The sequence below is a fragment of the Leptodactylus fuscus genome, unplaced genomic scaffold (genome assembly GCF_031893055.1).
Source record: "Leptodactylus fuscus isolate aLepFus1 unplaced genomic scaffold, aLepFus1.hap2 HAP2_SCAFFOLD_237, whole genome shotgun sequence".
NCBI lineage: Eukaryota > Metazoa > Chordata > Amphibia > Anura > Leptodactylidae > Leptodactylus > Leptodactylus fuscus.
The window spans coordinates 74725-146813 of NW_027440260.1; the positions used below are offsets into that span (position 1 = coordinate 74725).

General features: G+C 45.0%; 2 protein-coding genes across 2 annotated transcripts in view; one reads left to right on the forward strand and one right to left on the reverse strand.

The window, feature by feature from the left end:
* Positions 1 to 18861: 18861 nt before the first annotated feature.
* LOC142187433 (uncharacterized) lies at positions 18862 to 36221 on the forward strand. The gene is made up of 9 exons (XM_075261609.1): positions 18862 to 19055; positions 24537 to 24679; positions 24762 to 24959; positions 25050 to 25173; positions 27765 to 27871; positions 27949 to 28054; positions 29888 to 29985; positions 34645 to 34729; positions 35097 to 36221. Exons 2-9 carry the CDS (start codon positions 24602 to 24604, stop codon positions 35930 to 35932), a joined length of 1632 nt encoding a protein of 543 aa, XP_075117710.1. The 5' UTR covers positions 18862 to 19055; positions 24537 to 24601; the 3' UTR covers positions 35933 to 36221.
* A 23802-nt stretch (positions 36222 to 60023) lies between these two features.
* Positions 60024 to 72089, reverse strand: part of LOC142187432 (ubiquitin carboxyl-terminal hydrolase isozyme L1-like) — a 17090-nt gene continuing 5024 nt past the window's right edge. The window contains exons 3-8 of the mRNA XM_075261608.1: positions 66492 to 66620; positions 64754 to 64895; positions 63968 to 64053; positions 61465 to 61512; positions 61044 to 61110; positions 60024 to 60046 (exon numbers count right to left, since the gene is read on the reverse strand). Of these exons, the coding sequence (XP_075117709.1) occupies positions 60024 to 60046; positions 61044 to 61110; positions 61465 to 61512; positions 63968 to 64053; positions 64754 to 64895; positions 66492 to 66620 (495 nt within the window). The remainder of the gene's footprint in view (positions 60047 to 61043; positions 61111 to 61464; positions 61513 to 63967; positions 64054 to 64753; positions 64896 to 66491; positions 66621 to 72089) is intronic.

Below are 72089 nucleotides of genomic sequence, written 5' to 3' on the forward strand. Positions count from 1 at the left end.
CGATTAGCTGGGGTTTGAGAGAGAACCCCTGGGTGACTAGAAGTAAATGAAGCTGTTAATGTTGCTGATATTGGACAGATAGAATGTAGTAGGCCGGAGAGCAGCGTACCACTCGTCCTCGTGCAGTGTCAGCTAACCACGTCCCACCCCCAACATTACACTTCTGTTTATCTTTTAATTGTCTACAAATCTAAGTATAGGGTCAAAAAGCTAGAGTGTAGCTCCCATATTTTTTTCTGATTTTTTCACTAATGTGCCAAGGGGTGTTAGGTTAAGTTTATCCCAAAAATGTTTAACAATCTAACTTCCTTTTAATAGAAAACAGGCTGTAAAGTCGTCACTCGCAATGCTCTAAGCCTGTCCCTTACAACTGTACTCAATGCATTATGTAGAGCTGTGGCATTGCCGAAGGAGAACGATCCTTCAAATGGCTGTATCTCTGGTACGTTCCTGGTAGCTCATGAAAACTGCGAGTCTTAACTTTCTCATACTGCCAAGATTTCTAGCTATAAGAAAAAAGGAGAATGTGCTTTATATATTCAGCATATATCACCGACTGATTAGAACTAGTGATATCTCAACTTATTCTATAAGTAACACCGCAGCTTATGAACGGCGGCATACTCCGCTTTGTGCGAGACACTTGAAGTGACCATTTCCTCTTTGGCTGATCCTACAGCTTAGGCAGAGGTTTGCTAGGGAGAGTTTTACCTGTTTTTTTATTAAAAGGAAATGATATAGGTTAACTAGTCTCTGCCCACGACTTCGTCTGCGAGTCGTTGGCATATATGATCCGCCTCAATTTAGCAAATAGCTACCGTCGATGTATTGCGTGCTCCGGCGTTTTGGCAGCTCTCAAGCTGTCCTGCTGCTGAACTTGTTTCTTGAACTGTGCCTGTGATTGTTCCGGCATGTCAGCAGCTCACTGGGATGCCATATAATGAGCGTGTTGTTGGCGTTGATGATCCGCCTGCTCTGGCGTTTTGTCAGCTCTCAAGTTGGACTGGCACTGATGTTGTTCGTCGCACAGTGCACGTGAATGTTTCGGCATCTCAGTAGCTCACTGGGAAGCCATATAATGAGCGTGTTGTTGGTGTTGATGATCCACCAGTCCGGCATTTCAAAAGCTGTCCTGCCGCTGAACTCATTCCTCGCACTGTGCCCAGGATTGTTGCGGCATCTCAGCAGCTCGCTGCAATGGCATATAATGAGTGTATTGTTGGTGTCGATGATCCCCCTCAGCTCCGCTTGAAGAGAGCTCTGTGTCGTCTGGCTCCTTCATAGCTCTCGTTGGTTGTGGCAAATTAGATTTTCTTTTTCCTGACATGTTTAAAATTGAAAAACTGCCAATTTGGATTTAAGGTGATTGCCCATGTCAGTTTGTCATCAATGACGGTAGCAGATCAGATAACATGCTAATGCATGAACACCAAGGGTTAGTGAATGTTTACACAGAGAGATAACAGCCCTGGCTTTCTCAGAAACTCAGATAAGAGCAGTGTAATATAGTATGTGACCATAAATCCATAACAGTGGTGAAGCCATGTCATTTACCGGGATACAAAGTAGCCGATGTGTTAATCGAGGTTACAACCTATCTGAGTGCCGAATTTCTTTCAAATCCGTTCAGCCATTTTTGCGTGATTGAGGAACAAACATCCAAACTTTCCCATTTAGAATATTAGTAGAATAGGATTATGTGTAATACAAGAATGTTCAACAAATACCCGACACAATGACAAAAGGATCACAGAGAAATCGCACTATTGCAACTATTATTAATTAAACATTTTGTAGAGTTTTCAAACCATTAATCATCTTCGTGGTGACACCAGTTCCCTTGATCGGTTGCCAATGGATACGACCATGACGGCAGAAACCTCATCATAACCTGTCTACAAAGAGGAAATTATCAGGAGGACACTACATGTATGAGAAGATAACCCGACCACAATAAGGACATCATGGCTGGTTATCAGGAGGACACTACATGTATGAGAAGATAACCCGACCACAATAAGGACATCATGGCTGGTTATCAGGAGGACACTACATGTATGAGAAGATAACCCGACCACAATAAGGACATCATGGCTGGTTATCAGGAGGGGACACTACATGTATGAGAAGATAACCTGACCACAATAATAAGGACATCATGGCTGGTTATCAGGAGGACACTACATGTATGAGAAGATAACCTGACCACAATAAGGACATCATGGCTGGTTATCAGGAGGACACTACATGTATGAGAAGATAACCTGACCACAATAAGGACATCATGGCGGGTCATCAGGAGGACACTACATGTATGAGAAGATAACCTGACCACAATAAGGACATCATGGCTGGTTATCAGGAGGACACTACATGTATGAGAAGATAACCCGACCACAATAAGGACATCATGGCTGGTTATCAGGAGGACACTACATGTATGAGAAGATAACCTGACCACAATAAGGACATCATGGCTGGTCATCAGGAGGACACTACATGTATGAGAAGATAAGCTGACCACAATAATAAGGACATCATGGCTGGTTATCAGGAGGACACTACATGTAGGAGAAGATAACCTGACCACAATAAGGACATCATGGCTGGATATCAGGAGGACACTACATGTATGAGAAGATAACCCGACCACAATAAGGACATCATGGCTGGTTATCAGGAGGGGACACTGCATGTATGAGAAGATAACCCGACCACAATAATAAGGACATCATGGCTGGTTATCAGGAGGACACTACATGTATGAGAAGATAACCCGACCACAATAAGGACATCATGGCTGGTTATCAGGAGGGGACACTACATGTATGAGAAGATAACCCGACCACAATAAGGACATCATGACTGGTTATCAGAAGGACACTACATGTATGAGAAGATAACCCGACCACAATAAGGACATCATGGCTGGTTATCAGGAGGACACTACGTGTATGAGAAGATAACCTGACCACAATAAGGACATCATGGCTGGTTATCAGGAGGACACTACATGTATGAGAAGATAACCCGACCACAATAATAAGGACATCATGGCTGGTTATCAGGAGGACACTACATGTATGAGAAGATAACCCGACCACAATAAGGACATCATGGCTGGTTATCAGGAGGACACTACGTGTATGAGAAGATAACCTGACCACAATAAGGACATCATGGCTGGTTATCAGGAGGACACTACATGTATGAGAAGATAACCTGACCACAATAAGGACATCATGGCTGGTTATCAGGAGGACACTACATGTATGAGAAGATAACCTGACCACAATAAGGACATCATGGCTGGTTATCAGGAGAGGACACTACATGTATGAGAAGATAACCCGACCACAATAAGGACATCATGGCTGGTTATCAGGAGGACACTACATGTATGAGAAGATAACCCGACCACAATAAGGACATCATGGCTGGTTATCAGGAGGACACTACATGTATGAGAAGATAACCCGACCACAATAAGGACATCATGGCTGGTTATCAGGAGGACACTACATGTATGAGAAGATAACCCGACCACAATAAGGACATCATGGAGGTTATCAGAAGGACACTACATGTATGAGAAGATAACCCGACCACAATAAGGACATCATGGCTGGTTATCAGGAGAGGACACTACATGTATGAGAAGATAACCCGACCACAATAAGGACATCATGGCTGGTTATCAGGAGGACACTACATGTATGAGAAGATAACCTGACCACAATAAGGACATCATGGCTGGTTATCAGGAGGACACTACATGTATGAGAAGATAACCCGACCACAATAAGGACATCATGGCTGGTTATCAGGAGGACACTACATGTATGAGAAGATAACCCGACCACAATAAGGACATCATGGCTGGTTATCAGGAGGACACTACATGTATGAGAAGATAACCTGACCACAATAAGGACATCATGGCTGGTTATCAGGAGGACACTACATGTATGAGAAGATAACCCGACCACAATAAGGACATCATGGCTGGTTATCAGGAGGACACTACATGTATGAGAAGATAACCTGACCACAATAAGGACATCATGGCTGGTTATCAGGAGGGGACACTACATGTATGAGAAGATAACCTGACCACAATAAGGACATCATGGCTGGTTATCAGGAGGACACTACATGTATGAGAAGATAACCCGACCACAATAAGGACATCATGGCTGGTTATCAGGAGGACACTACATGTATGAGAAGATAACCCGACCACAATAAGGACATCATGGCTGGTTATCAGGAGGACACTACATGTATGAGAAGATAACCCGACCACAATAATAAGGACATCATGGCTGGTTATCAGGAGGACACTACATGTATGAGAAGATAACCCGACCACAATAAGGACATCATGGCTGGTTATCAGGAGGACACTACATGTATGAGAAGATAACCCGACCACAATAAGGACATCATGGCTGGTTATCAGGAGGACACTACATGTATGAGAAGATAACCCGACCACAATAAGGACATCATGGCTGGTTATCAGGAGGACACTACATGTATGAGAAGATAACCTGACCACAATAAGGACATCATGGCTGGTTATCAGGAGGGGACACTACATGTATGAGAAGATAACCTGACCACAATAAGGACATCATGGCTGGTTATCAGGAGGACACTACATGTATGAGAAGATAACCCGACCACAATAAGGACATCATGGCTGGTTATCAGGAGGACACTACATGTATGAGAAGATAACCCGACCACAATAAGGACATCATGGCTGGTTATCAGGAGGACACTACATGTATGAGAAGATAACCTGACCACAATAAGGACATCATGGCTGGTTATCAGGAGGGGACACTACATGTATGAGAAGATAACCTGACCACAATAAGGACATCATGGCTGGTTATCAGGAGGACACTACATGTATGAGAAGATAACCCGACCACAATAAGGACATCATGGCTGGTTATCAGGAGGACACTACATGTATGAGAAGATAACCCGACCACAATAATAAGGACATCATGGCTGGTTATCAGGAGGACACTACATGTATGAGAAGATAACCTGACCACAATAAGGACATCATGGCTGGTTATCAGGAGGGGACACTACATGTATGAGAAGATAACCCGACCACAATAAGGACATCATGGCTGGTTATCAGGAGGACACTACATGTATGAGAAGATAACCCGACCACAATAAGGACATCATGGCTGGTTATCAGGAGGACACTACATGTATGAGAAGATAACCCGACCACAATAATAAGGACATCATGGCTGGTTATCAGGAGGACACTACATGTATGAGAAGATAACCCGACCACAATAAGGACATCATGGCTGGTTATCAGGAGGACACTACATGTATGAGAAGATAACCCGACCACAATAAGGACATCATGGCTGGTTATCAGGAGGACACTACATGTATGAGAAGATAACCCGACCACAATAAGGACATCATGGCTGGTTATCAGGAGGACACTACATGTATGAGAAGATAACCCGACCACAATAAGGACATCATGGCTGGTTATCAGGAGGACAATACATGTATGAGAAGATAACCAGACCACAATAAGGACATCATGGCTGGTTATCAGGAGGACACTACATGTATGAGAAGATAACCCGACCACAATAAGGACATCATGGCTGGTTATCAGGAGGACACTACATGTATGAGAAGATAACCCAACCACAATAAGGACACCATGGCTGGTTATCAGGAGAGGACACTACATGTATAAGAAGATAACCCGACCACAATAATAAGGACATCATGGCTGGTTATCAGGAGGACATTACATGTAGGAGAAGATAACCCGACCACAATAAGGACATCATGGCTGGTTATCAGGAGGACACTACATGTATGAGAAGATAACCCGACCACAATAAGGACATCATGGCTGGTTATCAGGAGGACACTACATGTATGAGAAGATAACCTGACCACAATAAGGACATCATGGCGGGTCATCAGGAGGACACTACATGTATGAGAAGATAACCTGACCACAATGTGGACATCATGGCTGGTTATCAGGAGGACACTACATGTATGAGAAGATAACCCGACCACAATAATAAGGACATCATGGCTGGTTATCAGGAGGACACTACATGTAGGAGAAGATAACCTGACCACAATAAGGACATCATGGCTGGATATCAGGAGGACACTACATGTATGAGAAGATAACCCGACCACAATAAGGACATCATGGCTGTTTATCAGGAGGGGACACTGCATGTATGAGAAGATAACCCGACCACAATAATAAGGACATCATGGCTGGTTATCACGAGGACACTACATGTATGAGAAGATAACCTGACCACAATAAGGACATCATGGCTGGTTATCAGGAGGGGACACTACATGTATGAGAAGATAACCCGACCACAATAATAAGGACATCATGGCTGGTTATCAGGAGGACACTACATGTATGAGAAGATAACCTGACCACAATAAGGACATCATGGCTGGTTATCAGGAGGGGACATTACATGTATGAGAAGATAACCCGACCACAATAATAAGGACATCATGGCTGGTTATCAGGAGGACACTACATGTATGAGAAGATAACCTGACCACAATAAGGACATCATGGCTGGTTATCAGGAGGGGACACTACATGTATGAGAAGATAACCTGACCACAATAAGGACATCATGGCTGGTTATCAGGAGGACACTACATGTATGAGAAGATAACCTAACCACAATAAGTACATCATGGCTGGTTATCAGGAGGACACTACATGTATGAGAAGATAACCTGACCACAATAAGGACATCATGGCTGGTTATCAGGAGGACACTACATGTATGAGAAGATAACCCGACCACAATAAGGACATCATGGCTGGTTATCAGGAGGATGCTACATGTATGAGAAGATAACCTGACCACAATAAGGACATCATGGCTGGTTATCAGGAGAGGACACTACATGTATGAGAAGATAACCTGACCACAATAAGGACATCATGGCTGGTTATCAGGAGGGGACACTACATGTATGAGAAGATAACCTGACCACAATAAGGACATCATGGCTGGTTATCAGGAGGACACTACATGTATGAGAAGATAACCTGACCACAATAAGTACATCATGGCTGGTTATCAGGAGGACACTACATGTATGAGAAGATAACCTGACCACAATAAGGACATCATGGCTGGTTATCAGAAGGACACTACATGTATGAGAAGATAACCAGACCACAATAAGGACATCATGGGGGTTATCAGAAGGACACTACATGTATGAGAAGATAACCCGGCCACAATAAGGACATCATGGGGGTTATCAGGAGGACACTACATGTATGAGAAGATAACCTGACCACAATAAGGACATCATGGCTGGTTATCAGGAGGACACTACATGTATGAGAAGATAACCTGACCACAATAAGGACATCATGGCTGGTTATCAGGAGGACACTACATGTATGAGAAGATAACCTGACCACAATAAGGACATCATGGCTGGTTATCAGGAGGACACTACATGTATGAGAAGATAACCCGACCACAATAAGGACATCATGGCTGGTTATCAGGAGGATGCTACATGTATGAGAAGATAACCTGACCACAATAAGGACATCATGGCTGGTTATCAGGAGGGGACACTACATGTATGAGAAGATAACCCGACCACAATAAGGACATCATGGCTGGTTATCAGGAGGACACTACATGTATGAGAAGATAACCCGACCACAATAAGGACATCATGGCTGGTTATCAGGAGGACACTACATGTATGAGAAGATAACCCGACCACAATAATAAGGACATCATGGCTGGTTATCAGGAGGACACTACATGTATGAGAAGATAACCCGACCACAATAAGGACATCATGGCTGGTTATCAGGAGGACACTACATGTATGAGAAGATAACCCGACCACAATAAGGACATCATGGCTGGTTATCAGGAGGACACTACATGTATGAGAAGATAACCCGACCACAATAAGGACATCATGGCTGGTTATCAGGAGGACACTACATGTATGAGAAGATAACCCGACCACAATAAGGACATCATGGCTGGTTATCAGGAGGACAATACATGTATGAGAAGATAACCAGACCACAATAAGGACATCATGGCTGGTTATCAGGAGGACACTACATGTATGAGAAGATAACCCGACCACAATAAGGACATCATGGCTGGTTATCAGGAGGACACTACATGTATGAGAAGATAACCCAACCACAATAAGGACACCATGGCTGGTTATCAGGAGAGGACACTACATGTATAAGAAGATAACCCGACCACAATAATAAGGACATCATGGCTGGTTATCAGGAGGACATTACATGTAGGAGAAGATAACCCGACCACAATAAGGACATCATGGCTGGTTATCAGGAGGACACTACATGTATGAGAAGATAACCCGACCACAATAAGGACATCATGGCTGGTTATCAGGAGGACACTACATGTATGAGAAGATAACCTGACCACAATAAGGACATCATGGCGGGTCATCAGGAGGACACTACATGTATGAGAAGATAACCTGACCACAATGAGGACATCATGGCTGGTTATCAGGAGGACACTACATGTATGAGAAGATAACCCGACCACAATAATAAGGACATCATGGCTGGTTATCAGGAGGACACTACATGTAGGAGAAGATAACCTGACCACAATAAGGACATCATGGCTGGATATCAGGAGGACACTACATGTATGAGAAGATAACCCGACCACAATAAGGACATCATGGCTGTTTATCAGGAGGGGACACTGCATGTATGAGAAGATAACCCGACCACAATAATAAGGACATCATGGCTGGTTATCACGAGGACACTACATGTATGAGAAGATAACCTGACCACAATAAGGACATCATGGCTGGTTATCAGGAGGGGACACTACATGTATGAGAAGATAACCCGACCACAATAATAAGGACATCATGGCTGGTTATCAGGAGGACACTACATGTATGAGAAGATAACCTGACCACAATAAGGACATCATGGCTGGTTATCAGGAGGGGACATTACATGTATGAGAAGATAACCCGACCACAATAATAAGGACATCATGGCTGGTTATCAGGAGGACACTACATGTATGAGAAGATAACCTGACCACAATAAGGACATCATGGCTGGTTATCAGGAGGGGACACTACATGTATGAGAAGATAACCTGACCACAATAAGGACATCATGGCTGGTTATCAGGAGGACACTACATGTATGAGAAGATAACCTGACCACAATAAGTACATCATGGCTGGTTATCAGGAGGACACTACATGTATGAGAAGATAACCTGACCACAATAAGGACATCATGGCTGGTTATCAGGAGGACACTACATGTATGAGAAGATAACCCGACCACAATAAGGACATCATGGCTGGTTATCAGGAGGATGCTACATGTATGAGAAGATAACCTGACCACAATAAGGACATCATGGCTGGTTATCAGGAGAGGACACTACATGTATGAGAAGATAACCTGACCACAATAAGGACATCATGGCTGGTTATCAGGAGGGGACACTACATGTATGAGAAGATAACCTGACCACAATAAGGACATCATGGCTGGTTATCAGGAGGACACTACATGTATGAGAAGATAACCTGACCACAATAAGTACATCATGGCTGGTTATCAGGAGGACACTACATGTATGAGAAGATAACCTGACCACAATAAGGACATCATGGCTGGTTATCAGAAGGACACTACATGTATGAGAAGATAACCAGACCACAATAAGGACATCATGGGGGTTATCAGAAGGACACTACATGTATGAGAAGATAACCCGGCCACAATAAGGACATCATGGGGGTTATCAGGAGGACACTACATGTATGAGAAGATAACCTGACCACAATAAGGACATCATGGCTGGTTATCAGGAGGACACTACATGTATGAGAAGATAACCTGACCACAATAAGGACATCATGGCTGGTTATCAGGAGGACACTACATGTATGAGAAGATAACCTGACCACAATAAGGACATCATGGCTGGTTATCAGGAGGACACTACATGTATGAGAAGATAACCCGACCACAATAAGGACATCATGGCTGGTTATCAGGAGGATGCTACATGTATGAGAAGATAACCTGACCACAATAAGGACATCATGGCTGGTTATCAGGAGAGGACACTACATGTATGAGAAGATAACCTGACCACAATAAGGACATCATGGCTGGTTATCAGGAGGGGAAACTACATGTATGAGAAGATAACCTGACCACAATAAGGACATCATGGGGTTATCAGGAGGACACTACATGTATGAGAAGATAACCTGACCACAATAAGGACATCATGGCTGGTTATCAGGAGGGGACACTACATGTATGAGAAGATAACCCGACCACAATAATAAGGACATCATGGCTGGTTATCAGGAGGACACTACATGTATGAGAAGATAACCCGACCACAATAAGGACATCATGGCTGGTTATCAGGAGGGGACACTACATGTATGAGAAGATAACCTGACCACAATAAGGACATCATGGCTGGTTATCAGGAGGACACTACATGTATGAGAAGATAACCAGACCACAATAAGGACATCATGGAGGTTATCAGAAGGACACTACATGTATGAGAAGATAACCTGACCACAATAAGGACATCATGGGGGTTATCAGAAGGACACTACATGTATGAGAAGATAACCCGGCCACAATAAGGACATCATGGGGGTTATCAGGAGGACACTACATGTATGAGAAGATAACCTGACCACAATAAGGACATCATGGCTGGTTATCAGGAGGACACTACATGTATGAGAAGATAATCTGACCACAATAAGGACATCATGGCTGGTTTTCAGGAGGACACTACATGTATGAGAAGATAACCTGACCACAATAAGGACATCATGGCTGGTTATCAGGAGGACACCACATGTATGAGAAGATAACCTGACCACAATAAGGACATCATGGCTGGATATCAGGAGGACACTACATGTATGAGAAGATAACCCGACCACAATAAGGACATCATGACTGGTTATCAGGAGGGGACACTGCATGTATGAGAAGATAACCCGACCACAATAATAAGGACATCATGGCTGGTTATCAGGAGGACACTACATGTATGAGAAGATAACCTGACCACAATAAGGACATCATGGCTGGTTATCAGGAGGGGACACTACATGTATGAGAAGATAACCCGACCACAATAATAAGGACATCATGGCTGGTTATCAGGAGGACACTACATGTATGAGAAGATAACCTGACCACAATAAGGACATCATGGCTGGTTATCAGGAGGGGACACTACATGTATGAGAAGATAACCTGACCACAATAAGGACATCATGGCTGGTTATCAGGAGGGGACACTACATGTATGAGAAGATAACCAGACCACAATAAGGACATCATGGGGGTTATCAGAAGGACACTACATGTATGAGAAGATAACCTGACCACAATAAGGACATCATGGCTGGTTATCAGGAGGACACTACATGTATGAGAAGATAACCTGACCACAATAAGGACATCATGGCTGGTTATCAGGAGGGGAAACTACATGTATGAGAAGATAACCCGACCACAATAAGGACATCATGGTTGGTTATCAGGAGGACACTACATGTATGAGAAGATAACCTGACCACAATAAGGACATCATGGCTGGTTATCAGGAGGACACTACATGTATGAGAAGATAACCAGACCACAATAAGGACATCATGGCTGGTTATCAGGAGGACACTACATGTATGAGAAGATAACCTGACCACAATAAGGACATCATGGCTGGTTATCAGGAGGACACTACATGTATGAGAAGATAACCTGACCACAATAAGGACATCATGGCTGGTTATCAGGAGGACACTACATGTATGAGAAGATAACCTGACCACAATAAGGACATCATGGCTGGTTATCAGGAGGACACTACATGTATGAGAAGATAACCCGGCCACAATAAGGACATCATGGGGGTTATCAGGAGGACACTACATGTATGAGAAGATAACCAGACCACAATAAGGACATCATGGCTGGTTATCAGGAGGACACTACATGTATGAGAAGATAACCAGACCACAATAAGGACATCATGGGGGTTATCAGAAGGACACTACATGTATGAGAAGATAACCCGACCACAATAAGGACATCATGGCTGGTTATTAGGAGGACACTACATGTATGAGAAGATAACCTGACCACAATAAGGACATCATGGCTGGTTATCAGGAGGACACTACATGTATGAGAAGATAACCTGACCACAATAAGGACATCATGGCTGGTTATCAGGAGGACACTACATGTATGAGAAGATAACCTGACCACAATAAGGACATCATGGCTGGTTATCAGGAGGACACTACATGTATGAGAAGATAACCCGGCCACAATAAGGACATCATGGGGGTTATCAGGAGGACACTACATGTATGAGAAGATAACCAGACCACAATAAGGACATCATGGCTGGTTATCAGGAGGACACTACATGTATGAGAAGATAACCAGACCACAATAAGGACATCATGGGGGTTATCAGAAGGACACTACATGTATGAGAAGATAACCCGACCACAATAAGGACATCATGGCTGGTTATTAGGAGGACACTACATGTATGAGAAGATAACCTGACCACAATAAGGACATCATGGCTGGTTATCAGGAGGACACTACATGTATGAGAAGATTACCCGACCACAATAAGGACATCATGGCTGGTTATCAGGAGGACACTACATGTATGAGAAGATAACCCGACCACAATAAGGACATCATTAGAGATGAGCGAACGCCATTCGATTGAATAGGTATTTGATCGAATATCATGGCGTTCTATGTATTCGTTCACAATCGAATACCAGGCCGCATACACAGTAAAAATTTGTGTCCCCTCCCACCTTTCCTGGTGCGTTTTTTGCACCAATAACTGCGCAGGGGAGGTGGGACAGGAACTACAATAACGGAGGCAGTGAAAATAATTGATAAAACCCATTGGCTGCTGAAAACATGTGACCTCCTATTCATAAGAACGGCCGCCGCCCTATTCGCCATTTTAGCAGTCAGAGGTAGGGAGTGAAACATCTGCTGAGGGCGAGATAGCGATTAGCTTCAGATAGGCAGGCAAGAACTAAAGAAGAAAACCAGCAGCTCAGAGCTATACACTGTAGGGACATCAGTCCAGTTTTCCTCGGACGCTGGAAAACAGGGATACACAACAGATACAAGTTCATATATAGCGGAGAAACAGCGTTCATTGTTGGCTGTCCGCACACAGAATAGCCGGAATACACAACAGTGACTAGATCATATAGAGCTGGAAAAAGCCTGGAATTTTAGGGGGGCCTGAAAAATTAAAGCAGTTCACTGCATTTCCAAATTCATATACCTGATAAAAACCTTGAATTGTTGGGGGGCCTGAAAAATTGTTGAGGTAAATCTTCCTCAGAAAAGACCTCCTTAGTCTCACTCAACCATTTGCTATGATCAATAGTCCCAGACAAAAATCCTGCCATGTCTGACAATCTATTAGAAGCCCGAAAAAAAAAAAAAATTTAAACAAACATATAATAAATTAAAGGTATGTGTACTGAATGTCATTCACCAAAAATTAGGAAATACTCGAGGATTTAAGTACAATTAAAATTTAACTTTTATTAATACTCTTTAAAAGTCACAATGTTATCAAAAATGTATAAATTAAAAGTTCATTGTGTAGGTGGTGTGTGTGTGTAATGTTTCTTTGTATGCGGATAAAAATATCTCTCACACCCAGGGCTAAATAAGCCAATTATTCAGACAATCTCTGGCATTCACATAGATTGCTACATAAACACAGATGGGAAATATATAGGTAACACTCGAGACTGGGAAAAGAGTGTAGATTTTATATTCTCTATCCCTTTATTTGTCAATTGAAACCTATTCCCTCCAATACATATACCCTGTATCCCATACGTATAATTAGCCCACTTAGATGTTAGTTTAACACTAGCCTATGAATAAATAGCTGGCTAAGATAACCTGCTAGCTCAATTGAGGGACTTAGAGTGTTAACACCTCTCACACATCCCCTAGAAGATTCACAGACTGAGCTAGGGCAGGCTAAACTCCACTGATTTTGCTAACTGTGGTGGGATACTGTTTCTAAGTCCACATACACACAATCCACGGCACATTGGTTGCCATTCATATCATTCTGCCTGACGCGTTTCTACTGAATTAACAGTTCCTCAGAGGCTTTTGAGAACTTTTTGTTTTGGTTTAGGGCAATCACGGGCTTGGTGGCTGCCCGGTTGGCTGGAATGGTAAGCCGCGAGTGGCGCTGTAAAAGGAAGGGTTATAAACCCATAACGCCTCCCCTCATCAACACGTCACTTAATGGGTGCGCCCAATCAGCGACGGGCTCATCCCATGTGACGTCTGCAGCATCCCGCCTCTAGGGGTGTAGGAATAATGTTGCCTAGTGACGCCGAGCGTCTCTTGTAAACAGTCAGACCGCACATCGCGGATATAACTGTAATGTCCCGGTACTGCTAGTCTCATTCCCTTTAATAATCCGTGCAGACCGAGATGGTATGGACATTTGCATATAAGGTAAAAATTTACTCCCCCTTCATTCCTTCATTTCTATTTTTCCAGAGCATGTGCCATCTTGTGGATGTTTTTGTGAACTACACCTGCCTATACTTTGCCATTGTAATTTGAGTTGTCAGTGTGAAGGTGTGTCCATTATAATCAGGTGACCTTCAGGACCAATCAAGCTCCCTTGATTTGGCCTGGAGGAGGAGTTAGAACCCCCTCGAGGGGGGTAGTGGGCTTTGCTTGGGGCTTTTTGTGTAGAGAAAGGGCCAGCAGACAGAGCACATGGATATTGGTTTCCCACTATCAGGATACAGCAAACAGAGATGTCTTTCCCTCTGTTTTCAAGAGCCTTCTCAGAGAGTGTTTCCTCTGAAGCTCTAATCTTACAAGCGCTGAAGTTGATGGACTTGTTTTATCCATACATCTGGGACCTCACACGTATATCTCTGTCCAAGTAAGTCTTTGGGACAAATCTATATTTAAGAAGCCCATAGCTAGTCTGGCAGAAATCGAGAATCTCCCGCTGCTAAGAAAAATTGTATTTGCTCTTCTACATACGTGCACCCAGTTGTTGAGGGCGAACCCCCTGGATACAGGCCATCTTTATAAATATATACAAGTTTACTACTCAAGCAACTATTAATTAAATTATCCAAAACATTCCTGCTCCATCACCTGCTTAATTGGACACTGCCTACAAAGATCACTGTATTGTATGTGAAGAATTCCTCCATATGTACATTTGTATTACTTTGTCCTGCTAGTAAAAAGAAAAGCAACGATTACCCCCGAAGTCTGGTTGTCTGTTGTCATTGTCAGATATCACGTGGGGGCGGGTAATCGGGGACATCAAAAAGGAGATTTTGTGCACTTTCGGGACCCAGGGACCCCCCTTGAAAGCCGGCCACATCGGATATTACCCATGATACCAGCCCTGGCCCTCCTGAGTGTTGCATAACCAAGTACTGGAATCATCAATAAACAAAGATCAGTATGAGTAGGGCTTAACAGGAGGCAGATAAAGGAAAAAGTAAGCCACCATATAGATTAAGCATACATACATCACTATGAGGAAAATCTTCCAGTCTGTATACACTCTGTATATATCTATATACTGTGACTATGAGGAAAATCTTCCAGGCTGTATACATGCTGTATATATCTATATACTGTGACTATGAGGAGAATCTTCCGGTCTGTATACATGCTGTATATATCTATATACTGTGACTATGAGGAGAATCTTCCAGTCTGTATACACGCTGTGTATATATCTATATACTGTGACTATGAGGAGAATCTTCCAGTCAGTATACACACTGTGTATATATCTATATACTGTGACTATGAGGAGAATCTTCCAGTCTGTATACACACTGTATATATCTATATACTGTGACTATGAGGAGAATCTTCCAGTCTGTATACACGCGGTATATATCTATATACTGTGACTATGAGGAGAATCTTCCGGTCTGTATACACACTGTGTATATATCTATATACTGTGACTATGATGAGAATCTTCCAGTCTGTATACACACTGTGTATATATCTATATACTGTGACTGTGAGGAGAATCTTCCGGTCTGTATACACACTGTGTATATATCTATATACTGTGACTATGAGGAGAATCTTCCAGTCTGTATACACACTGTGTATATATCTATATACTGTGACTATGAGGAGAATCTTCCGGTCTGTATACACACTGTATATATCTATATACTGTGACTATGAGGAGAATCTTCCAGTCTGTATACACGCGGTATATATCTATATACTGTGACTATGAGGAGAATCTTCTGGTCTGTATACACACTGTGTATATATCTATATACTGTGACTATGAGGAGAATCTTCCAGGCTGTATACACGTGGTATATATCTATATACTGTGACTATGAGGAGAATCTTCCGGTCTGTATACACACTGTGTATATATCTATATACTGTGACTATGAGGAGAATCTTCCAGGCTGTATACACGTGGTATATAGCTATATACTGTGACTATGAGGAGAATCTTCCGGTCTGTATACACACTGTATATATCTATATACTGTGACTATGAGGAGAATCTTCCAGGCTGTATACACGTGGTATATAGCTATATACTGTGACTATGAGGAGAATCTTCCGGTCTGTATACACACTGTATATATCTATATACTGTGACTATGAGGAGAATCTTCCGGTCTGTATACACACTGTATATATCTATATACTGTGACTATGAGGAGAATCTTCCGGTCTGTATACACACTCTGTATATATCTATATACTGTGACTATGAGGAGAATCTTCCGGTCTGTATACACACTCTGTATATATCTATATACTGTGACTATGAGGAGAATCTTCCGGTCTGTATACACACTGTGTATATATCTATATACTGTGACTATGAGGAGAATCTTCCAGGCTGTATACACGTGGTATATAGCTATATACTGTGACTATGAGGAGAATCTTCCGGTCTGTATACACACTGTATATATCTAAATACTGTGACTATGAGGAGAATCTCCCAGGCTGTATACACGCTGTATATATCTATATACTGTGACTATGAGGAGAATCTCCCAGGCTGTATACACGCTGTATATATCTATATACTGTGACTATGAGGAGACTCTCCCAGGCTGTATACACACGCTGTATATATCTATATACTGTGACTATGAGGAGAATCTCCCAGGCTGTATACACGCTGTATATATATCTATATACTGTGACTATGAGGAGAATCTTCCGGTCTGTATACACACTGTGTATATATCTATATACTGTGACTATGAGGAGACTCTCCCAGGCTGTATACACACTCTGTATATATCTATATACTGTGACTATGAGGAGACTCTCCCAGGCTGTATACACACTCTGTATATATCTATATACTGTGACTATGAGGAGAATCTTCCAGGCTGTATACACGCTGTATATATCTATATACTGTGACTATGAGGAGAATCTTCCAGTCTGTATACACGCGGTATATATCTATATACTGTGACTATGAGGAGACTCTCCCAGGCTGTATACACACGCTGTATATATCTATATACTGTGACTATGAGGAGAATCTCCCAGGCTGTATACACGCTGTATATATATCTATATACTGTGACTATGAGGAGAATCTTCCGGTCTGTATACACACTGTGTATATATCTATATACTGTGACTATGAGGAGACTCTCCCAGGCTGTATACACACTCTGTATATATCTATATACTGTGACTATGAGGAGAATCTTCCGGTCTGTATACACACTGTGTATATATCTATATACTGTGACTATGAGGAGAATCTTCCAGGCTGTATACACGCTGTATATATATCTATATACTGTGACTATGAGGAGACTCTCCCAGGCTGTATACACACTCTGTATATATCTATATACTGTGACTATGAGGAGAATCTTCCAGGCTGTATACACGCTGTATATATCTATATACTGTGACTATGAGGAGAATCTTCCAGTCTGTATACACGCGGTATATATCTATATACTGTGACTATGAGGAGACTCTCCCAGGCTGTATACACACGCTGTATATATCTATATACTGTGACTATGAGGAGAATCTCCCAGGCTGTATACACGCTGTATATATATCTATATACTGTGACTATGAGGAGAATCTTCCGGTCTGTATACACACTGTGTATATATCTATATACTGTGACTATGAGGAGACTCTCCCAGGCTGTATACACACTCTGTATATATCTATATACTGTGACTATGAGGAGAATCTCCCAGGCTGTATACACGCTGTATATATCTATATACTGTGACTATGAGGAGAATCTTCCAGGCTGTATACACGCTGTATATATCTATATACTGTGACTATGAGGAGACTATACAGTAGACCAGGGATTATATGGGTTCTCTAGAGATTTTTGTCCATTGGTTTATTGTGAGGGTTTGGAGATTTCTTGTTTTCCTCCAGAAATCTGAAAACCAATAACGTCATGTGACTTGTACGTCAGGTGACGTGAGGTCATGTGACATAAAGCTTATGGATTTCGTAGATCATGTGACGTTTATAGCGTGTGACGGCTATGTCATGTGACGGGAGGGTCATGTGATTATTTTAGATCATGTGACAGAAAAGGTCATGGGACGTTAGATCACGTGACGTTTAGGTCATGTGATTTTTAGACCGCGAGACGACTACGTTATGTGACGTGAGATGAAGGGCCGTGTGGGTCACGTGACTTTCTCTTCCTCCTTGTTGCGCTTATAGTCAGACCTTGTAATCCACTGAGAACTACAACTCCCATCATTCAACTTTCTGCAGACGGAACCATTGCTGGCAAGGGGGAGACCTGAAAATAAGGAGCCAAAAAGGAGAGAACGGGAAGACACTGCAGGTGAATGTATATATAATACAGGTGGAGCAGACTGTAGTGTAATATATATATACAGGAGGAGCAGACTGTAGTGTAATATATATATATACAGGAGGAGCAGACTGTAGTGTAATATATATATATACAGGAGGAGCAGACTGTAGTGTAATATATATATATACAGGAGGAGCAGACTGTAGTGTAATATATATATATACAGGAGGAGCAGACTGTAGTGTAATATATATATATACAGGAGGAGCAGACTGTAGTGTAATATATATATATACAGGAGGAGCAGACTGTAGTGTAATATATATATATACAGGAGGAGCAGACTGTAGTGCAATATATATATATATACAGGAGGAGCAGACTGTAGTGTAATATATATATATATACAGGAGGAGCAGACTGTAGTGTAATATATATATATATACAGGAGGAGCAGACTGTAGTGTAATATATATATACAGGAGGAGCAGACTGTAGTGTAATATATATATACAGGAGGAGCAGACTGTAGTGTAATATATATATACAGGAGGAGCAGACTGTAGTGTAATATATATATACAGGAGGAGCAGACTGTAGTGTAATATATATATACAGGAGGAGCAGACTGTAGTGTAATATATATATATACAGGAGGAGCAGACTGTAGTGTAATATATATATATACAGGAGGAGCAGACTGTAGTGTAATATATATATACAGGAGGAGCAGACTGTAGTGTAATATATATATACAGGAGGAGCAGACTGTAGTGTAATATATATATATACAGGAGGAGCAGACTGTAGTGTAATATATATATATATACAGGAGGAGCAGACTGTAGTGTAATATATATATATACAGGAGGAGCAGACTGTAGTGTAATATATATATACAGGAGGAGCAGACTGTAGTGTAATATATATATACAGGAGGAGCAGACTGTAGTGTAATATATATATACAGGAGGAGCAGACTGTAGTGTAATATATATATACAGGAGGAGCAGACTGTAGTGTAATATATATATACAGGAGGAGCAGACTGTAGTGTAATATATATATACAGGAGGAGCAGACTGTAGTGTAATATATATATACAGGAGGAGCAGACTGTAGTGTAATATATATATACAGGAGGAGCAGACTGTAGTGTAATATATATATATACAGGAGGAGCAGACTGTAGTGTAATATATATATACAGGAGGAGCAGACTGTAGTGTAATATATATATACAGGAGGAGCAGACTGTAGTGTAATATATATATATACAGGAGGAGCAGACTGTAGTGTAATATATATATATACAGGAGGAGCAGACTGTAGTGTAATATATATATATACAGGAGGAACAGACTGTAGTGTAATATATATATACAGGAGGAACAGACTGTAGTGTAATATATATATACAGGAGGAGCAGACTGTAGTGTAATATATATATACAGGAGGAGCAGACTGTAGTGTAATATATATATACAGGAGGAGCAGACTGTAGTGTAATATATATACAGGAGGAGCAGACTGTAGTGTAATATATATACAGGAGGAGCAGACTGTAGTGTAATATATATATACAGGAGGAGCAGACTGTAGTGTAATATATATATACAGGAGGAGCAGACTGTAGTGTAATATATATATATATATACACACAGGAGGAGCAGACTGTAGTGTAATATATATATACAGGAGGAGCAGACTGTAGTGTAATATATACACACAGGAGGAGCAGACTGTAGTGTAATATATATATATATATATATATATATACACACAGGAGGAGCAGACTGTAGTGTAATATATATATACAGGAGGAGCAGACTGTAGTGTAATATATATATACAGGAGGTGCAGACTGTAGTGTAATATATACACACAGGAGGAGCAGACTGTAGTGTAATATATATATACAGGAGGTGCAGACTGTAGTGTAATATATACACACAGGAGGAGCAGACTGTAGTGTAATATATATATACAGGAGGAGCAGACTGTAGTGTAATATATATATATACAGGAGGAGCAGACTGTAGTGTAATATATATATATATACAGGAGGAGCAGACTGTAGTGTAATATATATATATATATACAGGAGGAGCAGACTGTAGTGTAATATATATATATATATATACAGGAGGAGCAGACTGTAGTGTAATATATATATACAGGAGGAGCAGACTGTAGTGTAATATATATATATATACATACAGGAGGAGCAGACTGTGAGGGCCGTCTACTACCAAAGACTCTCTGCCCACATCCCAGACGAGAAGAGGAAACTCTACATCCTACTGGGAGAAGAAGAGGCCACTGTGGAGATCGCTGCCCAATACGTGTCCAGCTGTCACCAAACCAGAGGAAGATGAGACTCCACGGACTGATATACCCCAAACCACCCCCCCCCCCATATAGCGGTCACCAACTAAGAGGAAGTTGAGACTCCGTGGACTGTTATATCCCAAATCAGCCACCCCCCCACCCCCTTACCCCATACTCTCACCCTCGACTCCAACTCCACCCCCCCCCCCCCACCCCACTTTACTAGCTTTGGCAATGCCAAATATCCATTCGGACGTGCCAATAAAGCCTATTTGATTTGATTTGACAGGTGGATACGTATTGGGCAGCGATCTCCACAGTGGCCTCTTCTTCTCCCAGTAGGATGTAGAGTTTCCTCTTCTCATCTGCAAATATGAAGTCTGGGATGTGGGCAGAGAGTCTTTGGTAGTAGACGGCCCTCACAGCTGAGTATTTGGTGCAGTGTAGCAGGAAGTGGGTCTGGTCTTCTAGGGCCCCCTGGTCACAGTGCTGGCACAGTCTCTTCTCCCGTGGCTTGTACGTCTGCCTGTATCGCCCCGTCTCTATCTCTAGGTTGTGGGCGCTCAGTCTGTACCGGCTCAGGGTCTGTCTGTGCTTGGGGTGGCGTATTCTCTCCAGGTAGGTGGCCATGGTGTAGTCCCTTTGTAGGGATTGGTACACATTGGTGAGTTTCTTGGAGTTAGTTATTGCGCTTCTCCATTCCTCGATGTACCGCTCTCTGTCTCTCTCAATGACTCCTTTTATTTGAGCCTTGTTCAGGGCATGTTGGGGGTTTTGGCTTGGCAGATGGCTGATGCTTGGTTGGGGGGATATCAGCTTTTCTCTGGGCTCTGTGGCTCAGCTAGGCTTGGTGGTGGTAAGAGCCAGGACTGCTGCCCTGTATGTGAGTCCAGAATGATAGCGCCCTCTTCTGTATGGTGAGCTATAGGGGGAGTCTGCCTAGCTCTGCCCTGCAGGCCATGTTGGAGGTGCTGCGATGGACATGGAGAAGGTATTTGCAGAACTCCAGGTGGAAGTTCTCTGTTGGGCTGGAATCCCACTTTGACTGGTCTGGGTAGGTGGCTGGGCCCCAAACCTCACTGCCATAGAGAAGGATCGGGGTGATGACAGCGTCAAATATCTTCATCCAGACCCTCACCGGTGGTTTGAGGTGGTACAGTTGTCTTCTGATGGCGTAGAAGGTTCTGCAGGCTTTTGCTTTGAGGGTTTCTATTGCTGCTTTGAAGCTTCCTGATTGGCTGAGCTCCAGCCCCAGGTAGGTGTAGCTGTTGGTTTTCTCCAGTGTGGAGCCGTTCAGTGTGAATTGTGAGGTGGTGGAGGCTTTATTGTGGCCCTTCTTCTGGAATACCATGACTTTGGTCTTCTTCTGGTTGATGGGTAGGGCCCATGTGGTGCTGAATTTTTCCAGCACTGACAGGCTTTCTTGGAGGTCTTTCTCGGTGGGGGCCAGGAGTAGGAGGTCATCGGCGTATAGCAGGAACTTCACCTCTCGATTGTTCAGGGTGAGGCCTGGGGTTGGTGAGGCCTCCAGGGCTGTAGCCAGTTCATTGATATAGATGTTGAAGAGCGTTGGGCTCAGGCTACAGCCTTGTCTGACCCCTCGGGCCTGTTGGAAGTATGCGGTCCTTTTCCCATTCACCTTCACACTGCACTGGTTTCCGGTGTAGGAGCTCTTGATGACGTCGTACGTTTTCCTCCTATTCCACTCTCTAGGAGTTTTAGAAGTAGGCCTGGGTGCCATACTGAATCAAACGCCTTCTTAAAGTCCACGAAGCAGGCGAATATCTTGCCTCTTCTGGTGTTGTGGACGTGCGTCTTGATGAGGCTGTGCAGGGTGTAGATATGGTCTGTGGTGCGGTGGTTTGGCATGAACCCTGCTTGGCTCTTGCTGAGGACCCCGTGTTGTGTGAGGAAGGTGAGGATTCTGTTATTGATGATGCTGTTGAACAGTTTCCCCAGCGTGCTGCTGACGCAGATCCCTCTGTAGTTGTTGGGGTCATATTGGTCCCCATTCTTGTAGATGGGGGTTATGAGCCCTTTGTTCCAGTCTTCGGGGAAGTGTCCAGCATTGAGCACGAGGGTGAATAGCTTTGCCAGTGCCGCGTGTATTGCTGGAGGGCTGTATTTGATCATCTCTGGTAGGATGCCGTCAGGGCCACTGGCCTTTTTGCCTTTCAGCAGGACAATTCTTTCCTGTATATCTTTTATGGTGATTGGTGAGTCCAGAGGGTTCTGGAAGTCTTTGATGACTTTCTCCATGTCCCTCAGTTTGGTGATTATCTGTTGCTGTTCTGGAGTTAGTTCTTCTTCTGGGATGTTTTTGTAGAGACCTCTGAAGTAGTTGAGCCAGATATTGCCATTTTGGATGTGGAGAGAGTTTTTCTTGGGCTTTGTGCCCATGTGGTGCCAGGTCTCCCAGAATGAGCTGTCCTGGAGGGAGTCCTCTAGTTGCTGTATTTTGTGGGAGAGGTATCTCTGTTTCTTCTCTCTGAGGGTGCCCTTGTATTGCTTGCATAGATTGTTGTAGGCTTCCCTCGACTCTCTGTTGTTGGGGTCTCTGTGTTTCTGGTTGGAGGCTGCCCTTAGAGAACGGCGTAGAGCCTTGCAGTCACTGTCAAACCATTTGTGAGACTGTTTGTTAGTCGGTCTCTTGGGCTTTGTCTGTTTCAGGCCTGCTAGTTCTGCCGTGGTGTACAGGATGTTATTGAAGTCCTTCACTGCTCGGGTGGCCCCTTGTTGGTCTGGCTGGTAGTTACTTACCTACCGGGATGTGCAGGTTTCCACCAGAGGACAGGAAGTCTTTCTCTGTGCCAGTCCTGGCGTTTAGGTCGCCGCAGATCAGAAGACTGTAGTGTCCTATCAAATCAAATCAAACAGGCTTTATTGGCACATCCGAATAGATATTTGGCATTGCCAAAGCTAGTAAAGTGTGTGTGTGTGTGTGTGTGGGGGGGAGTCAGCGGGGGGGGGGGAGTGGTGGTTTGGGGGGGGGGATTTGGGGTATAACAGTCCGTGGAGTCTCACACTATATGGGGAGGTGGGGTGGGCTGTATATTTGTGTGTGTGTGTGTATATATATATATATATATATATATATATATATAATTACGGGAGGAGCAGACTTTAGTTTCTTTTCTATTCTCTTATGATATAATACCTTTTTCTGTTGTATTTTAGGGTGCCCTGTGTAGTCATGTGACATACATTTCTTCCCACGTGGACGGGTATGTAATTTCCAGAGGATGGATGTGGATGAGAGACATTGGTCACAAGGGATATTAACCCTTACACTGGAGATCCTCTGCCTACTGACTGGAGAGGTGAGGGATTGTGGGAAATATACCCCATGGCCACATCTCTATGTATATAGTGATAAAGATCAATGTTGCTCTCTATATACAGGATTACACCGTAGTGAATAAGACGTCTGGTGAGTGCATCAACTCCAGCAGATACCCAAATATCTCAGGAGGATCGCACCCGACCCAGAGCTCCATCACGGAGAAGGTTCCATCTCTATCCATCATCCATGAGAAGAAAAACAACAAGCAGAAGATCCTGGAGCTGACTAATAAGATCATTGAGCTGCTGACCGGAGAGGTGAGCGCTGCTGGGAATGCTGGGACATTACACTAACACAAGGGATGATGTGTCTGGAGGATGATGAGGACGGTGTCATTGTGTTGTCAGGTTCCTATAAGGTGTCAGGATGTCAACGTCTATTTCTCCATGGAGGAGTGGGAGTATTTAGAAGGACACAAGGATCTGTACAAGGAGGTGATGATGGACGACCACCAGACCCCCACATCACCAGGTAAGAGGAGAGATGGTAGAGAGCAGTATGGAGGGGCCCCTAGATCCCCCCCCCCCCATCATCTGACCCCCACATCACCAGGTAAGAGGAGAGATGGTAGAGAGCAGTATGGAGGGGCCCCTAGATCCCCCCCCATCATCTGACCCCCACATCACCAGGTAAGAGGAGAGATGGTAGAGAGCAGTATGGAGGGGCCCCTAGATCCCCCCCCCATCATCTGACCCCTCACATCACCAGGTAAGAGGAGTGATGGTAGAGAGCAGTATGGAGGGGCCCCTAGATCCCCCCCCCCCCCATCATCTGACCCCCACATCACCAGGTAAGAGGAGAGATGGTAGAGAGCAGTATGGAGGGGCCCCTAGATTCCCCCCCCCCCCATCATCTGACCCCCACATCACCAGGTAATAGGAGTGATGGTAGAGAGCAGTATGGAGGGGCCCCTAGATCCCCCCCCCCATCATCTGACCCCCCACGTCATCAGGTAATAGGAGTGATGGTAGAGAGCAGTATGGAGGGGCCCCTAGATTCCCCCCCCCCATCACCAGGTAAGAGGAGAGATGGTAGAGGGCAGTATGGAGGGGCCCCTAGATCCCCCCCCTCATCATCTGACCCCCACATCACCAGGTAAGAGGAGAGATGGTAGAGGGCAGTATGGAGGGGCCCCTAGATCCCCCCCCTCATCATCTGACCCCCACATCACCAGGTAAGAGGAGAGATGGTAGAGAGCAGTATGGAGGGGCCCCTAGATCCCCCCCCTCATCATCTGACCCCCACATCACCAGGTAAGAGGAGAGATGGTAGAGAGCAGTATGGAGGGGCCCCTAGATCCCCCCCCCCCCCCATCATCTGACCCCCACATCACCAGGTAAGAGGAGAGATGGTAGAGAGCAGTATGGAGGGGCCCCTAGATCCCCCCCCCCCATCATCTGACCCCTCACATCACCGGGTAAGAGGAGAGATGGTAGAGAGCAGTATGGAGGGGCCCCTAGATCCCCCCCCCCCCATCATCTGACCCCTCACATCACCGGGTAAGAGGAGAGATGGTAGAGAGCAGTATGGAGGGGCCCCTAGATCCCCCCCCCCATCATCTGACCCCCCACATCACCAGGTAAGAGGAGAGATGGTAGAGAGCAGTATGGAGGGGCCCCTAGATCCCCCCCCCCATCATCTGACCCCCCACATCACCAGGTAAGAGGAGAGATGGAAGAGAGCAGTATGGAGGGGCCCCTAGATCCCCCCCCCATCATCTGACCCCCACATCACCAGGTAAGAGGAGAGATGGTAGAGAGCAGTATGGAGGGGCCCCTAGATCCCCCCCCCCCCCATCATCTGACCCCCCACATCACCAGGTAAGAGGAGAGATGGTAGAGAGCAGTATGGAGGGGCCCCTAGATCCCCCCCCCCCCATCATCTGACCCCCCACATCACCAGGTAAGAGGAGAGATGGAAGAGAGCAGTATGGAGGGGCCCCTAGATCCCCCCCCCCCATCATCTGACCCCACATCACCAGGTAAGAGGAGAGATGGTAGAGAGCAGTATGGAGGGGCCCCTAGATCCCCCCCCCCCCATCATCTGACCCCCACATCACCAGGTAAGAGGAGAGATGGTAGAGGGCAGTATGGAGGGGCCCCTAGATCCCCCCCCCTCATCATCTGACCCCCACATCACCAGGTAAGAGGAGTGATGGTAGAGAGCAGTATGGAGGGGCCCCTAGATCCCCCCTCCCCCATCATCTGACCCCTCACATCACCAGGTAAGAGGAGAGATGGTAGAGGGCAGTATGGAGGGGCCCCTAGATCCCCCCCCTCATCATCTGACCCCCACATCACCAGGTAAGAGGAGAGATGGTAGAGAGCAGTATGGAGGGGCCCCTAGATCCCCCCCCCCCCATCATCTGACCCCCACATCACCAGGTAAGAGGAGAGATGGTAGAGAGCAGTATGGAGGCGCCCCTAGATCCCCCCCCCTCATCATCTGACCCCCACATCACCAGGTAAGAGGAGTGATGGTAGAGAGCAGTATGGAGGGGCCCCTAGATCCCCCCCCCCCCATCATCTGACCCCCACATCACCAGGTAAGAGGAGAGATGGTAGAGAGCAGTATGGAGGGGCCCCTAGATCCCCCCCCCCCATCATCTGACCCTCACATCACCAGGTAAGAGGAGAGATGGTAGAGAGCAGTATGGAGGGGCCCCTAGATCCCCCCTCCCCCATCATCTGACCCCCACATCACCAGGTAAGAGGAGAGATGGTAGAGAGCAGTATGGAGGGGCCCCTAGATCCCCCCCCCCATCATCTGACCCCCACATCACCAGGTAAGAGGAGAGATGGTAGAGAGCAGTATGGAGGGGCCCCTAGATCCCCCCCCCCCATCATCTGACCCCCACATCACCAGGTAAGAGGAGAGATGGTAGAGGGCAGTATGGAGGGGCCCCTAGATCCCCCCCCCCCATCATCTGACCCCCACATCACCAGGTAGGAGTAGATCTTCTTGATGATAGAGGAGAGACCAGGTATGAGGGTCACTGAGACCCCTTCCCCATCATCTGCTCATCACATATAGACAATGTATTCAGTCTCTGTGTCCCACAGATGGATCCAGTGAGAAAAATCCACCAGAGAAAAGTCCATGTCCTCCCTATGCCCAAGATGATGATGAGCAGGGTTACTCTGAGCTACAGGACTATCAGGTGGATCAGGTAGATATAAATGAGGTTTCGGGCAATTTCATCTTCTTATTATTAGGAGTCTTCTCTATGGTTTGTATTTTTTTCAGGATGAAGATCTCATTACCATTAAAGTGGAAGTTACAGAAGAAGATGAGATGGGCATGGCGGCTGATGCTTTTAAGGAGGAGGGGTTAGATTTAGATCTAAGGCCAGGTTTGTAAGAAGAGTTCTATAAGCAGAGTTCTTCTTGTGTCTTTTTCTTCTTCTGGTGTCTTTGTCTTCTTCTTGTGTCCTTGTCTTCTTCTTCTTGTGTTGTCGTTATCTTCTCTGTCTGCCTCCTCGTAGCTTACAATCTATGCGGAGATAGAAGACACAGGAGGTAAAGAGCGGTAGCCCTCAATAAATCACCATAATGTTTGTCCAAATACAGTGTGATGCCCACCACAGGAGGGATGTGGAGTGTGGGTGGATACAACGGGCACATGTTTTATACAGTGGTCCATCTGGTAAAGTTGGAGGAACCGTCACCAGACAGTATGTGTGTGACAAAATTGACAAGTATTGGGGTGACTGCTGAGTAAAGAGAAGATCGAGGGATTAGCAGGTATCACAGACATGCCTGAAAAGATGTGGTTTTAGGGCATAGGTAGGAGGTCACCTTGGGTAGATCATTCCAGAGAGCAGCAGACGTGGCAGGAGGGGTTCTAGAGGATATTAGGGTGGCCAGAACAGAGAAGACGGAGATGAGGATTGTGATAAAGGGGTTACAGCACTGTGGAGAGCTTTGTAAGTGAACTGTGTGAGCGCAATCTGCTCTAAGTAGGATTGAAGTCCAAATGAATAAAGTTGTCTTTTCCTTTTTATAAGCCAGGCTTAGGGAGCGTTCACACTACCGTCGGTGTGCAACAGGTAGTGTCCGCTGCTAATGTCCGTTCAAAATCTTGCACGGACATTAGCAGCGGGCATTAGCTGTGTCCGTGACATTTTTCATTCATTTAAATGGACATCGGGTGCGTTGTTTTACACTCCGTGCCTGTCCGCTCCTAAAGATGTCCGACTTTTCAAGTGAACAGAAAAAACCTACATGTTGGGTTTTGCTGTCTGTTAAGGACAGGTACGGAGTGTAAAACAGCGCACCCGATCTCCATTTAAATGATTGAAAAATGTCACGGACACAGCTAATGCCCGCTGCTAATGTCCGTGCAAGGTAGTGTGAACGCCCCCATAGAGAAGCTCACTCCACATACAGCTTGTGAGTGTGTTCTGTCTTTAATGGTAACAATACAGCAGTATATAACACATTGCAGAGACAAAACAGGTTGGATTTACATAATTAGCATAACATGATTGGTGGAGAAGTTGTAACAATAGTCCTGGCGCATGCCTATTGGATAAGAAACTGGAGAGAGGTCACACCCCCCTGTGGGCTGAGGGTTGTGAGCTCTCTAAACAAAATGGAGTCCATAGCACGTCTGACCGCATGGTGACGGACCACATGGTCTGAACAAAATGGTGGTTGTCAGCACATGTCTGAAATACAAAATGGAGGTTACACAAGCTGACATCCTCCACAACTGATACCAGTGAAGTACAGGTACAAGGCAGTGGCACAGGAGCAGGGACTGGCACAGGGTGGAGGCATCATAATGATTGGCACAGAGTGAAAGTATTGGTACAGTGATTGGTGCATGGTAGAAGTACAGGTAAAGTGTCTGGCATAGACTGTGTGCACTAGTCTAGCGGCTGGACTGTAAGATTCGCCTGATGAATCAAGAATTGGAATTAGTTCTTTTGATGTTTCCATGTTAAAGGGGCAGATCCTGGAGATCTTATTAAGGTGAAAGACAGATCTTGTCACCCCTATGATGAAGGATCACCAGCCCCGTAGAGTTCCAAGTAAGAGGAGTGACAGTAGAGGGCAGTACTGAGGGTCCCCTAGATCCCTCCCCATGATGTAGGACCACCAAACCCCTTGGTGTGAGAGTAGAGGGCAGTATTGAGGGTCCCATGTACTCAATGTATTCAGTCATTTTGTGTGTCCTACAGATGGATCCGGTGAGTGGAATCCACCAGAGAGATGTCCCAGTCCTCTGTATGCTCAGGATGGTGCAGAGTGGGATCAGGGGCGCTTACTCAATGATCAGGTAGGTGGCGCTGCGATTACTTCTCAGGTACCTTTACAATTGAGTTTTGAACGGAAGATTATGTAGATAATCTGTTTTCCCTTAGCCCAGACAGCAGCACAAGATGGGTATATAATGAGTATATAATGTAAGGAGAAAAAGTTACTAACGATGTTTGTAAAGATACAAGACAAAGTTGACTAAGGAACATTAGATTCTGAAACGCGTAGGCGTTTTTTTATATTTCTTCTTTTTTCTTTCTTTTTGTATGTTTTTCTTTTTTATTTACGAATGAAATAAAAATTATATTTTAAGATAAAGAGAACATCGGAGAGTTGCGGAACTTTTTTCTTTTTCTTCTTTGTACTGGTTGGTAGAGTCCACTCTAGAACTGGCTAATGTCCTTAGGACCGCCTGGGACAATCCTCTGTCTCCACATACGGTGCGGTCAACCTCCAGGCAGTGAGGTTGAACCTGTCCAGGTCCTGGCAGAGCTGTCTGTTTAGAGTTACCAGGTTGTGGACTCATGGAAGCCTCCAACCATGCCCTTTTTGGCCAGAACGGCATGATCACAATTGCTGAAGTCTGGTCCTGCCTGAGTTTCGCCAGTACCCTCGGAATCATCGGAATTGGAGGAAACACGTAGACTAGTTTGAACCTCCACGGTATTGACAGGGCATCGATCGCCAAGGGATTGTCCTCCCGGTAGAGGGAGCAAAATCTCTTCATCTTGGCGTTGTATTGGGTGGCTATCAGGTTCACCTCGGGGAGACCCCACATCCTGGTAAGATGATGGAAAATACCCGGGTCCAGGGACCACTCTCCTGTCGTCACCAGGCCTCTGCTTAACTGGTCTGCTATGATCCGCTGACCTTGGATATGCACTGCTGACAATTGGGATATGTTGTCTTCTGCCCAGGCAAAGATGAGGTGTGTTACTTCCATGAGCGAGGGGGATCTGGTTCCTCCCTGCTTAGTGACATAAAGTACAGCTGTTAGATTGTCCGATCTCACCCTCATGGCCTTTCCCCAAAGGTGGAGGGCGAGGGCTAAGAGCGCGCAATGTATTGCAATCAGTTTGTGCCAATTGGAACAGTGAGTCTTCTCTAGCTGATTCCAGGTCCCCTGGACTAGGGTCTCCCCCAGATGTGCTCCCCAACCTGAGAGGGAGGCATCCGTGGTCAACAGGGTCCAGGAAGTCTGGGCCGTGGACCCCCCCCCCCCATCTTTGAGTTGGTACCACCACTTCAGTGATTGACAGGTCCTGACGGATAACTGGATCAGCTTCTGGTAGTCCTGAGGGACTGTGGTTCCATTCTCTCAGGATCTCGCATTGTAGAGGGCGCATATGCCACAAGGCCCATGGAACTGCCTCAATGGTCGCGGACATGAGCCCTAGGACCTTCATTGCCGTCCTGATAGTAACCTTCCAGGTTCGGGATAGGTGAAGAACCGCTCGACCAATCTTCTCCTTGCAAGGAGAGGGCAGGGAGCTCATCATGCTGAGAGAGTCTAGGATGAGCCCCAGTAATTGAATCCGGGTAGAAGGAACCACTACTGACTTTTGCCAGTTTACTTGCCAGCCCAGCTTGTTTAGAAAAGCCACTGTGATATTCAACTGTGTGGCAAGGGTCTGCCAGTCGTCTATATATGGAACAATAAATATCCCCTGGAGACGCAGGGTGGCTACGACCAAAGCCACTACCTTGTGTGGGGGGGGCCGAAGATATACCGAATGGGAGAGCCGTAAACTGGAGATGGCGTAATCTTCCATTTAGGTGTACCGCAATTCTTAGGTATTTTCTGTGAGGAGCATAGATAGGTATATGGAGATAAGCGTTCCTTAGGTCTAGGGTGACGAAGAAATCTCCTGGCTGCAGAAATGAGAGAACCGACCTGATGGTCTCCATACGGAACCGAACTTTGGAAATATATTGGTTTAGGTACCTGAGGTTTATGATCATGCGCCATCCTCTGGTCGATTCTGGGACCAAGAACACAGGAGAGTACACACCTTGACCTTGTTCGTATAAAGGCACCGGTTCCAAAGCAGCCTTGTCCACGTACTTCTGTATGGATTCCTCCAGATGAAGTTGCTTGGTGCCCTGAAGAGGGCGGGTCCTTACGTACTTGTCTGGAGGGAGGGTGGAGAAACTTATTCTGTACCCGGTACATATAATTTGAAGGACCCAAGGATCTTGAATGTGGCGAGACCAAGCCGATATATACAGGGACAGGCGACCTCCTACCGCCGCAGGCACGCGGGGTGGAGCGCCTGGATAGTCAGAAGCCTTTCTTCGCCTCTTGGGAGGAACCGTGACCGCCACCTCTAGACTGACCGCCGGACCGTCTACGGAACTGACCTCTTGAGATTCCTCTGTAGGTACCATAGCCACGAAAGGACCGCTGCCCCCTGCCTGAAGGCTGGGGGAGATTTTTCCCTTTGGAGTCAGCCAGACCCTCCATAATTCGGTCCAGCTCTTTGACAAAAAGTCTACCCACCTCAAAAGGGAGACTGCACAGGTTAAATTTTGAAGCGTTAGCCACCCGCCATGGTTTTAGCCACAGCAGACGCCTTGCAGCTGTAGACAGAGCCATCGACTTGGAGGCTAACTTCATTTGATAAAACGTGGCCTCAGAGAGGAAATCAGCCATGAGGTTGATCTTAGCAATTGATACCAATAGGTCATCCCGGTGAACTCTCGAATCCGTATCCCTCTGGAGCGCAGCTAGGTCTGAGCGAAGCTTCGAAACAACTTCACTGGCTGCTATGCCCACAGAAGCTTGGGCCGAGGAGGAAGAATAAATCCGCCTTAGAGAGTCTTCAGTCCTCCAATCCATAGGATCCTGGAGGTTGGATCCATCCTCGGCCAGAACAACAGTACGCTTGGACAGTTTTGACACCGCCATGTCCACTCTAGGTGGGAATCCCCAGGAACCGTGCTATGACTCCGAAATGGGGAACAAGGCTCTAAACCGTCTGGAGGCATTGAATGCCCTCTCGGGGCGCCTCCATTCGGCCTCCATCCTTCTGGTCATATCTGGACTAGCTTTGAAGGATCTTAAGGACCCAGAAGGGCCCTCACCTGCAGACTCCGCATCCTGGTCCCTAGACTGGACAATCTTTAGGAGTTTAGGGATCTTCTCCACGGGGAAGATGGTTTTTGCAGGTTCTTCAGTATCCTCATCCGAGGAAACTTCGTCCACAATTTGCAAGTCCTCCAGAGGAGGAAGAGACAACTGGGGGAGTCCACCCGGGGTCTCTTTGATAGTTGGGAAATGGAGCTCTTCATCTCCTTTATGGATTCCTCCACAAATTCCTTTACCCATCCTACGACGTCTCGAATTGGGGTTTCCTCAGACGGGGGACCTCTACAACCGCGGCAGCATTGGTACTCATAGCCGTCGGGCAAAGGAATCTCACAGCTCCTGCACGCCAGATGCCGACGCTTGGAGCCAGTTTTTCTCCTGGGATTCTCCCGGATAGAGGAGGAGTACATCTAAATAAAGGGGAAAACAATTATTATCCATACAAGGGGCTCCATCCGGAGTCTCTGAGTCCTTTTAAACCTTTATCAGGAAGCAGGGCCGTCAGATCTAGCACTCAGAGGTTTAGATTAGCAGCTAGTCCCTGAGCTTGAGTGCGACAGCAGTCAAGCACTGCCTAGCAGGAAAAGGTGGCTTAAAAAGGCAAAGAGGGAGGAGAAGGGCGGAACCCACTAGCTGGACCCTCCCCCATCACAAATATCGCCCCTTTACTAGTGCCTGGAGCAAGGGGCACTCTACCAACAGGGGGGAGGTAGAATAACATCTGCCCCACCCTTAATAATTGGCTTTAATAAGCCAAAACGCTGGATTCAGACCACGGCGAAAAAGTTCACTGCGCATACATGGCGGTCCGAACCGGAAGTGAGTCCGGCGTAAAGTCGTCCACCGGAAACAAAGCTGGGACTGAAAGGTTCCCCCTTGCATGAGGAAGAAGAAAAGTTCCCCGCCGCAGCGAGCCAGAATGCAAGCAAGCTGTGAGAAGCAAGGAAGCGGGGGGCCGAAAGAAGACCCTCAGCCCCCGCAAGACAACAGGAGCAGAGGAGGTAAGGAAAACTTAACCAATCTTAGAGGGGAGAGGCAGAGACACCTCTCCCCCCCCCCTCCCCACCTGTCCCTAGGACAGAAAAAAACACGAGGGGGGGGGAAGTCTCTCTGGCCTCTTATAGGGGGGAGGAAAGCTTGTTAGTTAATTAAACTTTCCACCTGTCCTAACAGTACACAGGGGCAGGAATATCTTGTGCTGCTGTTGGGCGTAGGGGGAAATGACTTTTCTCTTGGTCTTGTTATTCCAATTTTATAGAGTATCATTCAGACGGGGCCACTGAAGGTGCCATTATACTACATGTGGGGGTCTCTGAAGGGGCCCCCACTACTTTAGGAGTACTCGGTTTGGACCATAATGGGGGAACCACTGCTGTAGATAACAGGGAAAATTAAAATGAAAGGCTGATGTTGCAGGATGTATTGTTAGCCATTCAGTGCTCTGAACTCATGTTCCGTCCTCACCCCTCTGCACAGGTGGTCCCTGTGATGTCATTGCTAATGTCACGTGGTTCCCTAGTGTGTACGTGGCTTGCGCAGCGTGAGCTGCTTCTGATTTATCAGATTTGATTTGCTATATAATCTGTTTAGGATGAAGATCTATCCAGATGTAAAGTGATGGAGGAAGAAGATGGGGCAACTACGGAGAAGGAGGAGACTACCGCTGTCAGCGCAGGTCAGTGAGGAGCCAATGTGGTGGACAGCACGTGCCTGTCATAGATGTCCCCCCTACATTGTGCAGTACATAATATGGAAAACGTTGGTATGGGTGCTCACTGTGGTGGTATCAGTGCAGTGGTCGCTACGGTGGTATCTGTGCAGTGCGTGCTGTGGTGGTATCACAATCCACCTACAGACTTACCAGCATTTCAGTCTAGGGAATAGCAATGAGTAAGCCCCATCCCAACAACCGTCTCAGCCTGCTTATTTAGCCAGGCTTTGGGCCCTTCTGGGGATGTCTCTCTGCAAACTCCACCCCTTTACAGACTTGACCGTGCCCAGATATTTGTAATCTTCTCATGTAAATTTGTCTTTTGTTGTAGAGTCTGGAGGAGACATCTGGTCTGGCGGAGAAGAGCACATTACCTGGGCCATGTCCCAGCTGTGCCCGCTGTCTTCTAATCCCATGAGACCTTCTCCAGATCTAGCTGATGTTCAGGACTCTGGACACACGGGGGCACTACCGTATTCCTGTGCTGACTGTGAGAAAGCTTTTCTGTTCAAGTCCCAGCTTCTCGCTCACAAGAAAACGCATACAAAGAAGCCAAAATTCTTGTGCTCAGAGTGTGGCATTTACTTCTCTCTGAAATCGGAGCTTGTCCTGCACCAGAAATTCCATACAGATGATGGAGGGCTGGGTCTACTTCATCCTGAGACCGGCTTCCAGTGCTCCGACTGTGGCCAAGGCTTTGTGGACATCTTAGTCCTGCTGACCCACCAAAGGAAACACATGGGACTCAAGACTTTCCAATGTTCTGAGTGTGGCAAATATTTTTCACTGAAGTCGGCTCTTGTGCGCCACCAGAGAATCCACACTGGGGAGAAGCCCTTCCCATGTTACGAATGTTGGAAATTTTTTGCTGTGAAATCCAATCTTGTAAAGCACCAGCGGATCCACACAGGGGAGAAACCGTTTCAATGTCCTGAGTGCGGGAAACGCTTTACACAAAAGACTCATTTTACTAAGCACCAGAGAACTCACACAGGGGAGAAGCCCTTCGCCTGTCCCATCTGTGGGAAGTGCTTCAGCCAGAAGCCTCACCTTGTAAAACACAAGAGAACTCACACGGGGGAGAAGCCCTTCATTTGTTCTGAGTGCGGGAAGTGCTTTACTAGTAAACATATTCTCCTGAAGCATCAGAGGGTTCATATCCGCTGACAACCATTTACCGTGCACCATCTGCATACTGACAACCACAGTCTACAAGCTGATGGCCATTAACCGCTTTAACATGGCGGCATCATAGCTGTGTTTTACAGCACAAACAGCGGGATAGCTTGTTTCCACCAGTGTAAACCTACATGTGTGAGATCCGTAATGGGAAGGTCTTTGGGCGGAGGGGGGTTGTTGATGTTAGCTCCCTTTTCTCTGAACCATTCTGATATTACTTTTGGTAACATGAAATTATTACAGCATTAAAGGGATTGTCCCATGAAAAGTATCCTATCTATACTGCTAGTTTATGTGGATTTAAGACTTTTCCTAAATACATTGCTTTATCAAAACTGCTTTGTTTGGCCGCTATCTTAATTTATTCACTTCATTTTTGACACTGCGTTTCTATGGCCACTGGGCTTATTTGCTCATTTCCCAAGTGATGTAGCTGCCTGCTCTCAGGGGGGAGGGAGGGGTTCACAAGCAACAGAGCTCCTCGAATAGGGGAGGGGGAGGTGATAGCTCCGGGATTACTGTGCTGTCTATCTTCAGCTTTTTCACTTATCAGCCGGTTTAATTGAATTTGGCTGATAAGGAGTCCATATTACCTCTGTATGTAATGCAAACTGACTCAAATCTAGCTCTGCTACATTAGTACATCAGCTTTATACTGAGGTAATGCATTTACAACTAATCCCTCATTACTGACTGCAAACATAGCAGATAGCAGAGCAAGTGAAACCCCCGCCCACCAATGTGCCGAGAAATCCAGGAAGTGAAAAGAGCACAGAGCCTGCAGAACAAGAGTTATGGGAATACCCCTTCAGTGAAAACCTGTCAGCAGACTGTTTCTAAATTAGTAGTACAGGTGAGCAGAGGACTTGGTGCCCTAGATGAGAAAAATGCTGCTTTCTCCACTTACCAGGCTCTTTCCCTCCTCCACTGCCAAATCTGTCTCCATTGCCCAGATTAGATTCACTTAAGTATCAAATTACAGGTGCCCATAAAAGTCTATAAAGGAGACAACTGAGAGAGAAGCAGAGGCTGAGCACGCTGCAGATGATAGTAAGGAGTAGCAGAGACACAGAGCACGCTGCAGATGATAGTGAGGCCGGGTTCACACGGAGTTACGTGCCGCGAGATTTGGCACGTAGACGCCGCGTGACCCTTTGCGTGCCGTACACGCTCCCATTCATTTCAATGGGAGCGGGGAGCGTATGCGCCGCGCTAGTTTGCGGCCGTGCATTTATTCACGGCCGCAAACTAGCGCGGCGCATACGCTCCCCGCTCCCATTGAAATGAATGGGAGCGTGTACGGCACGCAAAGGGTCACGCGGCGTCTACGTGCCAAATCTCGCGGCACGTAACTCCGTGTGAACCCGGCCTAAGGAGTAGCAGAGACACAGAGCACGCTGCAGATAATAGTAAGGAGTAGCAGAGACACTGAGCACGCTGCAGATGATAGTAAGGAGTAGCAGAGACACAGAGCACGCTGCAGATGATAGTAAGGAGTAGCAGAGACACTGAGCACACTGCCGATAATAGTAAGGAGTAGCAGAGACACAGCACGCTGCAGATGATAGTAAGGAGTAGCAGAGACACTGAGCACGCTGCAGATGATAGTAAGAAGTAGCAGAGACACAGAGCACGCTGCAGATGATAGTAAGGAGTAGCAGAGACACAGAGCACGCTGCCGATGATAGTAAGGAGTAGCAGAGACACAGAGCACGCTGCCGATGATAGTAAGGAGTAGCAGAGACACAGAGCACGCTGCAGATGATAGTAAGGAGTAGCAGAGACACTGAGCACGCTGCAGATGATAGTAAGGAGTAGCAGAGACACTGAGCACGCTGCAGATGATAGTAAGGAGTAGCAGAGACACAGAGCACGCTGCAGATGATAGTAAGGAGTAGCAGAGACACTGAGCACGCTGCAGATGATAGTAAGGAGTAGCAGAGACACTGAGCACGCTGCCGATAATAGTAAGGAGTAGCAGAGACACTGAGCACGCTGCAGATGATAGTAAGGAGTAGCAGAGACACAGAGCAAGCTGCAGATAATAGGAGTAGCAGAGACACTGAGCATGCTGCCGATAATAGTAAGGAGTAGCAGAGACACAGCGCACGCTGCAGATGATAGTAAGGAGTAGCAGAGACACTGAGCACGCTGCAGATGATAGTAAGGAGTAGCAGAGACACAGAGCACGCTGCCGATAATAGTAAGGAGTAGCAGAGACCCAGAGCATGCTGCAAATGATAGTAAGGGTGCATGCACACTACGTAACGCCGGGTGTGTATGAGAGCCGTACACGCCGGCGTTACAGCAGGGCTGCCGAACACTTCCCATTCACTTCAATGGGAGCGCTCGTAACAGCGGCGTTTACGAGCGCTCCCATTGAAGTGAATGGGAAGTGTTCGGCAGCCCTGCTGTAACGCCGGCGTGTACGGCTCTCATACACGTCACATAAAGAAAATGCCTCAAACATACCAATTTATCTATCAAAAAAGGCTGGACAAGCCAGGAAAACACAACCAAAGAAGAAAGCCCGAAGGCAAAGCAATATATGCGTAACACTAGGAGTATAGTATAAAATATAATAAATATTTATTGTTTACATCATAAAAATCCATTAATTTTTATACAGCGGGGCAGATGATATAAACTGCCAAAGAAAGACACAAAAAGACATAAAACAAGCACACACCTCCAAAATGCAAAACCATCGAATCATGAGAAATATGTAGAAAATATATCAGGATTACTGATGTGCCAGCTAGTAATATATAATAATATGCTAGGTGTCAGTGCATACAGCCACAAATAAGTATCCCTATATGATAACAACTATGTATATCTAACCACTGAGTGGAAGGAAAAAGTGTATCAATACATCAAAGATTAAGTATACATATACCTCCCACAGTTAGAACATATAGTATACACTAGTAGGATGACTCATATGAGTAAATAACAAAGAGTATCAATAGGGGGGATAGCAGAGCTATCAAGGCTGAGTGGAAAAATACCTGCACTGCACACTAGAGGAATGATCAATGCAAATGCATGATATAAAACATGGCACAATCATTACCTGTAGTCATGATGGTAAGCACTGGTGGAAGTGCTTGTTAAGGGACAGATGCCCGAGACACCCTCTACGCGTTTCACCGTGAGGCTTTCATACACGCCCGGCGTTACGTAGTGTGCATGCACCCTTAGGAGTAGCAGAGACACAGAGCACGCTGCAGATGATAGTAAGGAGTAGCAGAGACACAGAGCACGCTGCAGATGATAGTAAGGAGTAGCAGAGACACAGAGCACGCTGCAGATGATAGTAAGGAGTAGCAGAGACACAGAGCACGCTGCAGATGATAGTAAGGAGTAGCAGAGACACAGAGCACGCTGCAGATGATAGTAAGGAGTAGCAGAGACACAGAGCACGCTGCCGATAATAGTAAGGAGTAGCAGAGACACTGAGCACGCTGCAGATGATAGTAAGGAGTAGCAGAGACACAGCGCACGCTGCAGATGATAGTAAGGAGTAGCAGAGACACAGAGCACGCTGCAGATGATAGTAAGGAGTAGCAGAGACACAGAGCACGCTGCCGATGATAGTAAGGAGTAGCAGAGACACAGAGCACGCTGCCGATAATAGTAAGGAGTAGCAGAGACACAGAGCACGCTGCCGATAATAGTAAGGAGTAGCAGAGACACTGAGCACGCTGCAGATGATAGTAAGGAGTAGCAGAGACACAGCGCACGCTGCAGATGATAGTAAGGAGTAGCAGAGACACAGAGCACGCTGCAGATGATAGTAAGGAGTAGCAGAGACACAGAGCACGCTGCCGATGATAGTAAGGAGTAGCAGAGACACAGAGCACGCTGCCGATAATAGTAAGGAGTAGCAGAGACACTGAGCACGCTGCAGATGATAGTAAGGAGTAGCAGAGACACAGCGCACGCTGCAGATGATAGTAAGGAGTAGCAGAGACACAGAGCACGCTGCAGATGATAGTAAGGAGTAGCAGAGACACAGAGCACGCTGCCGATGATAGTAAGGAGTAGCAGAGACACAGAGCACGCTGCCGATAATAGTAAGGAGTAGCAGAGACACTGAGCACGCTGCAGATGATAGTAAGGAGTAGCAGAGACACAGAGCACGCTGCAGATGATGGTAAGGAGTAGCAGAGACACTGAGCATGCTGCCGATAATAGTAAGGAGTAGCAGAGACCCAGAGCATGCTGCATATGATAGTAAGGAGTAGCAGAGACACAGAGCACGCTGCAGATGATAGTAAGGAGTAGCAGAGACACAGAGCACGCTGCAGATGATAGTAAGGAGTAGCAGAGACACAGAGCACGCTGCCGATGATAGTAAGGAGTAGCAGAGACACAGAGCACGCTGCCGATAATAGTAAGGAGTAGCAGAGACACTGAGCACGCTGCAGATGATAGTAAGGAGTAGCAGAGACACAGAGCACGCTGCAGATGATGGTAAGGAGTAGCAGAGACACAGAGCACGCTGCCGATAATAGTAAGGAGTAGCAGAGACACAGCGCACGCTGCAGATGATAGTAAGGAGTAGCAGAGACACTGAGCACGCTGCCGATAATAGTAAGGAGTAGCAGAGACACAGAGCACGCTGCAGATGATAGTAAGGAGTAGCAGAGACACTGAGCACGCTGCCGATAATAGTAAGGAGTAGCAGAGACACAGAGCACACTGCAGATGATAGTAAGGAGTAGCAGAGACACAGAGCATGCTGCCGATAATAGTAAGGAGTAGCAGAGACACAGAGCACGCTGCAGATGATAGTAAGGAGTAGCAGAGACACTGAGCACGCTGCCAATAATAGTAAGGAGTAGCAGAGACACTGAGCACGCTGCCGATAATAGTAAGGAGTAGCAGAGACCCAGAGCATGCTGCCGATAATAGTAAGGAGTAGCAGAGACACAGAGCACGCTGCAGATGATAGTAAGGAGTAGCAGAGACACTGAGCACGCTGCCGATAATAGTAAGGAGTAGCAGAGACCCAGAGCATGCTGCCGATAATAGTAAGGAGTAGCAGAGACACAGAGCACGCTGCAGATGATAGTAAGGAGTAGCAGAGACCCAGAGCATGCTGCCGATAATAGTAAGGAGTAGCAGAGACACTGAGCACGCTGCAGATGATAGTAAGGAGTAGCAGAGACACAGAGCACGCTGCAGATGATAGTAAGGAGTAGCAGAGACACAGAGCACGCTGCAGATGATAGTAAGGAGTAGCAGAGACACTGAGCACGCTGCAGATGATAGTAAGGAGTAGCAGAGACACAGAGCACGCTGCCGATAATAGTAAGGAGTAGCAGAGACCCAGAGCATGCTGCATATGATAGTAAGGAGTAGCAGAGACACTGAGCACGCTGCAGATGATAGTAAGGAGTAGCAGAGACACTGAGCACGCTGCCGATAATAGTAAGGAGTAGCAGAGACCCAGAGCACGCTGCAGATGATAGTAAGGAGTAGCAGAGACATTGAGCACGCTGCCGATAATAGTAAGGAGTAGCAGAGACACAGAGCACGCTGCAGATGATGGTAAGGAGTAGCAGAGACACTGAGCACGCTGCCGATAATAGTAAGGAGTAGCAGAGACACAGAGCACGCTGCAGATGATAGTAAGGAGTAGCAGAGACACAGAGCACGCTGCAGATAATAGTAAGGAGTAGCAGAGACACAGAGCATGCTGCCGATAATAGTAAGGAGTAGCAGAGACACAGAGCATGCTGCCGATAATAGTAAGGAGTAGCAGAGACACAGAGCACGCTGCCGATAATAGTAAGGAGTAGCAGAGACACTGAGCACGCTGCCGATAATAGTAAGGAGTAGCAGAGACACTGAGCACGCTGCAGATGATAGTAAGGAGTAGCAGAGACACTGAGCACGCTGCAGATGATAGTAAGGAATAGCAGAGACACAGAGCACGCTGCAGATGATAGTAAGGAATAGCAGAGACACAGAGCACGCTGCAGATGATAGTAAGGAATAGCAGAGACACAGAGCACGCTGCAGATGATAGTAAGGAGTAGCAGAGACACTGAGCACGCTGCAGATGATAGTAAGGAGTAGCAGAGACACAGAGCATGCTGCCGATAATAGTAAGGAGTAGCAGAGACCCAGAGCACGCTGCAGATGATAGTAAGGAGTAGCAGAGACACAGAGCATGCTGCCGATAATAGTAAGGAGTAGCAGAGACCCAGAGCACGCTGCAGATGATAGTAAGGAGTAGCAGAGACACTGAGCACGCTGCCGATAATAGTAAGGAGTAGCAGAGACCCAGAGCACGCTGCAGATGATAGTAAGGAGTAGCAGAGACACTGAGCACGCTGCAGATAATAGTAAGGAGTAGCAGAGACACTGAGCACGCTGCAGATGATAGTAAGGAGTAGCAGAGACACAGAGCACGCTGCAGATAATAGTAAGGAGTAGCAGAGACACAGAGCATGCTGCAGATAATAGTAAGGAGTAGCAGAGACACTGAGCACGCTGCAGATGATAGTAAGGAGTAGCAGAGACCCAGAGCACGCTGCAGATGATAGTAAGGAGTAGCAGAGACACTGAGCATGCTGCCGATAATAGTAAGGAGTAGCAGAGACACAGAGCATGCTGCCGATAATAGTAAGGAGTAGCAGAGACACTGAGCAAAATTTAGCATGTCCCTTTGGGCACGTTATATTCAGGGAACCATCATTTCTGTCCAGGCTGTTTAATGAGTTTTAATTCTAAAACAAATTCAATTGAAGCAAAAAGCAAAGTCTGACTTTCATTTGTTCATTTTGATAGACTTTTTATTTCTTATGACTTTTATCAGATTCCAGTTATTTCTCTGAACATTGTGAGGTTTTCTTTCATTAAACGAGGAAACCAACAATTTTGGCCATGCGTATGGAGGTACAAATACACACTGACCAGACAACGACCATAAAATCACTAAGGATGAGAAGACTGACACCAGTACGGAGAAGTATACAGCCTGGATGAAATGCTAGGAGAGAGCTCAGTAACCAGGAAAAGTTGGGGGATATAATGTGATATATAGAGATACCAGGGGGTGGATATAATGTTATATATGGAGATACCAGGGGTGGATATAATGTGATATATGGAGTTACGGGGGATAGATATAATGTGAAATATAATGTGTTAATATTTTTTCTACCTGATGTCTTTAGTTTTTTTTAATTTTTATTAAGTACAACTTAAGTTAATTACAAATTAAAAGTTTTGAATTTTTTTCTTCATCCGTTAATTTTTTACAGACCTCTAAAGTTTTGAAAAAGCGCAAATTTTGGCCTGGTATGGATTTACATTTTTTGTCATATATCAAGAGGGCACAGAGACCCTCCCCCCACGTGTTAGTACAAGAGTATAATATACAGACAGCTTTATACATATGTATGTACATTTTTTTTTTTTTTACAATCCTTTTTGCAAACATAGGGAGGGAAGCCTTGTGCCGCTGTTGGTACTAAGGGAAAACAGATTATCTACATAATCATCCATTCCCTGTCGTCCCACCAGCGGCACAATACGGGGAGATATCAAGTACCGTATTTTTCGGACTATAAGACGCACTGGACTATAAGGTATATAGGTTTTAGAGGAGGAAAATAGGGAAAAAAAATTTTGAAGCAAAAACTGGTAAAATATTTAATATATGGGAGTTGTAGTTTTGCAACAGCTGCAAGGCCACATTGACAGGTGACCCTGCAGCTGTACGGGGACGCATAGAGTGTTTTTTTTTGCGGGTCCAGAAGTACTTTTTAGTTATACCATTTTGGGGAATATCTATTGCTTAGATCACCTTTTATTGAAAAAAAAACCGGTGGTTTATGATATATGATTTTCTACTTTTATATATATATTCTAGGGACAGGAGGTGATTTAGAACTTTTATTTATTTCATATTTTTATTATATATTTTTAAAGCTTTTTTTTTTTTTTTTTACTATTTTATTCCCCCCCGGGGCTTGAACCTGCGGTCACTTGATCGCAAGTCCCATAGACGGCAATACAACTGTATTGCCGTCTATGGGACATTCTGTATATTAGTATTACGGCTGGTCATAGAGACCAGCCGCAATACTAATACAGCAGTGACAGGCCTGGGAGCCTCATTAGGCTCCCGGCTGTCACCCGAACAGGTCGGCTCCTGCGATATCGCCACGCAGGAGCCGGCCTGCAACTTCACAGGTACGGGGCCGGTGGGGACCGGCCCCGGGGAGAAGGGGCCACCGATACTGACCCGGCATCCGCTGTACTAGAGAGGCGGATGCCGGGGAGGGATAGACGCCGGGGCCTGAGACATCGCTGCCCTGCCTGAAGCCAGCGGCGGGGGGACGGAGGAGCGGAATAGCAGCATCACTCCTCCCGCTGCTGGCTTCATGCAGGGCAGGGCAGGACAGGGCAGCGATGTCTCAGGCCCCGGCACCTGTAATGGCGTCTATCCCTTGCCAGCTTCCGCCTATTACAGCGGATGCCAGGCGCCACATTCGGCCTATAAGACGCACCCTTCTTTTCCCCCCAAATTTGGGGGAAAAAAAGTGCGTCTTATAGTCCGAAAAATACGGCAATCCCCTAGGATGGATTTTGTCGCTCAACCGAGCTTAGTACCGCACGCCCGAAGGCAGAGGCTTCTGCAGAACGGCTACATAATATGTAATGTTTAACAAAAGTGGAGTCTGAGGACCATGCGGCTGCAGCACAGATCTGCTCTAGGGGCAAAGCCCGCTTCTCGGCCCATGAAGTCGCCACTGACCTCGTAGAAGGCGCCTTCAGGAAGGCAGGTGGAGGCAGACCTTGGGATGAAAAAAGTTTTAATAGCCTCTTCACCCACCTGGATATGGTGGGTTTAGAGGGCTTAAGGCTCTTCTGCCTTCCTACGAAATAGACGAGGAGGTTTTCCGCTCTTCTGAAGGAGCAAGTGCGCTCTATATAGATTCTCAGACATCTGGACAGATCCAAGGTATGGAATCTGATTTCTTCTAATGAGAAAGGAGACGGGTGGAATACCGGTAATGTAACCAACTGTTCCAAGTTGGAAATGGAAGGTACCTTAGGCCTAAATCCAGGGAGGTACCTGAGCTGGACTCTATCCTCGAAGAAAATGGTGTAAGGTTCTTCAGAGGAGAATGCCTGTAACTCACCTAACCTTTTGGCTGATGTTATGGTCAGGAGGAAAGCTGTTTTAAAGGTGAGGAACTTCAGTTCTGTCTCTTCCAGAGGCTCAAAAGGCTCTTCACATAGTGCTTACAGGACCGTATTGAGGTCCCATTTGTGGACGGGAGCAGTGACTGCTGGTCTCAACCTCCCAGCAGTCTTTAAAAAGGTGCTTATTAGAGAGTATTGAGATAAACACCTCCCCAGATAGGCGGACAAAGTGGCTACGTGTATCTTCAGGGTAGCGACAGAGAGCCCCTTGCCTAGCCCGTCCTGAAGGAAGTCCAGGATCGCCTCCACTGGGGGATCCGAGGAGACCATCTCACGTTCCCAGCACCAGGAATTAAATACATTACTGATTCTACGGTAATTTTTATTAGTTGATTCCGCCCGGGCATATATAAGCATCTACAGGACGACTCTTGAAAGTCCGCTATTCCTTAATAGGGACTGGTCAACCTACAGGCTGTCAAGTTGAATCTCCTCAGATCCTGGCAGGTCAGCTCTCCTTGGGTTACCAGATCTGGAAGGGGGGGAAGCCTCCAGTAAACGCCTTGACTCATCCTCATGAGCTGGACAAACCAAGTCCTTTTCAGCCAGAACGGGATTATGGTGATTCACACACTTCTCGTGCTGCTGTCTGTGTCCTGTATGAAGCACAGCGAGCTCCGGCGTCAGGTTGCTATGACGCCGGGCCTGCTCTGCTACATAAACGCCACAGGGAGCAGCACGAGAAATGTGTGCAGGCAGCCAGCAGAGGAGAGAGACAAAGGTGAGAGCTACTACACGGGGGACGATGTAGGGGGTGGGGGCAGGGATGGGGGAACATGAGACTGGGGGGCAGAGATGGGGGGGAAAGACACTGGGGGCACATGAAATGAACTGGGGGCAGAGAAGGGGGGACATGAAGCTGGGGGTGAAGAAACTGGGAGCAGAGATGGGGGGGACAAGATACTGGGGGAGACATGAAGCTGGGGGAAGAGATGGGGGGTAACACGCAGGGGGAGGGACTCTGTGCCCTCTTATAGGGGCCAGCCATATGTAAATAATTTGGCTAATTGAAAATTCCGCCTGTCCTACCAGCACACAGGGGCAGAAAATACCCCGTATTGTTCCGCTGGTGGGACGACAGGGAATGTGATATATGGAGATATTGGGGATAGATATAATGTGATATATGGAGATATGGGGGGCGGATATCCTATTAATATTATAATAGGGGGGGAGGATACTGGGGGCAGAGATGGGGGGACAACATACTGGGGGTCGAGATGGGGGGGACAAGATACTGGGGGCAGGACAAGATACTGGGGGCAGGTCCGCTCTGGCCACAAGTAGAGGGGCGTTGGGGCCCACGGTCCGTGCTGCAGGTGGTTTGTGCAGGCATCAGGGGGCCGCCGCCGAAGTCGCGGGTTATAGCTAGTAATGTGATATATGGAGATACCGGGGTAGATATAATGTGATATATTACTTCCTATTATAGTGACCACACACACTTACCGAATTACAAAGACTTCTGGAACAAGTTTGGCTCCTTCACCATTTGGGATTTCCTTATTCAAAATGGTTCAAATATCAATTCCCAAGCCATTGCTCTACTTGACAAAGAGACTCACCTCGCCTTTCTCCATGAGAGTCACGTGGAACAGGTCTTCAAATCTCTTCAACTAAAAGGCTTCATGAAGCATCTCACTCCCTTCGAGAGCGCTCTCCCAGTTAGCGCCCCTCAGGCCTGGAAGATCTCAGCTATTCTACACACATCTATCCATCCATCCATCCGAGTTTCACAAACTGGCTTCCCTTACCTCTTCGGAATTAGAATTGGGACTTATGCTCTCACGGAATGAGATGGAAGCGGTGCTTCTCTCAGCTCATGGCCACTTCCCGTGTGTAAGGATGCAAGAAAATCAATCCAAACTATTAACAAAATGTTATCACTCTCCTCCTGTTTTTTCAGACAATCTTTTTCCTTCTAGAATCTGCTGGTGCTGCAAATCCCAGGAAGGAACACTGTCACATATTTGGTGGTTTTGCCCCAACATCCAACCCTTCCGGTGAGATGTTCAGACCATCCTCCAATGAGTCGTAAAACAGTCTTTCGCTATCACACCTGAAATTGTCCTTGTCATTGCTATCTGCTCACTATACTGCTTCTAAAGCCAACCTGGTCACGCATTTGATTGCAGCAGCTGAATTACTAATTTCACAGCTTCGGCTCCAGACCGAACCTCCTACCAAGAAACTCTGGATTGCTTAATTATCTCAAACTGCACGTTTAGTGGAAATCTCAAGCTGGCAAAAGAGGTCACATCATAAGTTTCTAACTATGTGGCAACCTTGGTTAGAATGCCGAAATTGATATCTTTCTTAAAGGGGTATTCCCATGAACATAATCATATCTATATTTTTAGGTAATTAAAAGTTAAACATATTTGTAATTATACTTGTATTATAACCAGCACTGATCTCTATATAAACATATTCCAGCCGTTTTTTTTGTGTCCATTAAAGGATTAAATAAATGTGATCTGAATGGAGCTTTATAGAATAATCATAGCGGGCCGTCATAGTAACAGATAGCACTATGGTGTGCATAGGGCCCAAGTCTGCACTCCTAGACTTTGCCAGTATTAGTTCATCTGCCTGCTTATGGTATAAATGTCATCTTTGGTTTTATCCACCCTAGGTGGTGTGAAGAGACCTGGAAAGAAATATTACTCTCATAGACAGTGTAGAAACCCTAAAAATAAAATCTACACAGTTCCCACCTTTAGTTGGTGCCCAGTGGTATGACATTCTGACACCCAACCTGTAGGGGCGCCATAAACATACTGTACTGCATTCATAGCTATAGTATCATGTTGGTGGCAGCATGGGGTAGGTTTATAAAGCTGCTCGGTTTATGGTAGATACCCTCAGCCACTATCTGTCCATATGTAGCAGATGTGTCTGATCATGGTGCTTACATCGGCTCTATACAAAGACACAAAATGAGGGTACCCCAAAATTAACATTTTACTTCAACACACAAAGTGCAGGATGTCTGCACACAATAACATATCTGCAAGCCCAGGAGCTGCTGCTGTATCTACTAAAACACTGAACACAAGACAGTAACTGGGAATAACCAAACTAGGATGGAAACAGGTCACACGACCCGGACAAGAGCCACGCAAGAAAGACCAACATCGCACTGCGCCCAAGCCATAAACCGCCTGCAGAGTTCCCCGACGGTCTGGAAGAGAAGTCACTGATATCAGTTACAGAGAAACTGAAGAAGGTCACAATACAGACAAGCTTCAATACATCAGGATTGAGGTGGCTGCATCCACGTTAGCTCATCTTGGTAACAGATTCACTTTTATATCCACCTATCAGGACACTGGCCTATTTATCGCAGGTGATTATGGGATATATGTGATACAAGTGGCATATGACCTCCGACCATCCTGACCTTGTACCTTTAGGTGGCACTGGCAATCTCAGGCTCTGCTTGGGTCAGACTTGGCCACAATTTGTAGGAATATAGTATGGCAGGTCTGCACATGGGAGACGTCATCAGTGACCAAGGCGTCTACTACATGAGGGCGGGGTGTAAGAAGTCTACTTTTTATTTTTATAAAATTAGGATTAAATGTCAGAGTAAAGTGTAAATATTTGCACTGGCACTGAAAAGGTTAAAGAATCAAGACCATGAGAGATTAAAGGGGCTTTCCGGGCAGATATGGGATAATTCCAGGGATATGGGTAATTATACATTTTTTTAATTGAAGTAAATTTGAAGTTAGGCGGGGGAGGAAGTTTAGTTTAGTGGATAACTATCAGTTTATCCTGGACAATGCCTTTAAGCACAGTCACAAATCCCCCTATAAGACATCATTACTCCTGCCTGGAATATATGTATGTAAAGGATTTCACCCACCTATAGGTCTACTCAGACTACCCTCTCACTCCACACTATGCTAGACTTTCCTCTATATGTGTATGGCAATATTTATCTATATATAAATTTGTAGTGTGTACTATGCTATGAATTACCCTAAACCTGTGAGCGGTACTGAAAGGTCCTGTATATGCGTTTTTAATTTCAATAATAAAGAATATTTTTTTTGTGGAGTTGCTACCATGCAAGTTATTTTTTAGGAGCTATAGTCTGCACCTGCCGTCCACCGTCACTTTTCACCCTAACAAGCATTCCACCATGATTACTGAGCCACTTGTCCCACAAGTTTATCACAACACAAGATATTTACATAATAAGAGGGGGGGGGGGGACACAATGACGGAAATATTCCTGATCATATTAATGGCCTCTTCTCATTGTTGGATCTACTTTCTTCTGCCATTAATTACTACCGTGTTTCCCCGATAGTAAGACACCCCCGATAGTAAGACGTAGTGGGACTTTTGGGGGGTGGGCTAATGTAAGACGTACCCCGAAAGTAAGACGTAGCTCGGGTAGTCAGTGACTATAAACAAGTGACATTACCGGACACAGCCCTCAGCCTGCCCGCGGGGGCCTGAGAGAGAAAGTGACGTGACGTAACGCAGCACCCAGCCAATCAGAGATCGGCTAGTCCCGGAGCGACGGCAGAGAGGCGTGGTCATGTCGCTTCATGGGTAAATGTTATAATCGACCTATCCGGGTCTACTACGTCATAATGGGCGTGGTTAAGGGCAAGCCTACTGTGAAGAGCGTGTGGTAAAGATGGAGCAGCGCTGGGGGGGTGAGGTGAGCAGAGGACGGGCAGGAGCCTGAGGGAATGGCTGGGGCGGGAGGAGTCACGAGAGCTGATACCGCTATGTAAGAAGGGGGTGGATAGCTGGGGTGCGGCCCGCGCTGTGGTGTGACATCATTGCATTGCTGCTTTAGGTGTCGCACGGTGAGGTCATAAGGGCGCAGCAGGAACCACGTGCGGTGATTTCTACAGGTGACATGTAAACTATGTATTACCCCCTATAAACTGGCAGCACAGTGTGAATGCAGATCTGATACTTCTGACCCATTTTTTTCCAATATAACAAATACCCGAAAGTAAGACATAGTGGGACTTTTGGGGGTAAAAAGAATGTAGGACACTGTCTTACTTTCGGGGAAACACGGTAGTCCAGGCTAGTCTAGGCTACAGTGATATGCTGTCCTTCATGACATAGCGTCACCCAAGGGCTCCTGTAGGATACCGCCACATTTACCTGATCAGAGCAGCTCTAGAGACTACTCACAAGACTCTTACCAGGTTGTGGAAGGTTTGGCCATCTATGCAGTGGAATGTGTCATCTCTTACCTCCAAAAGGTTTCCATCAGAAGTCATCCCATGGTCAATAGGCTTGGTAGTCAACCCATCTTTTAAGAAAACAGGTCAGGAGATTGTTAGGTTCATAGCTTTATACAGCACCAAAAGCTCCTCTGACAAATAACAGTACCTACAAAGGGGTCCAGAGCAGGAGTTTATACATGAGAGGTGGAGGCATTGGAATACCAGCTGGGGGCGCCATTGCTAGGTTCATAGCTTTATATCGTACCAGAACCTCTTTACACTCCGCACTCTGGGTTAACAAGTACTAGTGACCATAATAGTAGCTACAAGATACAGGGGCCTACTCCATGAGCAGAAGTGGCACTGGAATACCAGTTGGGGAATTCTTTCATAGCTTTATGAAGCACCAGAACCTCCTGCAACAAGTTCTAATGACCACAGGACTTTCATAAGACTCTACATAAATAAACCTAAGTACAGTATGGAAGTTACTGATGTGAGGGAGATGATGGACATCTTATAAATACACAGGATTTCACAAAACTGAGTACACCCCTCACATTTCTGTAATTAGCTCATTATATATTGTCATGGAACAACACTTTGATACAAAGTCAGGGTAAAGCTTGAATAACAGTTTAGTTTATCCTGGACAAACCCTTCAACAACCTGCACAATAAAACTGAAATATTATTTCTCCTGCACGGCGAACATCAGAAAAAAGAAAAGTGGAAAAAAATGCTGGAAATAATGATTTTTCGCCATCTCTCAAAAAATGCTACAAAACGTGATCACAAAGTCATAGGTGCCCCAAAACAGCACCAATGAAAAGCACTGGGTGTCCCACAAAAAATAAGCCCTCAACCAAAAAGTGTTACGCATCTCAGAAGATGGAAGTGCAAAAAGAATTGCTTTATGTCCACAAACATATAAAAAAAATACAAATGAGGTATTGCCGTAACCGTACCGACCCCCAGAATAAACGTCACATGTTACTTATACTGTACACTGCACGGGAATAATAATATAAGTGAGGTATCGACGTAAACGTACCGACCCCCAGAATAAACGTCACATGTTACTTATACTGTACACTGCACGGGAATAATAATGTAAGTGAGGTATTGCCGTAACCGTACCGACCCCAGAATAAACGTCACATGTTACTTATACTGTACACTGCACAGGAATAATAATGTAAGTGAGGTATTGCCGTAACCGTACCGACCCCCAGAATAAACGTCACATGTTACTTATACTGTACACTGCACGGGAATAATAATGTAAGTGAGGTATTGCCGTAACCGTACCGACCCCAGAATAAACGTCACATGTTACTTATACTGTACACTGCACGGGAATAATAATGTAAGTGAGGTATTGCCGTAACCGTACCGACCCCAGAATAAACGTCACATGTTACTTATACTGTACACTGCACGGGAATAATAATGTAAGTGAGGTATCGACGTAACCGTACCGACCCCAGAATAAACGTCACATGTTACTTATACTGTACACTGCACAGGAATAATAATGTAAGTGAGGTATTGCCGTAACCGTACCGACCCCAGAATAAACGTCACATGTTACTTATACTGTACACTGCACGGGAATAATGTAAGTGAGGTATTGCCGTAACCGTACCGACCCCAGAATAAACGTCACATGTTACTTATACTGTACGCTGCACGGGAATAATAATGTAAGTGAGGTATTGCCGTAACCGTACCGACCCCAGAATAAACGTCACATGTTACTTATACTGTACACTGCACAGGAATAATAATGTAAGTGAGGTATTGCCGTAACCGTACCGACCCCCAGAATAAACGTCACATGTTACTTATACTGTACACTGCACGGGAATAATAATGTAAGTGAGGTATTGCCGTAACCGTACCGACCCCAGAATAAACGTCACATGTTACTTATACTGTACACTGCACGGGAATAATAATGTAAGTGAGGTATTGCCGTAACCGTACCGACCCCAGAATAAACGTCACATGTTACTTATACTGTACACTGCACGGGAATAATAATGTAAGTGAGGTATCGACGTAACCGTACCGACCCCAGAATAAACGTCACATGTTACTTATACTGTACACTGCACAGGAATAATAATGTAAGTGAGGTATTGCCGTAACCGTACCGACCCCAGAATAAACGTCACATGTTACTTATACTGTACACTGCACGGGAATAATGTAAGTGAGGTATTGCCGTAAACGTACCGACCCCAGAATAAACGTCACGTTACTTATACTGTACGCTGCACGGGAATAATAATGTAAGTGAGGTATCGACGTAAACGTACCGACCCCCAGAATAAACGTCACATGTTACTTATACTGTACACTGCACGGGAATAATAATGTAAGTGAGGTATCGACGTAACCGTACCAACCCCCATGTCATGTTACTTATACTGTACGCTGCCTGGGAATAATAATATAAATGAGGTATTGCCGTAACCGTACCGACCCCAGAATAAACGTCACATGTTACTTATACTCCTGCTGTCTCTACCCTCCTTCCCTCATAGATTGTAAGCCCTCGCGGGCAGGGCCCTCTACCCCACTGTGCCAGCCGATCATTGTTAGTATTATATCTACCTGTATATTCTGTGTATTGTATGTAACCCCCAAATGTAAAGCACCATGGAATTAATATAATAATGTACAGAGCACCATGGGATTAATATAATAATGTACAGCACCATGGGATTAATGGTGCTATGTAAATAAATAATTAATAATAATAATAATAATGTCATATGTGGTATATACTGATATTGGGGCACATGTATGACACTGGTGTACCCCAGATAACGTACATAATGTCATATGTGGTATATACTGATATTAGGGCACATGTATGACACTGGTGTACCCCAGATATCGTATGTAATGTCATATGTGGTATATACTGATATTAGGGCACATGTATGACACTGGTGTACCCCAGATATCGTATGTAATGTCATATGTGGTATATACTGATATTAGGGCACATGTATGACACTGGTGTACCCCAGATAACGTACGTAATGTCATATGTGGTATATACTGATATTAGGGCACATGTATGACACTGGTGTACCCCAGATAACGTATGTAATGTCATATGTGGTATAAACTGATATTGGGGCACCTGTATGACACTGCTGTACCCCGTATAATGTGTGTAATGTCATATGTGGTATATACTGATATTAGGGCACATGTATGACACTGGTGTACCCAGGATAACGTACGTAATGTCATATGTGGTATATACTGATATTAGGGCACATGTATGACACTGGTGTACCCCGGATAATGTGTGTAGTGTCATATGTGGTATATACTGATATTAGGGCACATGTATGACACTGGTGTACCCCGACTAATGTGTGTAATGTCATATGTGGTATATACTGATATTAGGGCACACGTATGACACTGGTGTACCCAGTATAATGTACATAATGTCATATGTGGTATAAACTAACATTAGGGCACATGTATGACACTGGTGTACCCCGTATAATGTACGTAATGTCATATGTGGTATAAACTAATATTAGGGCACATGTATGACACTGGTGTACCCAGGATAACGTACGTAATGTCATATGTGGTATATACTGATATTAGGGCACATGTATGACACTGGTGTACCCAGGATAACGTACGTAATATCATATGTGGTATATACTGATATTAGGGCACATGTATGACACTGGTGTACCCCAAATAATGTGTGTAATGTCATATGTGGTATAAACTGATATTAGGGCACATGTATGACACTGGTGTACCCCGGATAATGTGTGTAATGTCATATGTGGTATATACTGATATTAGGGTACATGTATGACACTGGTGTACCCTGAATAATGTGTGTAATGTCATATGTGGTATAAACTGATATTAGGACACATGTATGACACTGGTGTACCCAGGATATTGTGTGTAATGTCATATGTGGTATATACTGATATTAGGGTACATGTATGACACTGCTGTACCCAGGATAATGTGTGTAATGTCATATGTGGTATAAATTGATATTAGGGCACATGTATGACACTGGTGTACCCCAGATAACGTACGTAATGTCATATGTGGTATAAATTGATATTAGGGCACATGTATGACACTGGTGTACCCAGGATAACATACGTAATGTCATATGTGGTATATACTGATATTAGGGCACATGTTTGACACTGGTGTACCCCGAATAACGTATGCAATGTCATATGTGGTATATACTGATATTAGGGACATGTATGACACTGGTGTACCCCGAAAAATGTGTGTAATGTCATATGTGGTATATACTGATATTAGGGCACATGTATGACACTGGTGTACCCCGAATAACGTATGCAATGTCATATGTGGTATATACTGATATTAGGGCACATGTATGACACTGGTGTACCCCGAAAAATGTGTGTAATGTCATATGTGGTATAAATTGATATTAGGGCACATGTATGACACTGGTGTACCCAGGATAACATACGTAATGTCATATGTGGTATATACTGATATTAGGGCACACGTATGATACTGGTGTACCCAGGATAACGTACGTAATGTCATATGTGGTATAAATTGATATTAGGGCACATGTATGACACTGGTGTACCCCAGATAACGTACGTAATGTCATATGTGGTATAAATTGATATTAAGGCACATGTATGACACTGGTGTACCCAGGATAACATACGTAATGTCATATGTGGTATATACTGATATTAGGGCACATGTATGACACTGGTGTACCCCGAAAAATGTGTGTAATGTCATATGTGGTATAAATTGATATTAGGGCACATGTATGACACTGGTGTACCCAGAATAACATACGTAATGTCATATGTGGTATATACTGATATTAGGGCACACGTATGATACTGGTGTACCCAGGATAACGTACGTAATGTCATATGTGGTATAAATTGATATTAGGGCACATATATGACACTGGTGTACCCAGGATAACGTACGTAATGTCATATGTGGTATAAATTGATATTAGGGCACATATATGACACTGGTGTACCCAGGATAATGTGTGTAATGTCATATGTGGTATAAACTGATATTAGGGCACATGTATGACACTGGTGGACCCCGAATAATGTGTGTAATGTCATATGTGGTATATACTAATATTAGGGCACATGTATGACACTGGTGTACCCAGGATAACGTACGTAATGTCATATGTGGTATATACTGATATTAGGGCACATGTATGACACTGGAGTACCCAGGATAATGTGTGTAATGTCATATGTGGTATAAATTGATATTAGGGCACATGTATGACACTGGTGTACCCAGGATAATGTGTGTAATGTCATATGTGGTATAAATTGATATTAGGGCACATGTATGACACTGGTGTACCCAGGATAATGTGTGTAATGTCATATGTGGTATAAATTGATATTAGGGCACATGTATGACACTGGTGTACCCCGAATAATGTGTGTAATGTCATATGTGGTATATACTGATATTAGGACACATGTATGACACTGCTGTACCCCGGATAACGTACGTAATATCATATGTGGTATATACTGATATTAGGGCACATGTATGACACTGGTGTACCCCAGATAACGTACGTAATGTCATATGTGGTATAAATTGATATTAGGGCACATGTATGACACTGGTGTACCCAGAATAATGTGTGTAATGTCATATGTGGTATAAACTGATATTAGGGCACATGTATGACACTGGTGTACCCAGGATAATGTGTGTAATGTCATATGTGGTATAAATTGATATTAGGGCACATGTATGACACTGGTGTACCCCAGATAACGTACGTAGTGTCATATGTGGTATAGATTGATATTAGGGCACATGTATGACACTGGTGTACCCCAGATAACGTACGTAATGTCATATGTGGTATATACTGATATTAGGGCACATGTATGACACTGGTGTACCCAGGATAATGTGTGTAATGTCATATGTGGTATAAATTGATATTAGGGCACATGTATGACACTGGTGTACCCCAGATAACGTACGTAGTGTCATATGTGGTATAGATTGATATTAGGGCACATGTATGACACTGGTGTACCCCAGATAACGTACGTAATGTCATATGTGGTATAAATTGATATTAGGGCACATGTATGACACTGGTGTACCCCAGATAACGTACGTAATGTCATATGTGGTATATACTGATATTAGGGCACATGTATGACACTGGTGTACCCCAGATAACGTACGTAATGTCATATGTGGTATAAATTGATATTAGGGCACATGTATGACACTGGTGTACCCCAGATAACGTACGTAGTGTCATATGTGGTATAAATTGATATTAGGGCACATGTATGACACTGGTGTACCCCAGATAACGTACGTAATGTCATATGTGGTATAAATTGATATTAGGGCACATGTATGACACTGGTGTACCCCAGATAACGTACGTAATGTCATATGTGGTATATACTGATATTAGGGCACATGTATGACACTTAGTGTACCCCAGATAACGTACGTAATGTCATATGTGGTATATACTGATATTAGGGCACATGTATGACACTGGTGTACCCAGTATACCGTATGTAATGTCATATATGGTATATACTGATATTAGGGTACATGTATGACACTGGTGCACCCCGGATAACGTGTGTAATGTCATACGTGGTGTAAACTGATATTAGGGTACATGTATGACACTGGTGTACCCCGGATATTGTGTGTAATGTCACATGTGGTATATACTGATATTAGGGTACATGTATGCCACTGGTGTACCCAGGATATTGTGTGTACTGTCATATGTGGTATAAACTGATATTAGGGCACATGTATGACACTGGTGTACCCAGTATAACGTACGTAATGTCATACCGTGTTTCCCCCCAAAATAAGACAGTGTCTTATATTAAATTTTGGTCCTAAAGATGTGCTATGTCTTATTTTATTTCAGTGTGCTGCTGCCACCACTGCGCTATGCTGAGATGTGCTTGCTGCGCAAAGACTGTATGAAGAAAACCATTGCAGCCGGCTGAACACTGTGTTGGTGCTCTGTGTGCATGGGAAAGCCGGCTGTTGTGATACATTGTACATTGTTCCTGATGCCCGGGGATGAGCTGGGAGAGTGGACCCCCACGCCGCATATGATGCTTAGTGTATGCACAGCGGGCATCTCCCAGCTCATCCCCGGGCATCAGTAACAGTGAATACAACGTATCACAGCGGCGTCAGCAGCCGCCATACCTGTACTCACGGAATATCGCCCACTGTTTTTCTTCATACAATCTTTGCGCAGAGAGATTATTATTATTATTGGGGGATGTCTTACTTTTAGGGGTTGCCTTATATTAGGCAATTCAATAAAACCTCTGCTATGTCTTACTTTCGGGGAATGACTTATTTTCGGGGAAACAGGGTATGTGATATATACTGATATTAGGGCACATGTATGACACTGGTGTACCCAGGATAACGTACGTAATGTCATGTGTGGTATATACTGATATTAGGGCACATGTATGACACTGGTGTACCCGGGATAACGTATGTAATGTCATATGTGGTATATACTGATATTAGGGCACATGTATGACACTGGTGTACCCGGGATAACGTACGTAATGTCATATGTGGTATAAATTGATATTATGCCACATGTATGACACTGGAGTACCCAGGATAACGTACGTATTGTCATATATGGTATATACTGATATTAGGGCACATGTATGACACTGGTGTACCCTGGATAAGGTACGTAATGTCATATGTGATATGACCTGTTGTTTGGATACAGAAGGGAATGAGCGCCATGTGTTTTTAGGAGCATAGATTTAGATGGTTTGGATTATGGACATCATGCCACTTTTGCAGAATCCTGAAATGCCATCTTAGGGCTCATTCACACAGAGTAAACGCCAGCTTATTCTGAACGTAAAACACGTTCAGAATCAGCGGCGTATAAAGCAGTTCCATTCATTTCTATGGGAGCCGGCATACGAGCGCTCCCCATAGAAATGAATGGGCTGCTTTTTTCACTACGAGCACTCCCATTGAAGTGAATGGAAAGTGCCCGCGTGTACGGCTCGGCATGAGCAGAGCAGAGCAGAGCAGAGCAGAGCAGAGCAGAGCAGAGCAGAGGCCACCCCACTTACCGTAACACAAGGCTCTCAATGTCAGGACAGACCTTTCCTTTCAGGATCTGAAGTGCAAGCTCTGCAGCCTTTTATGGGCCAGTAACAAGCCTATGACCCACACCTGAGGCTCCAACTCATTCCAGACCCACGCTAGACAACACATAAGTCAGGGATCTGGGACTGATATCACACGACTCCAGCACTTTGCCTTTCACCTTCTCACTATACGGGATCAGAATATACCAGGAAAACCAACAATGTGCTGAATTCAGCGCACTGTTTGCTTTCTAGTGCTATATAATACAGTACATTGATGTGGACATGATAGATCATCTTTAACAACTAAAGATAGATGCATTATAGCAATGAAGTTGAGGCTCAAGAATTTATTGTTTATTTAGCGCCGTCATATTCTGCATGGCTTTTACAAATATCATCAACACTGTCCCATATAGGGCTCACAATCAACATTCCCTCGTTTCTATGGAGTGTGGTAAGAAACTGGAGGAAACCCATGCAAACATACAAATCCTTGCTGATTTTGCCCTTGGCTGAATTGAAGCCCACAATTCCGGCGCTACAAAGCAACAGCGCTAACCACTGAGCCACCCTGCTGCCTGCACAGCTTTGTAATCATAGTCTCACATATGGGATATGATACTATATAAGCATTATGCAATTTGTTAATACAAAACACACATTCTTAAAAAAATGTATATTATGAGCCCTAAATGGGACAGTATTGACAATATCTAAAAGCGCTGTGGAATATTATGGCGCTATATAAGTAAGCTAGGTCAATAATAAATCATTGACCCTTAACTTACAATGTACAATATATCATCCTGACTCTTATATTGCCTTCACTGCTAGAATGCATCTATCTTTAGTTGTTAATATGTTAGTGCACTATCTATACTAACCATATGCAACCTACAGTGCTTACTCCGTTACTACTTTACGTCTTTTGGAGCAATGACGTTTGAGTGTCACGTGATGTCCATGACCTCTGTTTCCTCTTGGATATGAGTTTACTAGTAGTGATATAGATTTGTATCTATTTCTTAGATGCACATCATTTTCTGCACACTAATAACTTTGTACATATATTTATTTATGATGAAAGTCCTTTGGACCAAGACGTCACCTTGGTTCTCTACTGTAAATACCTACAGAAGCAGATTACTTCAAAAGCGCTAGAACATATTTATTCCTTCCAAGTGCAAAGTTTCTCTCCCTGGGATGCTACAGCTTGGGACCCTACTTCTGACCCTATAAACTCTAATAATGAATGCCACCATCATCTCAATCGATAAATTCTAATGACCATGTTCACACCCGAATAATGTCTAAAAGATTAGGAGCTCAGTCCATGAGCTTACATATGAGAGGTGAAGGAACTGGAATACCAGTTGAGGCATCTTTTGTCTTTTGTCATAGTTTATACAGTAACAAGTACTAATGGTCATCTTAAGACTTGAGCAGTACCTACAAGATAAGGAGCTCAGTCAAAACACTTACACAAGAGGTGTAGGTACTGTATTACCAAGTGGGGGTGTCATAGCTTTATACAGTGCCAGAAGCTCCTTCATCACTTTACACTGTTTGGTAACAAGTAGTAGTGACAGTGTTCAGACCCAGGTGTCGGCTACAAGATATAGGAGCCCAGTCTGTGATCTGCTACCATGTGTACAGTATATAGTTGTACAGAGAAAAGTACCGTATATACCCGAATATAAGCCGAGGCCCCTAATTTTACCACAAAAAACTGGGGAAACTTATTGACTCGAGTATAAGCCTGGGGAAAAAAATGCAGCAGCTACTGGAAAATTTCAAGAATTATAATGGTCGAAGTTTTTGGGTGCAAGTAGATGCTGGGTGCTGGGAAAGGGGAGGGGGTGTTTTGGTTGTCTGTCTGCCCCTTCCCTGAGCTTGAGGACTGTTTTTTCTTCCCCCACTTGGAATTCAGTCTGGCTGAATATAGGGTATCTGCAGTGCTCCTATTAACCCCTTCCCGAAGGAAGAGGAGCACTGCAGATCCCCTATATTCAGTAGACCGGGCACTGTTAGACACAGGGATACCTAATGTGTATGTGTTTGACAGTATTTTTCTACTTTTGTATGTATTCTAGGGAAAGGAGGGATTTAGAACTTTTAGTTTTTTTCAATCTTTTTTTTTTTTTTGCACTATTTTATGGGAGATTCTATACATTAATATTGTGGCTGGCCATAGACCCCCCCCCCCCACACCTAAAAAAAAATATTATTTTTTTTGCTGACTCGAGTATGAGCCGAACGGGGCTTTTTCAGCTCAAAAACTGGGCTGAAAGATTCAGTTTATACTTGAGGCCAATGAGAAGGCCTCAGCCCCATCATAGAGTCCATCCAGATGGTGCCAAGAGTGAGGCCATTCACACTGATTTTGTTAGTTCTATTCCAAGGCATACAACCCTCAAGTATCTAGATGACACAAAAAAGTCCTTACCAAACTCATAGAGATGTCCGTTCACAGCCGTGAGCACTACCGGGTGAGCATGAAGACCATCATTAGGCTGGAGATAAACAGAAGATAAAAAGCCTGAACATAACGCCCTAAAAGGTTTTGAGGGTAAAAATATTGGCAATCTACCCTAAGTATAGTTGATGAATATCAGATCTTTGAGGGTTTGATACCAGGCACTACCATCTGTTCTTAGGGGCTGGGTGGGTCTTGCCTTACATGTAAGTTTGCTGAGCATCTGGACTCCTGGAAAACCTAAACATAGTCAACTAAAGCTGCTTCTTTTGAAGGCCGACTACAATATCCAGGAAGATCCAAGCCAAAAACTATTCAGAGCACAGAGTAAACTGGGCATCGAACAATGATCGCTACACAAGGAGCTTCCTATGAACTTGTTATCACTTACCCTGCCATTTTCGTAAGCTGCAAGCGAGTACAGGATAGTGCGAAGGGCCTGTAGGGCAGAGAAAGTGGAATTGTCAACATCCAAAAAAATGGAGACGTTTGTACTCACCATAAAATCCTTTTCTCGCTGTATTCACTGGGGGGACGTAGCACCATAGGTATAGACTAGACTCGGCCTCTAGGAAGCTGAGACTAGGAAAATGAAAAATGCCCTCTGCCCTCTATGCTAACTCAAGCCAAACAATGAACACAGATCCAACAACCACCAATGTGTCCTGAACCCAAAAAGAACATAAACAGCTTAGTTGTGATCTGTGCCCCCCCAGTTAATACAACAAGAAAAAGATTTTATGGTGAGTACAAAAAATACCTTTTCCTTGCTTATTTCCCTGGTGGACCCAACACCATGTGTAAGTGTGGCAGCTTTGCAGACCTGGGTGGCTGAAGCCTGATGCCAAACAGCCCAGGACGCTTCAACAACTCTCGTGGAGTGAGCCGTCAGACGAAGGGTAGGTCCCTACCCTTAATCCGGTGGGCCTCCTTGATGGCAGAAGCAGGCAGGCCCTTGCGAGGGCCCTCAAAGAGGACGAAGAAGGGATCCAAACAATGGAAAGGGTCAATGAGAGAAAAATAGACACAGATCACCCAGACAACAACCAGGCAGTGAAGGGAATGCTCACACGGATATTTTGGTTTCGGACAAAAGGATGGTAAGACTATGTCCTCGTTGATGTGAAAGACACCTTAGGAAGAAAGAACAATGGAAGACATATGGCAACCTTGTCCCTGTGGAGAACTAGAAAAGGAGACTGCTGGGAAAAGGCAGCAAGCTCGGAGACCCTGCAGAAGGAGGTAATGGCCACCAGAAAAGTGACCTTTTCCCGATCACACATGGAAAAAGGATCTAAGGGAATAAAATACACAAATAATAATAATAGCCCATAGATTGTGTCTAAAAAGGTCCTGTGAATGCAACATATGTGTAACGGTAATATTCAGAATGAAATGACCTACCCATATTGAGTATATAACATCCAAACTTTCACATTTATAATATTAGTACGATTAATAGCACTAACAGAACTTTTTTGTAAGATTATTTAAACACTCCGGGCCACGACCAGCAAGGACCTGAACCACACAGATAACATGTCCCATTCTATACGCCATAGATAGCGTGTTCCAATGTATAAGCCATAGATAATGTGTCCCGGTGTATACCCCATAGATAACATGTTCCAATGTATGCGCCACAGATGTGTCCTGGTGTATACTGCATAGATAATGTGTCCCGGTGTATACGCCATAGATAGCGTGTTCCAATGTATAAGCCATAGATAATGTGTCCCGTGTATACCCCATAGATAACGTGTTCCAATGTATGCGCCACAGATGTGTCCTGGTGTATACTGCATAGATAATGTGTCCCGGTGTATACGCCATAGATAGCGTGTTCCAATGTATAAGCCATAGATAATGTGTCCCGTGTATACCCCATAGATAACGTGTTCCAATGTATGCGCCACAGATGTGTCCTGGTGTATACTCCATAGATAATGTGTCCCGGTGTATACGCCATAGATAGCGTATTCCAATGTATAAACCATAGATAATGTGTCCCGGTGTATACGCCATAGATAACGTGTTCCAATGTATGCGCCATAGATGTGTCCCGGTGTATGCGCCATAGATAATGTGTCCCGGTGTATATGCCATAGATAGTGTGTTCCAATGTATAAGCCATAGATAATGTGTCCCGTGTATACCCCATAGATAGCGTGTTCCCTCATAGATTGTAAGCCCTCGCGGGCAGGGCCCTCTACCCCACTGTGCCAGTCAGTCATTGTTAGTATTATATCTACCTGTATATTCTGTGTATTGTATGTAACCCCCAAATGTAAAGCACCATGGGATTAATATAATAATGTACAGCACCATGGAATTAATGGTGATATATAAATAAATAATAATAATTATAATAATAATGTATAAGCCATAGATAATGTGTCCCGGTGTATACGACATAGATAGCGTGTTCCAATGTATAAGCCATAGATAATGTGTCCCGTGTATACCCCATAGATAACGTGTTCCAATGTATGCGCCACAGATGTGTTCTGGTGTATACGCCATAGATAATGTGTCCCGGTGTATACCCCATAGATAACATGTTCCAATGTATGCGCCATAGATGTGTCCCGGTGTATACCCCATAGATAACATGTTCCAATGTATGCGCCATAGATGTGTCCCGGTGTATGCGCCATATAATATGTCCTGGCAGCTGGTGGTGCATTCATTACGTGAAGTTGTAAATGGTCAGACTGGACTTCAACTCCATATGACTGATCTGTAATGATGAGTGAAGGCCCCAGCCATGGTGTCATTGGGCATAGTGTAGGTAGGGATGACCTGTGGAAATGGTACAGAACCCATTATGTTATGTCATGCTATACTATACCAGTAGACCTGCAGCATTAGTACTTTTTATATCAGACCCCTACCTCATGTTCCAACAGCAATTTGGCCCTTTCTTCAGGAGATCTGTTGGCAGATTTGTTTAGAAAGTCCTTCAAAGCAGAATCGTGATCTGTAACAAGTCAGACTCCATGAATACCGTCTGCATATCCTCCTTCACATAACATCTCATGATACATAGTTATGTCAAAATCATTTGCAACAATCCTCAAGTCAGACTGTGGCTCTGGCTTCTCATCTTGTTTTGTACCCTTAAAGGGGTTTTCTAGGCTAAATAACTGATGGACTATCCCTAACATAATTCATCAGCAGAAGATTACAGCTACCAAGCACAGCGCTGTACATTGTATAGTGTCTGTACTTGATATTGCAGCTCTGCCCATTCACTTCAATGGAACTGAGCTCTAATCATGCCATGTACACCATGAACATCGTATCACATGACCTGTGGACCACTGATGCTTTAAGCATCAGACTCCCCAACAAAAAATGGGAAGTATATAAAGTCTTTTCTATGCAAGAGCTCAGTAATGTCTTCTCTGAGTCCTATGTCTGGCTGTAAGACAACTGGCTGGAACAGGAGTTTCTCCTCCCCTCTATAGGAGGATGAAAGCCCAACCTGCTGGAAATGGCACACATCAGCAGTAGATCAGGCCCTGTTGTCCTCTGCCAGATTCTTCAGAAGATACTGACAAACCGGCTCCATTTCTTCCTTCCCTCTGGCATTCACTTCTAGTCTGAAATCTTTCCAGACATTCTAATACCACCTTAGATATCTGACCATTTCTATCCAAAGGATTTGCCCCACTCACTGAAACTCAGCTTGTCTTCATTGTTAGCTACGGCATGGATTAAGCCAACCATTCCACAGGGGTTCTCGGAGGGTGCAATGAAATACACCGTGGCATCCAGCTCCTTGTGTTCATCATCTTGATTCTTAATGACTTGTTCATGCTGAAACAACAGAAGTATCAAGGAATCATTACACCAGAAATGGAGCAATCTACTCAATCTGATCAGCCGTAAAATTCTGGAGATACTAAACCTACTTGTACAATGAAATACCGCAAGTGTGCTGCCGTATTCCAAGAACTGGAACTACCTTTCCAACAGATCCATACAATTGCTTGATTTTTGCAGGCCAAACTATAGTTTTTCGTTTCAAGTTTTGTACATATGACTGATCCCCATTCCATTTTTGGAACCCAGGGATGGAGAAAACTAGAAAAGTTGGAATTTTTCAGTATTACAGCATTTAAGGAGGATTGGTGCCAACAGCAATGTGTAGTATTATAATGAGGTCAAGGTGGGTGTTTTCTATTCCCACCAGGATACTTTTACAGGTATACCATGTTTCTCTGAAAATAAGGCACCAGAGTGAATCAGAATCTGATTTACTCCAGATGAATTTTGTAAAATGGTTAAGGTTACTATCCCTTTATGCTAAGGGTGTGTTCACATGCAGAAACTTGCTGCAGATTTCGCCCACAAATCCAGAGCAGATTTTTCCCAGAACCTGCTAACCATTGCTTTCGATGGAAGGCAGAGATCGCAGCAGGATGCGTTGAAAAAAGAAGCCACGCCCCGAGACTCCCTTCTGATTAGGGCCATTCACCCAGGTGTAATCAGGAGCGGGATGCACTGCGTCAGCATCCTGTTGCGGCTAAACCACAGCGGAAAGTGAAGAGAATTCCTCTTCACTTTCCGCCATGTGACCATACCCTAAGAGGGAGGTTCTGTGTCTGTGGGAGAGAGCAGGAGTGGCACCTGACATCTGGTCAAGTAGGCAATCAAACCCACAACATCGTAGCAACCCGGAAGAGGAACCCAGGAGGCGGGAGTCTGGAGTGGGACTTGTAAGTACCACCATAGCAGGAAGTACCGAAGCACTTGTCCACGACGGTTGGGAGATATGGAATGCCTATTCTCTAACTCTGTAACACTAGTAACTGGGGCTTATTTTTGGAGTAGCGCTTACATTTTAAGTCTACTCCAAAAACCTTACAAAATCAAGTTAGGGCTTATTTTCGTAGAAATAGGGTATATATATATATATATATTACAGTATATTACACTCGTCAGCACAACTGTTCCTTGTACTTAGAGCACTGTTCACAAACATATCAAGAATGACAAGTACAGCAGCTCCCAGCCTGGCTAAGCAGCACCACAAGCTTCAAGCCCTCTGGGTGTACAAGTAGCATGTGACAGCCAACCAGGACAAGAGGTGCTGTAACTACCACGGCCTGAAGAGTAGAAACTGTCAATTACTATCTCCTAAGATAAGAAGGAAATAGACGAGGCACAGACTAGTTGGATCAGGTGGACTTTATCTGAAAGCTGCCATTAGTTGATCAGTGGCAGACATCCATTGTTGCTAGCGAAATTTGTAGGTAACCGCTCCCTCCTCACTAGTAGAGAACATGGACAGAGGGTGTTTTCGTGAAATAATACTTGTAAGAAACACCCCTAAAATCCTAACCCAGACAACTGTCAATGCCACCACTATGCTGAGATGTGACAGTTGGTGGTTATAAGCCATTATGCTACCTGTGGAGTGCGTGAGAAGAGCAGCACCACTGCATAGACTTCGTGGCAGAAGGACTGGATGTAAGCCTCCTCAAAACTCAGAATATCCACAAAGCTGAAGGGTGGTGGGACCCCCCCTCTTCTCAATACCTACAAATAAGAAAACATGTTTAGGATAAGTGAAAGTAGAGATTAAGAAGAGAAGATGGAGAAAAGTAGAGAACCTCACCCGAAAATACTAAAGCCTGGACATTAAAGGGAGTCTATCAGTGGGATTTCGTTTCTTAAGTAAGCACACGTTGGAATAGATATAGAAAGTCCATTCTGGTCCTACCTCTCTTTCTCTTCTTCTTAAAGCCGTCTTTGAAATATATTGTTTTTTTGGAAATATATAAATGAAGCTCGGTGAGCACCACAGCATCCTACCATTGACACCTCCTCCTGGGCCGTTCCACCGTTACTTTATGCAGATTAGCTTACTGTCTAGCAGCCGCCTTTGTCTTCAGCGGGATCCGAATCCTGCACATGCGCTGTTCACTCTTGTAGGACTATAATAAGGATCACCGGCGGAGCATGCGCTCTACGTACAGCCCAAACCCGAAGTGTCCGCGCGTACAGCACATGCACGGGATTTGGATCCCACTGAAGATAGGAGCGGCTGCTAGGCAGTGAAGAGGATGAGCTAATCTGCATAAAATAACGGTGGAAAGGCCCAGGAGGCGGTATCAATGGTATGACACTGTGGTGCTCGGGCACAAGGTATCACACTATGGTGCTCCTTGAGCTTCATTTACATATTTCCAAAAAACTATATACTTCAAAAATGGCTACAAGGAGAGAATGAGAGGTAGGACCAGAATAGCCTTTCTAAAGGCTATTCCAACGTGTGCTTCCTTAAAAATGAAATCCCCAATGATAGACTCCCTTTAAGGAGAAATCCACAAGAGAACATAGAGGAAAGTAGAGAACAGAAGAAGTGCTACAGTAGAACCCTAGTGGAGGAGGAGCCATGACCAGTATTACATTTCTATAATAGACACATTATTATTATTACATCATTTTTGCATTAGTTTTTTTTATTAAAGTTTTTGGACTATGGCTTCTGCAGCTGACGTGTATATGTGAAAGTTTGTGAGTTTGTATGTTTATATGTTCGGATGTTTGTTCCTCAATCACAGCCAAACGGCTGAACGGATTGGGGGGAAATTTCACACACACCTACATAATTCCCACGAAATACGCATAGGCTACTTTAAATGTGGGTCACTCACCCCAAATCGCCACCGTCACCCTCCAAAGACCCCTCTGCCTCGGCTATAGAAGCTGGCATTCTGCCAGTCCAGGTCTTTCCACACACCTCCTATTCCTCCTATTGGTGCATGGCAGGGTGTGGGTGGGCTAGAGAGCCAGCGCTGCAGCACCATACATTGCCGGCAAAGTGTGGGCGGGCCGATTGACCGGGAAGACCATAATCAACATGGCGGCAGCCCACATGCTCCAGCCGCCGCTCCCACCCCAGCCCGCCTACACACTGCCAGCATGCCGGCCGGCTAAACAGGACCGGCAGATGTTGCGGACTACACACCGTACACAAGGTGAGTCCAGCGGGGTGGGGGGTGGCCGGTGTCCGCAACGATCATCTACCGGTGCGTGGGCGCTGCTCCTTCTCCGCGTCGGCACCCGGACCAAGCTCCGGAGTAGTTGAGCTGAGTGCACGGCTCGATGTAGGAGAGCTGGCAGATGTAGCATCCAAGCAGAGATGCAGCCAAGCAGAGTGCACGCCCAGCTCTGCTTCATCTCCGATGTACAGTACTGTGTCAGCACTGCTACATCTGAGATCGGACCACAATGGAAACTGCTGTGGATGGATCTTAGACTCCGCCTCCTTCAGCAGAACCAGTGTTGATTGGCCGAATGCTGTACACTGGCCAATCAACGCTGGTCAATGCATTCCTATGGGAAAAAGTCAGCTCGTGCATATCGCAAGCTGACAGGGATCTCGACCAGATAGAGCCCCAAAGAGCTGGTGAGTGACATTCCCCCCTAAATAAAGGTAATCCCTAGCTAACCCTGCCTGTACATCTGTCCCTGTCTCACAGTCACATAGTTCACAGTCCCAAATTAATTGAATGTTAAATCCACCATTCTTCTAAATATGAGGTCACCTGATCTTGGCAGTCAATGTTGTTGTTTTTTTTTTTTTTTTAACTGCCCTGTCCCACCTCCCCTGCGCAGTTATTGGTGTAAAAAACGCGCCAGGGAAGGGATACGAATTTTTACTGCGTTTGCCTCGTGGTGTTCGATTGGAATCGAACACTTCGAACGGCCTGATATTCGATCAAACGGTGTTCGCTCATCTCTAACCTATAGCGGTTTTCTGAGTGATTTCTGTGTTCTCTGGGAGCTCCTGGAATCTTCTGCATTTTGTTACATCAGCATCTTACTGTTCCTACCACTCCGATAATTCCTCCCTTCCTTTCTCACTCACTCCCCCTTTCTGTTTCTCTAGCTAGCCCACCCACAATACCCTTAGCAGCCATCTTTAGACTCCTAGTTCTCACTCTCTCTTAATGATCTTTGGCTGAAAAATTGTAATCATCTCCGTATCTCATCATTACAGTCACACGGAGAAAGCTTCAGGATAACAATGAATTCTTGATGCTTTTGTTGGCATTTGGTAAATATACACGCACATACATAAACAGTATAATGATTCACAGCAGCCCCCGCACAGTATAATGCTCCACAATGGTGCCTACACAGTATATGTTCCATGGTGGCCCCTGCATAGTGTAATATGGTTTGCGCAGTCCATATTCTACGGTAGTACATGACTCCCCGCTACAGTATTGCCCACCACCCACACTTTGGAGGTACTGGCCTGCACAAATTCTTCACAAAATCCACCCCTCAGACCTATTACACTTACCTTTGCTTACCTTTCCAGTGACATTCCAGGGTAATAACTGTAATATATGTAGGTGTCATAGGATTTTAGGGATTTGGAAGCCTTCGCTCAGGGCTCGAATGGCATAGCCTTTATAGTTTAGAGTACATGTAACGTGGAAGGGTAAGCCCCAACGGTGGCATATCTGGGCTTTTTGTAGTGCTAGAGTTACTGCGTGCATGGTTCTATGCCTGTCCACAGTGGCCACAGCCAGATCTACAAAGAGCTGTGCCAATGGGTGGGGGGCACATCCTTGTAGTGGTTGTAGGTTCCGAGACACTGACAGAAATTGGTTGTGGAGCTCTGAGTAGTGCAGCTTAAAAAGACTGTCCAGGCTAAAATATTTTTTTGGGTAATTAGACTGGAGCAGGTGAGGAAAATAAAAAAGCCCATACTCTCTCCCAGCGTGATCTGGTCCTGCTGCTCTGCTGTCGTCTTGCAGTGGAATTCCTCCCCAGCTGTAGTGTCCTGGGTCCCTCAGTGGTCAGATGCACCAGGGACTTCCACTGAAAGACAATAATGGAGCTGCAGGATCAGAACGTGCTGGAGGCACTGGAGCACCGTGAACAAATGAGTATGTTTTTTGTTTCAACCTCCCCCAACCTAATTAAAAAATAACATTTTAGACTGGACAACCACTTTAAGAATAATGTCCCTGGGAACATTTGGCTTCTTAGGGCAGCCCAGTGTTCTGTGGTCCGTACAAAGTAGAATGCAGTATGTAGTATGCAGGCAGAAGCAGAGCTGAAAACAGTTTTGTAACAGTCTCTTGCAGTGTAGTTTACGACTTCGGCACTACAGATACTGATGTTGGCGCTCCTAGACCTATTTTCCAGGTCCTTCAATTTGTCATCAATAGCCTCAAGCGTCTGAGAATAATCATCGAGGTGTATTTTAATGTAGATTGTAAGCCCCATATAGGTATCACAATTTATATACTTTTTTCCTATCAGTATGTCTTTGTAGAATGGGAGGAAATGCATGCAAACACGGGATTTACTTACTGTGTAAGTGGCCATTTTTCTTGTGGCCGCAGACATGGGCAGTAGGCTCTGCCTGAGACCTACAAGTTTCAAAGCCTGCGCCGGAAGAAGACACATGAATATGACATTCCTGACGAAGATGGAGGCGGAGATGGAGAGTTCTCTGGCAGCATTGGGGACGCCCCCATTGCTGTTTGAGCGCTGGGGCCCACCCCCAGTGCTGCGAGAGAACTCATTTGCATACCGGCGAAAACCGGTATTTCAAGCGAACAGCGGCCCGGAGAAGATTTCTAAAGGTAGGAGAAGAATAGCCTTTCTTAACCCTTTCATTGCCAGGGACGTAGCTATACGTGCTCCCAAGGTGGCACTTCAGTAGCGGAGGACGTAGTTACTACGTCCTCCCTACTAATGCCGATATCTCTGGACTGCATCAACATATCTTGATGCTTTAAAATGCATTTTAAAGAAGAGACTCTCATCTTTAAAATGATACCAGGAACTTGATGATTTTACTTACAGTTTTGTAGTGATTCACTGTTGAAAACACAATTTGGCATTGAGATCCAACTGCAGATCTCAATTCCCGACAACGTTTCAACAGTGAATTGCTCCAAAACTGTACATCCAATCATCGAGATCTTGATATCATTTTAAAGATGAGATTCTCCTCTTTAAAATGCAATTGAAAGCATCAAGATATGTTATTGCAGTCCAAAGATATAGAGCTCCAAAGTGCCCCCCCCTCCTGTCTAAGCAAGCAATTTGCGATCTATAACAGGAAAGGGAGAGGGACACGAGCAGTTCAGCAGAGAGAGAGAGACAGAGAAACAATCAGACTCTCTGCATAACTTGTATGTGACAGCAGGAGGGGGGTGGCAGGGACTCTATTGTCCCTATTAACCCTTCTCCTGCCAATCAGAGCGTATACTATACATTTGTCCCTGATTGTCACATACAGTTATAATGTAATTCCCCCCTGAGCTTTACTAGTGGGGTATTCTTATTAGAGATTAGCGAACAGTGTACTATGGAACACATGTTCGATCGGATATCAGGCTGTTCGATGTGTTCGATTCGAATCGAACATCACGTGGCAAACTCCAAAAAAATTTGATTCCCCTCCCACCTTCCCTGGCGCTTTTTTTGCACCAATAACAGCGCAGGGGAGGTGGGACAGGAACTACGACACCGGAGGCATTGAAAAAAATCGGAAAAAGTCATTGGCTGCCGAAAACAGGTGACCCCCATTTTAGACGAATAGTGGATTTCAGATCCGGGTCATATGAGACTGTGAACTATGTGACTATGAGACAGGGATAGCTGTACAGGCAGGGATAGCTAGGGATAACCTTTATTTAGGTAGGAATGATATTAAAAATAACTTTTTGGGGCTCTATCGGGTGTGTAATTGTGATTTTTGTGAGATAAACTTTTTCCCATAGGATTGCATTGAGCAGCGTTGATTGGCCAGTCTACGGAATTCGGCCAATCAGCGCTGGCTCTGCCGGAGGAGGCGGAGTCTAAGATCGCTCCACACCAGTCTCCATTCAGGTCTGACCTTAGACTCCGCCTCCTCCGACAGAGCCAGCGATGATTGGCCGAATTCTGTAAACTGGCCAATCAGCGCTGGCCAATGCATTCTATTGGCGTGATGAAGCAGAGCTGAATGTATGTGCTGAGCTCAACTAC

What these genes read in the sequence shown, in the direction of transcription:
- LOC142187433 (XM_075261609.1), top strand. Translation starts at nt 24,602, where the DNA reads ATGGATGTGGATGAGAGACATTGGTCACAAGGGATATTAACCCTTACA. An exon ending in CCAGACCCCCACATCACCAG is followed by an intron (nt 25,174 to 27,764) that starts GTAAGAGGAGAG and finishes TGTGTCCCACAG; the next exon opens with ATGGATCCAGTGAGAAAAAT. An exon ending in GACTACCGCTGTCAGCGCAG is followed by an intron (nt 34,730 to 35,096) that starts GTCAGTGAGGAG and finishes CTTTTGTTGTAG; the next exon opens with AGTCTGGAGGAGACATCTGG.